Source organism: Rattus norvegicus, chromosome 8, assembly GCF_036323735.1.
Source record: "Rattus norvegicus strain BN/NHsdMcwi chromosome 8, GRCr8, whole genome shotgun sequence".
NCBI lineage: Eukaryota > Metazoa > Chordata > Mammalia > Rodentia > Muridae > Rattus > Rattus norvegicus.
This window is the reverse complement of record NC_086026.1, coordinates 76,169,298-76,240,382: the sequence shown is the minus strand read 5'-3', so window position 1 is coordinate 76,240,382 and position 71,085 is coordinate 76,169,298. Positions and strand designations below refer to the sequence as shown.

Sequence of the window (71,085 nt, the reverse complement as noted above, 5' to 3'; positions counted from 1 at the left end):
CTGAGGATTGGTTATATGCTGATTTCCTTGGAAGAAATTGGCAGTGCAATTTCTATGCATTCTAAAAGTTTATTCATTATATAATACTAATAGCAACATAGCCTCCTCAGTTTAAGCTGCTGTGTGTGCTGTCTGAAGCTGGCCTCGTCAAGGTAAAGCTCACCATTTTTTATCTCTGAGAAGCTGGGTAGGGAGATGAACCATATACCTCTGGAAGATCTTCTCTGGACTTTGTGAGAATGTAGCTCAACCACAAAGTAGTGTGACAATGACACTTCTCATTTCCTCCTGTGACACCAAACAGTGCCATTGCCCTAATGGTACGTGGTAAAATTGGCGATCGTCATTAAGCTGTCAGATTTCAAGCTGGCGTGTAACTTTTCATCTTCAGGGTTTGTCTGGGTTCTCCTTTCAGCGACACAAACAGCATTCTCTTTATAGGACTGTCAGAGGGCTTTGTTAGTCTTCCAGAGCAGTCCTCTGGCTTCCTCTGTAAGAGGAAATGCTACTGAATTGTGAGCCTACTGTGGAAACTGTTCCCAGTCCAAGTGTTCTAGGAACTTAGAGTGTGAAGTAGAAATTTACCTCTACATGGAAGTGATGCCTTGGTGAACCCAGCACACATATGCACTTCCGTAAGAACCAGGGGCAGCAGAGAGAGGGCTTGACAGTGACACTGAAGATGAGCGTGACAGCACCATGGTGACAAGAAGATGGATGTGTTTGAAATGAGGATGCAGCCAATGTTTTGAGCTGACTAGAATTTTTTTTTTTTTTCGGAGCTGGGGACCAAACCCAGGGCCTTGCGCTTCCTAGGCAAGCGCTCTACCGCTGAGCTAAATCCCCAACCCCCGAGCTGACTAGAATCTTAACCAGGAACTAAACCTTAATTATGAACTCCCACCATGCTTAAAATATGTGAGTGTCTCAGTGTAGAGTTGCAAGAGTAAGAAGCTTCTAGCAAGACTACAGACTTCCCGAGAAGCCACCGTGGTTACCTCCTTAAAGGCTACTTCAGCTCTAAGTCATGGCAGTGCCTTTGCTGGAGTTCGTAGATTTGTAGTTTTATATAAGAGTTTCCTTGGAGTAGAAAGACAAAGACATAGAAAGAAAAACAGCAAACTTCACTTTACAGAGCCAAAAACAAGTAGATGCCCACAGAGCTGGGATGTGTTTCTTCCTGAACATGGTATTTTCTCTTGTTAAACTAAGGAAGAAACACATATCATTGGTTATTACTGCTGTCTTATACACCTTGTATGTAGATATTTTGATAAAATGTTTGCTTGTCTGAGGTATGGAGAACCTGAGAATTTGACTGTTGTTAAACTTGAGCTCTAAGCAAATAATCTAAGCAAACCATGATATTACAAATGAGACAATTATAAAATCTCAATTAATAAAAGCTCAGATGAATGGCTGGGAAGATGGTTCACTGGTTTAGCACACATACTGTTCTTTCAGAGAACTCAAGTTCAGATCCCAGAACCTCCTTTGAGCAGCTCACCACCACTTCTAAGTACAGCTCCAGGAGCTCCAAGGCATCTGGCTCTCAACTGCAACTGTATTCACGTGCCTACACAGACCAGAGCATGCATACTCAACAACAATAGAACCATCACACATTGGAAGGGAATTTGCCTAGAGAAACTTAGTTGAGGAAATTATTGAGTAGTCCTTGGTTGCCTATAGTAGTTCTGATACTGTGAGTGTCGTTGTAGCTCAGGCAGAACTCTCTCAATAGCCTGCTTTGCACCTTACCTAGGAAGCCTGAGGGAGGAGGAGTCCTACACATACACACTGAAATGCTGCTCTTATTAATAATTGAAAAGGAGTAGCCTGGATGTTGTATGCTGTGCTTCGCACAGGTTTTCTGTGAAGAGAGAAAAGTGCACATAAAATTGACCTGGAATCTTGAACATTGTTTTAGCGCTTGTGTAACAGATATTCGTTGGCCATGTGAATATCAGGGACAGATTCAGTTGCGCTCTTATATAAGCCACGTTTATCTTTAGTTTGTTTGAACCAGTGCTCATTACTGGAGCTGCGTAAAGCCACCCGTCTGTTCTTTTGCTTGCCTAACTAGCAGTGTAGTAACAGTGACCTCTTCAGATGAAATGTGCTCAAAGGAGGTGAGGACAGTGTCTTCAGACTGCACAGAAGATGCCTTTTGTTCCCAGTAAATGTAAGTACTGTGAGAGAGGCTTTCTATACCTAGTTCTTGTTACATTAGCTTCAGCCCTGTATCAACACAGGTGTAAACAATAGATGTGAGCACTAAACCCTTGCTGGCGATTGTAGGCATGTGCCACCATGCCTAGCTAAAGGATATCATTACGATTACAATGTTTATTTTCTTAGTTTAACAGTAGGCTTTACTTTAGTCTTTTTTAATGTTTAGAGGAAATGAGCACGATCTCTGTGTATCATCTATAACGTTTTTATATGTTAAACCTTTATGACCTTCACTCTGTAGCAGCAGACCTTCCAGACCTGTGTTTTTTCCAATGGGCAGTAAAAACATTATTTAACATTTCATTCTTAATATCTCACTCATTTGGAGTAGACCATCCTTCAGTATCTGTTACTATAGTTACTGCCTTGCTTGAAACTTGGCTGTACATTCTGTTGTTTATTACTGATTAGTTATGAGACTTCCAAAGTGAAGTTCATTAGCTAATTTACAATCCATGAGGCATGTCTCATATCTCTGTATTCAGAATCAATTTGGCACAAAGATGTTCTTGAGGCTTCTTAAAGCCAAGTAAAGGGGAAAAAACCCTTAAGGATTTTGGAGTTTTACTTTGAAAACTCTCTAAAAAATTGTGAAAGAGTGAACTTACAAATCCTTACAGAGTAGTAGCTGAAGACAGAGGCAGGCAAAAACAGCATGATTTAGCTTCTACTTGGCAGCTTCAAATAGCTTAGTCTTGTCACTTTCCTCCCCTAGTGAGGAGATGAGGCAGCTAAGGGGTCATGTATGCCCTTTGCCCTCAGACAGGAGGGTCAGAAAACTGGGAGGACCTGTCATTGGAATCCATATGGTGAGAGTTGGCCCTTCTGAAGTGGGGCCGTTCCAGGTTTCTACTGATCATCTTCCTGGATGACCCAGCCTCTGGACCAATAGCTCTGAGCTACAGTACAGTATACTTTCAATACAGCTGAGGAGGTGCACACTCCTCATGTGTCAGCCCAGCGTCGGCTACCGCTTCACTGGCCCTTTCTCAATAAAGTCGTGAGTCTTGCTAGGTGTCACTTACTTGGGGTTTAGTTAGAATGGAGGTTTCCTGATGAACAGCCTCAGATGTGAGAATCTTCTACTAGAAAAATATAAATATTTTGTCTTCATCTTATCAAAAATTAGAATAGAAGAACTGTTCAGCTGACTTATTGATCTAGATTTGAGTAGAACACTTGTATTCCATTCAACACACATTTTAACATGTCCAATACTTTAAGGCTCAGTGACTTGTATATGATATTTGTTATTTAAGTATAAATCATGTAAAACTATACTTTAAAAAAGTATTTGTGTAAAATAAAAGGTGGAATGTCAGGTGCTTTCTTGGGGTTTGACTTTCACACACACTATTTAGACATGTTTAAAGGATGGAAGAAACAAGATATTATAGAGTCTTTTTGTCACTTTAGAACTTATAGTTAACCACATAGATTAAAACAGCTAAGTTTAGCCAGTCATGAAGTTCATACCTGTAATCCCAGGGCCTGTTAGGGTGAGTCACTTCAAACCAGCTTGAGCTACAGTGAGACCCTGCCTCAAAAGTCTGTAACTATTGTGTTAAGGAAATTATAGCATATGCTACTAATTATGAATAATATAGAAGACTTGAATACATATTATTTTAGATTTTAGGAGCATGACACTCACTGGGCAGTTTATATAGATACAAAATAACAGGTGCTGGCTAAGAACCATGGAGCAGGAACCCATGTGAGAGCTGGAAAGGGGAGCAGTTAGGAGGGAGGAAGGGAGGAAACCAGCGTGGGTGGTATGCTGGGAACAAGAGCAGAAGCTGTCAAATACTGCTGACTGATGAGTAAGAAGAGCAGGAGTGGATGGTATTATGTAGAGAGATGGAACTTGCTGGTGACCTTTATGGAAACAATTTCACCGTGGAGAAAAGGCTGATCACCTAAATGGAGCTGGTTCGAGAGAATGGGAGGACATGCCAGTCTCCTGGGTACAGTGCTGTAGAGGGGTGGGAGGAGAGCCTGAGGAGGATGGGGAGCCGCAGAGGCTGTAACTCTGTTGGAAATGTATTGTGATGGGAATAATTCAGTAGAAAGGGGAAAATGTTGACGTTGAAGAGAGAGGAAAACAGTTACCACATCAAAGTCCCTGGGAAGTGAGTAGAGAGGGATATATTTAGCATTAAAGGTTTATTAGATAAATACAGATGTTCAAAATCAAAAATTATGAAAAGCTAAAGGAAGAAGAAACAACATACCTAAGAACAAAAAAAGAAAATGGAACATTACTAGAGATCTAACATTAATAAAAAGAGAACACTGAGGTCAACTTAATGTCAATAAATTTAAAGTTTTAGTTGAGGGGCTGGAGACATGGCCCTTCAGTTAAGAACAGTGTACTGTTTTTCCAAAGAAACTACATTTTGTCCCCAACAATCATGCCTGGAAACTCAGATGGAACTCCAGCGTCAAAGGAATCCAGCACTTCCGCCTCCATGGGCATCTGTGCTCACACGTGCTACACACAGACATATATACATGTGTATAATTACAAATAATATTTTTAAATTTTAGATTAAATGAATGAGGTGTAAGAAACACTCACAAAGCTTATTCAAAAAACAGAAAATCCGGGTTGGGAGAGGTAGCTTATTAAGATAGCACCTGCTCTCCTAATTAGAACTTATAGTTAACCACAGGACACAGGTTCAGTTCCCAGCATTCACATATTGGTTCACAATTTTCTGTACTCCAATTCCAGGGGTTCTGACACCCTCTTCTTTCTTCTGAGGGTACTGAATGCATGTGGTACACATAAATGTATGCGAGCAAATACTCATACACAGTGAATAAAAATAAATATATATTTGACAAAAGGAAAGTATAAAAATCTGTGTCTCTCCAGACAGCTTTTTCTTGCCTTCTTTTCTATTTCCGTGTGTGTTTGGTAGGTACATGTGTTATGTGTGTGCACATGCTTGCATATTTTACGTGAGATCCATGCGTGTGAATGCTGAGGTTGGTGTCAGTAATCAGCCTTGGTTACTTTGTTCTCCCATCCTATTTATTAGACAGGGTCTCTAATCAAACACAATACTCGCTAATGTGGCTACTCTTTTTTAAAAAATTTATTTATTTATTTATCTATTTATTTTTACACTCTGGATTTTATCCCCCCCCGTCCACCCCACCCCTGAGAGTTCCTCATCCCGTACCTCCTCCCCACCTGCCCCTCTCCGAACCATGCCCCCATCTCCACGAGGATATCCCCACCCCACCAGACCTCTAAACTTTCTGTGGCCTCCAGTCTCTTGAAGATAGGAGGTGCATTTTCTCAGACTGAACCCAGACCCAGGAGTCCTCTGCTGTCTATGTGTTGGAGGCCTCATCTCAGCTGGTGTATGCTGCCTGGTTGGTGATCCAGTATCTAAGAGATCTCAGGCATCCAGGTTAATTGAGACTGCTAGTTCTCCTAGAGGGTTACCTTCCTTAGCTTCCTCCAGCTTTTCCCTAATTTAACCACAGGGGTCAGCAGCTTCTGTTCGTTGGTTGGGTGCACATATCTGCATCTGACTCTTAGTTGGGTCTTTTGGAAGGCAGTCATGGTAGATCTCTTTTCATGAATGCCCCATAACTTCAGTAATGGCGTAAGGTCTTGGGGTCTCCCCTTGAGCTGGATCCCACTTTGGGCCTGTCACTGGACCTTCTTTTCCTCAGGCTCTTCTCCATTTCCATCCCTTCATTTCTTTCAGACAGGAAGAATTGTGGGTCAGAGCTTTGACTGTGGGATAGCAACCCCATCCTTCACTTGATGCCCTGTCTTTCTGGAGAATACGGCTATTCTTGCTAAACAGCTTGCCCTGAGAGTCCCCTGTCTGTCTCCTGAGGTTGGAATTACAAGCAGGCCAACATGTCCACCTGGCATTTACATGGGTTCTGGGAATCTGAATGCCTGTCCCCACTCTTGTATACGTGCTTTAACCACTGCACAATCTTCCTAGTCCCCTTTCTTGCTTAATATTACTTTTCATTATCAGTCAAGAGCTAGAGGGGTTGGGGATTTAGCTCAGTGGTAGAGCGCTTGCCTGGCAAGCGGAAGGCCCTGGGTTCGGTCCCCAGCTCTGAAAAAAAGAAAAAAGAAAAAGAAAAAAAAAAGAGCTAGAGATCACCTGGTAAGTAGAACAACTATTCAGATGAGTTTCATGTTAAACTGTATTGGATTAGACTTTATTTAATGTTTGCTAATTATTTGTGCCAGAAATAGGGTTCCTTGGGTTTGTTGTCTGTTTGTGTCAGAAACTTGGGGTCCCTTTGGGTTACTCTTATTTTCCTGTCCTCTTGACTGTAGCCTCCATTTGTGCTTATTTTAGAGACTGTCGTACAGCTTATTCTGCTGCAACACACCAATACTGGAGTTCTGTTGTTGCAGAAATGGGGGTCATGTCTTATAAGAGTGGTTTTCAAGCATCCTAATGCTTTAACCCTTTAATACAGTTCCTTGTGTTGTGGTGGCCTCCAGTCATAAAATTATCTTCTTGCTACTTCATAACTGTAATTTTGCTACTGTTATGAATCATAATGTAAATACCTGATATGCAGGATATCTGATATGTGACCCCCACAAAGGATCAGAACCCATATGATAAAAACCACTGTCCTATAATCTTAAAATTATCAGCTTTTTAGTGAAATTCGTCCTAGGCTTTCTCTTATTTTTCTTCGTAATGGATAAGACAGAAGACTTAAAGGGGAGGGCAATTGGAGAAACCCTTTTATTCAGGTAACATGAGTCTCTGAGAAACATATTTTCCCGAAAGTCAGTAATGAGGGTAGAAGTATACACTTGCTCTACTCTTACATAGTATAGAACTTAAAGTTGTAGCTAGAGTAACAAAGCAAGAGAAGGAAAGGAAGAAATCCTGTACTTAAAAGCTCTTCAATCTGAAAACATTTTAAATAAAGTAGCAGAATAAAAAAAATCAACATACACAATCAGTACCTTTTCTACGTACCAATGGTGAACACACTTTGGAAGAAATTAGGAAAACAGTCCTATTGAGGATAGCCTAAAAAAAAATCCCTGAACCTAACCAATGGTGTGAAAGGCATCTATAATGAACACTTTAAAACCCTAGGAGGAAGTGGGGAGGAGGAGGAGGAGAGGAGAAGAGAAAATAAATAAATGAGCAAACCAATTAAGACAGTAGAAGGAAAGTTCCTCCATGTTCATGGATCAGAGAGTTAGCATCGTGAAGCCAGGTATGGTGGCACAGCGCTGTAATTCCAGCATTTTGGAGGCAGAGACAGAAAGGTCACTGCAAGTTTGAGGCTATCTTGGTCTATACAGCAAGTTCCAGGCAAGCCAAGGCTACAGAGTAAGATGCTTTCTTTTTAAAAATTAGTATATTACTGGAAATTATCTATAAATTCAGTGAAGTCCATTACAGTGTCACCAAATTAGAAAAATCATATGAAAGTGTTCTCCAAATTACCAAAGCAATCCTAGATAGAAAGATGGGGGTTTCACTGTGTCTGATTTCTCTTAATGTAATTTTTTTTTACTTATTCACTTTATGCACCACTCACTACTCTCTCCCACAATCCTTTCCCCCTCCCGCTCTCCTTCTCCTTTGAGTGGATGGAGTCCCCCTGAGTATCCCCTCCAACCCTGGCACTTTAAGTCTGTGAGACTAGGCTCTTCCTCTCCCATTGAGGCCAGACAAGGCAGCCCCGCTAATAGAACATATCTCACATACAGACAACAGCTTTTGGGATAAACCCCACTGCAGTTGTTCAGGACCCACATGAAAATCAAGCTGCACACCTGCTACACATAAGTGAGGAGGCCTAGGTCCAGCTTTTGTATGCTCTTTGGTTCAGACTCTGAAGACCCCAAGGGTCCAAGTTAGTTGACTCTGTTGCTCTTCCTGTACAGCTCCTATCCCCTTTGGGACCCAGAATACTTTCTATTCTTCCATAAGAGTCCCCAAGCACCATCCACTGTTTGGCTGTGGTGTCTGTTTCTGTCTGAGTCAGCTGCTAGGTGGAGCCTCTCAGAGGACAACTTCCTCCTGTCTACAAGCATGACAGAATATCATTAATAGTGTTAGGGATTGGTGCTTGCCCATGGGATGGGTCTCAAGTTGGGCCACTTATTGATTGGTCATTCCCTCAGTCTCTGCTCCCTCCCCCGTGACTGCATTACTTGTAGAAAGGATAAATTTTGGGTTGAAAGTTTGGTGGGCGGGTTGGTATCTCTATTGCTCCACTGGGGTTCCTGTTTGGACACAGGAGATGACCTCTTTAGGTTCCAGATCTCCAATGTGGTGAGTCACAGCTAAGGTTACCCCCATTGATTCTTGGGTTCCTCTCTTGTCCCAGGCCATGTCTCACCCTGGAGATGCCCCCCACCTCCTCACTCCATTCAGTTGCAGAGTTCCATTCACTTTCACACCATCTAGGCGTTTCTCCTGCCTTTCCCCACACCTAATCTTCCATTCCTCTCTCCATCTCCCCTCCTTTCCAGTTCCCTCCCTCCATCTGCCTCTTACTACTGTTTTATTCCCCCTTCTAAGTGAAATTCAAGCTTCCTTGCTTGGACCTTCCTTCTTGTTTGGCTTCTTTAGGTCTGTGGAGTATAACATGGTACCTCTTAATGGCTAATATCCACTTATAAGTGATACATATCATCAGTATCTTTTTGGGACTGGGTTATCTCACTCAGGATGATATTCTCAAGTTCCATCCATTTGCCTGCAAAATTCATGATGTCTTGGTTTTTAATAGCTAAATAGTATTCCATTGTGTAGATGAACCACGCTTTCTTTAGCCATTCTTCAGTTGAGGGGCATCTAGGTTGTTTGCAGTTTCTGGCTATTATGAATAAAGCTGCTATGAACATAGTTGAGCAGTTGTCCTTGAGGTATAATGGAGCATCTTTTGGGTATATGCCCAGGAGTGGTGTACCTGGGTCTTGAGGTAGGACTATTCCCAGTTTTCTGAGAAAACACCAAATTGATTTCCAAAGTGGTTATGCAAGTTTTCACTCCCACCAGCAATGGAGGAGTGTTCCCTTTGCTCCACACCCTTGCCAGCTTGTATTATTTTAGCCATTCTGCTGGGTGTGAGATGGGACCTCAGAATTGTTTTGATTTGCATTTCCCCATCACTAAGAACCTTGAACATTCCTTTACCATTCATCCATAGTAACAGGAACAGCGTGGCGCTGGCATCAGAACACTATGCCAGTAACATGCACACTGATAGATAAAGGAAAGAGTACCCAGAATAAACCCAGAGCTGAAGCCAGCTAATTTCTGACAAAGATGTTTTGAAAAGCAAACATTGGAGAAAAAGATCCTCTTCAAATAAAGCCGAGAAAACAAAATGTCCACATATAAAAGAATGAAATTAGGATATCTCACTCTGTATAAAAACCAGTTCCAAGTGAGTCAGAGACCTATTCTCCATTCTTGGATATTCTCAAGTACGTCCTTAGGGCTTCCTTTATCTAGTTGTGCCATGAATACCTCCCACATTTTTATTCTCTTTTAGCTCCCAGTAGGAAGCATCTGACTTCAAGATCTTTCTCAAGTGTCATTTCCTGTGTGAAGCCTTACCTGGCTTTATTAGACTTAGAAAGGTAAGTGGCTTTCTCCACCATGATCCCTTACATGTTTCATTCTTAAATTGGGAGATAATTTACATTCAATAAATGATTTGTAACATATTATATGTACATAATGGCCCCCATGTACTCTTATACTCCTCTCCTGCCAAGATATAGAACATATCATTTCCCTAATGGTTGTTCTTCCTCCTTTAAGTCACTCCACACAGACACTAGTGACTCTCATACACATCCTCAGAGATAAACTGTGCTCATTTGGGGCCATCAAGATGGCTCAGTGTCATGATGAAGGTGCTTGCCACACAAGCCTGGTGACTTGAATCCCATCCCTAGAACCCCTGTAAAAGTAGAAGTTGGACTTGTCCTCCAACTTCCACTGTGGCTTACCTGCCTCTTGCCCACATACGCTCAAATATATATACTTTTTTTTAATTTTCAAAAATGTCTTGTTCTTTTTTGAACTTTATCTAACTAGAATAACATGAACTATACTTCTGCCTCTGGATTCTTTTGCCCATCAATTTCCCAGGATTCATTTTTTTTAGTGAATATTGGTATTTGCAACTTTTTATTGCTGAATAGAATTTAGTTTTGTGTATATGCCATTATTGGGTTAGCCATCCTTCTGTTAATGGACAACATAGCATTATGTTCAGGTTACTACATGCTATAGTCAGTGGCTTTTGTCTTATGCTAGAATCCCCACTACTTATTCTACACTTAGCAGACAATTCATTAAAGTTTTGCTTTCAAATGAGATGGTATGTGAGGTAGTCAGTTGAAAACTGCTTTAACTGATACGAGGATACTATCTTCAATTCACCAGGAATTAAAAGGGAGTGGTAAGCTCCAGAACTGTATTTGTTAATGGCTCCATGGCCCTCTACAGAAAGTATTCAAATGGTTCTATGTTAGTCATGAGAAGAGACACTAAGACATGTGAGACCTGGTTTGATCAGATATGTTATATTACTTTATGTTATATTTTTCACTAGAAAAGTCTTTGTTAAAAAAAAGTCTTTGTTTCTCCAAGTTGGCTGTCATCACTGAGTTGCTGTAGAAGCCTGAGTATGTCCTTGAGACCAAGGATACTGTGTTTGTTGTGCACATTGTAGGCAATTAAATGAGTTAATATTTGAAAGGGGTGAACTCAAATGGAAATGATGAATTTCACCTACAGTATTGAGAGGTCATAGCTGGCCAAGTGGCTAGAGATCTCACTCCCCATAGAAGGAGTCTAAGGGAGTGATATAGCCCTAGCCAAACCTCTTCTACTTGGTGACCAAGAGGAAAGAAAATGGTTTGCCCATATGTGAGTCCCCTTCCCCTGATATTTATTGAATTATGTAAATGCTATAATAAAGCTTCTATTTAAAGTGTAAAATTTGTATATTCTTGACCTATATGGAGAAACCAAGATGATGAGCATGTTTACCAGCCACCTCCCATAAACTTGTATCCTTATATACATGTATATACGCACATACCACTCTGCCTCCCCAGGCAACCATTGACCTGTTTTCTGTCACAATGTTTTATTCTTTAGAATTCTCTCATATGAAATGATATCCATGTATTGACTGAGAAGCACACACACTCACACTGCATGTGTGTTTACTGTTTTACTCTAGACCTGCCTTAAGAAGAGAGACAGGCCAACAAACGCAGCCTTGGGAATTTAGTTTTACTTAAATTAGAGGTAAAGATAATATCCTGGGAGCTGAGCCAGCTCCTCTGCCCACTGTAGTTGGCAATGTTGGCTCAGGCTGTACCTGAGTAGAAGTCAAAGTTTAATGCCATCAAACAGATTGGAGGCAGGAGGTTGTTAACTTTCCAGAAATCATTTAGTGCCTTCAGTCTCTGGGATCATTGCACGATCAAGGAAAGGATGCTGAATTCTATTACAAAAAAGTGCTTCCAGACCATAACGATGAATCTGGGTAGAAGTATCTGCTGGTAAGCCTGAAGGCCTGAGTTGGACTCACAAGACCAACATGGTTGGAAGGAGAAAAATGACTCCTGCAAGTTGTCCTCTGATATCTGCATGTACTCTATACCAACTTCCTGAACACAGGTATGTATACACACATATACATGCAGATGACAGACAGACAGACAGACAGACAGAGGCAGAGCCAGAGATCCAGGGAGACAGAATCAGAGAGCCAGAGACAGACAGAAAGATTGAAAGAGACAAAGAGAGAGAGAAAGAGAAACAGACACAGAGAAAGTAAGGTGCTTTCATGAAGCCTGAGGAGGGCCCCCTGGTTCTGCTGATGAAGACTGTGGTCGTCTGTCCAGCCAGATACTTGTTTCTCACTTAGGAGATGGAAGCAGTGCTCCACAGTTCCCTGGGTGATTGCATCGTGGAGTGAAAGTACACAGAAACGGTCAAGGCTGTTTAAGGCACTACAAACTGCTAGTTGGCCTACAGTCATACTGACACAATACAGTCAAATGCACAACATACAGGCAAGTGGATGTCACCTGGTAGCAAACACTTTAAGGTGAATCATTCAGTGAGCCAGGAATTTGGTCCTTGTTTGTGCTGAGTCAATAAGTAATGAAGGAGCATAAATGGAACAGGAGGTTCTCCCCATGGCACCCAGCCTCATGTCTACCTGAAACCTTTGCAACAATCAAATCTGAGTCATAAAAGCCACTATGAGCCCCTGGCTGGGTGACCTTCAGAGTGAATGGCAGCTCAGTGTTGGCCATACCCAGATCTACCCTGCAGATGGTGATAAGGATTGTGCCTTCTCTTCTTGCAGATGCCTCAGAGGTCTCCATTCCTCCTGGGAGTGAACCTTGTGGGGTTTATGACTCCCTGAAAGAGCACCATTCTCTAACATAGGACAGATCCATTGTGAATAATGCAGTCAACAGAGTTCATGTGTGCATTACTCTGCTAGAACCTGCCTCGTCAGCTGGCTGGCACCTAGAAATACCTTAGGTGAGATGACCCAACGACTTTAAGGAAATGGGAAGAGGGAGGGAGGGAAGAAGAAAGAGAGGCTGTGTTTTACTGAGGATAATCAGGTACCACCTACAGTAGATGACAGGCAGAAGCACTGGGACACCCTAGGTCCAAGTCACTCAACACTTGGACCCTCCAGGCAGTGTCAGGGTCAGGAGGGCTATGAAGCTGCTGATGCTATAAGGAACAAATAGGAGGGGAGGAGGAACCAAGGCCAAGGTCTGCTGCTAATCCGCTCATCTTAGCCTGATTTCCTTCTTCCTCCTGTCTTCTTCCCTCTATGTTGTCCTCTAAAATCTGTCTCCATCTTCATCCTCCAACCCCAAGTTGGACCACTAGACCTAATAATGCCCCCTGTGCAATAAAATATGGTACACATATAAAATATACAACAAATTTTTAAATTATATGAGAGTATAATTGAAATATCTCATTACAAGTGGGGATCACACATTGAAATGACATTATCTTAGGTCCTTTGGAGTATATAAGATTATTAAAATGTCACTAATTTCTTTATCCCCTTTTTGTGTGTATACCAGAAAGTCTAAAGCAGTGGTTCTCAGCTTTCCTAATCTTAAGACCCTTTAATACAGTTTCATATGTTGTGGTGACCCCCACACACAAAATTATTTTGTTACTACTTCATGACTGTAATTTTGCTGTTATGAATTATAATGTAAATATCTGATAGTATAAATCCCAAATAGGGTCACGACCTATAGGTTGAAAACCAGTGGTCTAAAGAGTGCTGCGTGGCAGTTATGTTATCTCTTTAGATGGTATATCAGTATATTCATAGTCTTTCTTTTCCATCCACTGTTCAAATCCACTGTGTAGCCAAGGCTGGTCTTGAGCTCTTGCTCCTCCTTACCTCAGCCACCGAAGGGTTGGTAACACAAGTAACCTATGCCTTTTTCTTCAAGGCAGCTTGGGTAGTTTTAACTGTATTCAGACAAGGGTATGATCAAGACGAGAAGGCCTTGAAGGCATTCTACCACGGGCAGCTTCCACCTGAATGCTTCTCTGGCTTAACCCAGATGAGTCTTGATTCTACAGAATGTGGGTAAGGGCTGCAGAGAGAGGAGTTGCTGCCTGATTGAGGAAATGTCCTCCCACCGTCCTGCCTAGAGGAAGAGGAGCAAGTGCAAAGCATGAGCGTTTCAGGGAGCTCTGTGCCTTTCTCCCAACCTGTCTGCATCTCTGCAATGCAGAGCTATGCAACCGGGAAGGATGCCAAAGCAGAGACTAGAGAATGCCTGGGTTCTCAGTAAAGCAACTGTCAGTACTTCTAGTCTAAAGCTGGGGCAGCTGTCACCTCCCAGAGCATGTCACTCCTGGATAGTTCTCTAAATATCTCAAACATGATGGGACCTACCATAACCTGAATGGCACTGCCTCATCAGCAAAGTAGTATGTGAAATCTGAATTTAGAAAATAGGTTATTTGGGGGGAGGTGATAGCATGTTTTGCAAAGGATCCAAAATAAGGACATAGGCAGCCAAGAGAGGTTACTATCTACTATCTACTACTATCTACCTATTGCTTGTAGTATCGTCAGGGTAAGAAGAGACAGCCCTATCTCCTGTAGTCATAACCCTTTGGTTTGGGATACCTCCTCTCTTTCAAATCTAATATGGGTATGATACCAAAATCCATAAGAGGGTGTTAGATCGCCTGGAACTGGAGTCACAGGTGATTGTGAGCCACTGGACATGGCTGGTGGTAACCAAATCAGCTCTCTGCAAAAGCACCAAGTACTCTTGGCCTCCTGATACTTCTGTCTCAGACTCTCAATTACTAGGAAAGCAGGCATCCTGTGACTTGTTCTTCAAGCCCCAGCATATGCTGTTTCCCTCCGAAGTCCTCCTCTGTTTACTCTGGATTCCCCGGCCTCCCTAACAAGCAGCCACATGGCTCAGAGCTGCACACATCATACATCTTCATACTCCTTCATCCTAAGTGATTAAGCCCATCTATATTTTCATTTGCAGCCAGAGTCAATGAGCTGGATGCAAATGACAAGACCCTTTATTCTCGTCAGTTACTCATCACCAAGAATAATGCTTCATCCGCTGTTACCTCGGGAAAAAAATCAGTCAGATGTGAAAAATGTTTTTATTATAATCTCAAACTTTCAGTGTATATCTTCATTACAATCATTGGTACAATAAATATGGAAATGCTAAGCAGACAATTATCACAGTGGCCTATGGGCTGAGGGACAGGGACCCAGAGATACTGTTACCCCTGGTACTTCCTCAGGGCCAATCAGGAGGTCTTCAAAGAGTATAGAGAGGGAGAGGAATAGAAATATTAAGACTGTCAGTGCAGCAAATTTTAGAATGTCCATTAAAGCCATGGATATAGGATTTGCTATAATAGAAGACAGATACTAACAAAGAACAGAGAGACTCAAGTTTTCCTGTTAGAGGCAGAGGAAATATTACAGAAGCCAGTGCCTTCCTCAGGTCCCTGGTGTGTGCCCCCCGCCCACCCACGAATTGTGTAGGTCATCTCCACTTGCTATGTGCCCAGCCCTGTGCCAGCCCAGGCTCTCCCAGGCACCCACCTTGCACCTCACACAGCAGAGTTAAGGAGTGCAAGGCTGTGTATCATATACCACAGCACTGGTTTCCCTCAGTGGTGGCCAGGTGTCCCACAGAATGATTTTGAATCTGAAGAAAGCTGCATCTTCAGGAGTTAAAGGTTGACAGCGCTGATTCTTGGAGCACTCTTTCTGCCTCCCTGGCTTTGTTTCATCTCAGCCATGAGGATTGAGCGAGGACTGAATGCCTGGACCATGCTGAAGGGGAAAAGGGAAGGAGAAATGCCACTGTTTTTGCCTCCTAGCATCTCTCCTTTTCTGACCAATCCTCAGGCCAGCCATGATGACCTCGCTGTACTCTCACATAACTTGTCAGTGTATACACTTCTTTAAGACAGACTTGCTGCCCTGGACTGCTTTATGATAGCTTCTGGAGGACAATCCTGGACCAAGGTCAGGAAGCCACCTAAATTGGGTTGCTTCTTCTTGAGGCTTGCCCTCACTCTGATGACACCATCAGGCATGTTGGTCCCAAGGCTAGGGTGGCACCCAGACTCCAAGGAGTGCATGCACAGGTACTGCACACACAGCTGAGCCCCCATCTAATCACCTGTAACTTTGCCCAGTGAATTATGCTACAAAGACACAGGGCCGCCACTGTGAAACACTGTAATAGCAGAAGAGATTTTTATCAAGTCAGGAGGGAGGATAGAAGAAGAAAAAAATATATAAACCTGCTCTTCAAGAGGACATTCCATGCTGTCAAAACGAGACTAAATCAGAGAACTCCCTATGAACTGCAAGGAACTAGCAATCAGGGGCTGGTGGCTGAGACTTCTTTAGAGCCATGAACTGACTGCTCTCCACAGGGTTCTCACCTCGGTGGAAAGAACATGAAGAAGGGATTAAGCATTCCCAGAAACCATGGGACTGAGGGGAAGAACAGGGAGAATCTCAGAAACATTCTATTGGTTTCGGTACTTAAATACCAAGACCTGGTTTAGCTCTACACGGATAGCTTCCTGCTTTGATAATATGAAAATACATTTCACTAAACATTATTTAGACTTCCCCACAGCCAGAGGAGTAGACAGTCCTGACACCGAGTGGGTAGTAGGAAGATCAGACAAGGTAGAATGGACATTTGGGCAAAGGAGGCAAAACTGTCCAGTAGTCTTGATTCTGTCTGCTTCCCCTGAGTTCAAAACAGAGTAGATTATTCCAGGACAGAGGAAGTAATTCATTTCCAAATAACGGAGTGGAGTGTAAAGTGTAACTGTCCTCCTGAGGCCAAGTAGGTGATAGCATAGACTGTTTTCCCCTACACTGTATCTTGAGTCCAGTTCTGGCTCCAAAGGCAGACTCCTGGACAATGTATGCCTTCCCGTTCCCTCTGCTTCTCCTTTCTCTGTCTCCGTTTCATCCCCACTAAGGAATAAAACGTGAGCCTGCTTTGCTGTAAGGCATGGTCAATGTCTGTAACCCAAAAGATAGGACTGTAAAAATGTCCTGGTATATTATGGTTTTCATTTCTTTCTGATAATATGTACTTCCTGTCTCAGTTCTTCTCTGTAGGTGCGAGGTCAGGTTGGTGGGTCTGTCAGAGCAGAAGGAAATCCAAGGAAAACAACTGCTCCCTGAGGAAGGAAGCTGAGTTTCAAAAGTGTCACCTAAGCAAAGGGTGCATGTTGTAGTCTGGAAGGTTGGAGAATAACCTTCAGGACTCTGGAAATGTACCAGGAAGAACCAGGATGCTAGTGTTTTCCAAACCAGAATGGTCCACCAGCAAGTTAGGTTTTGTGACTCAGAATTCAGAATCTTTAGCCGTCTCACACAGCTGGAGAAGTCCACTCAAAACTCCTGCCCCCTAGTTCACTTCATCCCACTCACTGGTCATTCTGGGATGGATGTGACAGCAGAACAGGGGAGGCCCAGCTGGAAGCCTCACAAGAGTCTGGGGGAAGGGGATACAGGTGAGCTCAAGAGAACACCTTGAGGTATTTCAAGTGTCCAGAGAGCCAAAGTATGTAGTATCCAAAGCAAGGTCCTTCCTTGGATGTCTGAGACTGCCAGGGACCTCAGGCGTGGACCTCAGCCTCCTTCTTGATGGCTGGTTTATAAATGACTCCCTTGTTGTCACCTTTTTTGCTACAGGAACAATAAGAACACAAGTCTTGTTAGTCAAAAAAGAGAAAGCGAGCCAGAGAGCAGCCTGGCTCAGGTGTGGGATATAGGACTTTTACAAGTCAGATTCCTCTCTTGAGAAACTTTCCAGATCTTTGGTCTTGAGAGAGAATGGTATCACACTAAGCACTGACTAGAAGAGAACCTATTTGTTTTCTGTTCTCAAGGCATGGTCATACTAGACCTGCATTCTGAAGAAGGTCCTATTATTACCCCAACTCCACTTCAAAGTTCCAATGCCATAACTCCTAGAAACCTTCTTATTTTCCATAGCAGAAAAGACGAAATATGTCTTAGGAAAAACCAAGCACTGCAATAAAGCTATGGGCAAAAGGCATTTATAGCTAGTATGAGCAAGAGATCAGGGCTTTCTTCATTTTTCTTTACTGATTCATAGAAGAAAAACCAGATGTACAGATATTAGTGCTAAGACAAATACAAACTTATCTAAGGTCACACAGCTAATTAGTAATAGAGCCTAATTAGGAAGGGTCACCTCCACACCTGAGCACAGTAACCCTTAAATGACCAGCATTTCATGCAAAGAACTAGGGCACTGGTGTTTGGAGAGCAGCACTCCTAGGATAGTGTCAGGTTACACAACTTTTTGCAAAGTTGTCTTGCCAGGTAGATCAATCATCATGGGCACATAAGGCATACATTCAGAATAGGAAGTCTGAATCCAAACCAACTCACCTCTTCTTCCTTTTGAAGAGCCAAACAGACACTGCCAGAACAATGGAGATCCCAAGGACACCAGCCAGGGCCACTGAAAGGATGATACCTGGTGAAGAGGCAGGGAACACATGTCATTCTCCTCCCTTCGCCTCACCTCATCCATCATAGCACTCGGGTGGGAAGCTATGTCCTAACTACACAGTTGTCCTCAGAACATTATCTGCGCCCCCCTCTGTTCTCAGCGCCTAGCCTCTGTCCTGTGTGGCTTACAGGGCACTGGGCTGCTGCACTTAAAGTGCTGTATGCAAACTGCAGTGGTTTCTAGCAGGGCTTCTCAAACTTGCACAATGTAGACTTTCCAAAAGGCCAGCCCTCAGAGACGTGTCTTGATCTACTGGACCTGGAACCCAGGAATCTGTATTTTATTTTCAACAATCTCCAGCTGATGCTGATGCTTGTGGTCTGTGAACCACACTGTGAGAAACCCTGTGCTACAGAATAAGATCTATATTTGCTCACTGGATGTAAGTTCTCTTGGAATGACTATCAATGTTGCCCCCAATTTCCATTGCAGTCCTAAACAACTAGCCCCATAGTGAAGGTCATATGGGCAGCCACCTGACCTTAACACTGGGCTTAGGTATGTTTTAACACAATGCCCTCCAATGTTAACCTACAGACTATTTTAGGTGGGATTTTTTGCATATACATCACACTCTGATTCAGTCTTTCATTAGAGAAACATTTGATTGGCAGTTCATTTTTTTAATTTGAGAGCAGCTTGAGGGGCACCAGAAGCCCAAGCGACAGCAGAGAAGCAGAGAAGATGGACTGAAAGTTTCACAGGCCCAGATCATACTGAAAATCATGGGGTCACCCAGTTGTAGCATGCACACTCAGGAGGCCACCTACCCAAACTCAGTCCTGTGTCGGTAAGCAGTCCTACTTAAAAGGGGGAGAGAAGATTGGAAGTTAATCTAGAGCCAGACCATGATGGATCTGACTGGTGCGCAGTAGTCTACCTTTTACTTTTGGTTGGTATTCCAGAAGTTATTCATATTGGGGGATGGTTATTCTTGGCTTAGGTTGATGGGGTGGGGGAAGTTCCCACCTAGGGATCCATACTGTTTCCTCTCCATCCTCTGTTCCTTTACCACAGTCACTTTCTTTGCTAGGACAAGACTTCAATTTTTAATCATGGTGGTCAAAAAGTCAAGTTGAAGATGCATAAGAATCAACCTACCTTGGCTGGTTGTTGTCTACTTCTCTGGTACTTGTACCCCCAGTACAGAGCCTGCCGTGAGCCTTCTCTTACTGCCACCTACTCTCTTACCATGGTTTGGTTCTTTTCTTTTCATTTCTGCTTGGCCTTACTGGACAAACTCCTCTATCTACCAACCTATCTTCTCTGCTTCAAGAGACTGGAGTATTACAACTTCCCCCAAGAGATCACTATTAGGGATAAGTAGGGTGAATTTAGAGTTCTGAGCAGGACCCAGCCATTGAAGGTAAAATCTCATAGCCTACTAGGGCTCAGAAGACATAGTCCCCTGTAACTGCATCTTCCTGAGTAAATGGGAACCTAGTCACAGCTTCCCCGAGCCTACCCACAATAGGGTCTCACTACTCTTCCCTCTTTCAGCCAGGGCCTTCATCCAGAGAAGTCTCTGTTTACACACATCTTCTTTTCTAGTGGTTTTCTGAAACTTAACAGAGTGAGTGTGTATTCACCCCCTGCCAGTCTCCCTGCCTCCCCCTGCCTCCCTGTCTCCCTGTTTTCCTGTTTATTTGTTCTACCACTGAAGTCCTGAGTGTGACAGGCAGTGGTAACCCAATCTGACACACAGAGATAGCTTACACCAGTAAAGCCCACCATAAGCCAGCCAAGACTCTAGGTGAGCCCTAGTGTGAGGTGGCAACAGAGGTAAGAATTCACCCTTGAGGCTTTCAACACACTAAGGCTTTCACAAGACCAGAGGCTGCAAGGTGAAGTTTCACTCACTTGCCTTCTCCTATCCTGTGGCCAAGTCCTGGCTGACTCAACAGGAACCAGGATACCTGTTCCTCTTCTGTACCACTCTACACCAAGTCTGCCAACCCCCTGAGATGAGCCAGACCCTGAGTGTCCTTGGCTACCTTGAGAGTAAACTGAGTAGTCAGGAGGGTGTCCTCACGGACAGGTGACTGCTCCTCTTCTGGCTACCACTATAGCTCTTAAGTAGTTCCTCTGCTCAGATAGCCTGCCAGGGGCTCCCTGGTAAACTGACCATGGGTAGCAATATATGGTTTGAGATAAACAGAGGGCAGGTTCCCACTAGGGGAGAATTTCATGCTTCTATAGCACTTACTGTGTGCTCCCACTGGCCTGAGGTTCAAGCACAGTACAATTTAGAATTTGAGTTTGCTGCTATTTTGTTTTTTTTTTTCATGGCTTCTGGAGACCTTGTTTGTTTCTATCTTAAGCTCTGGTGTTTCTTCTCTAGCCCTGTGATGAAACACTTTTGTTCCTCAAACTCCAGAAACTCTTAGTGCCGAGCCAGCCATGTAAGACTGTCGCCAGCAAGCCACCTAGCTAGGTTGTCCAAGGTGGTCCATCTATTTCACAGTCACCAGAAATATGTGAAAGCCATACAGACCCAAAGAGCCAAATTCTCCTACCACATGGCTGAAGGAGGTGCCTGTGTGTTATGGTCTTGGGTTGCTGAGCAAAGCCCATGGAGAGCTAGGCTGTAGAGTGGAGCTTTTCTCCAGAGTGGCCAAGCTCGGTGGACTCTCTGTAGAAACAGTCCACCTTTCTTCGCTTGCTCTGTAGCACTTTGACAATGGCATTACTGAACCCAGTATTCCAACCCAAGTTCTCACTCCTGGGTATCCTCTTGTCAGGGATTAAATTGCCTCTCATTGGAAACAATGATGTGAGCTTAGACAGCAATGAAGACAAAGAAAGTTCCAGAGACTGTTATAGGTGAATTTTCAAATAAGACTTTTATGTTGCAAAAGCCAAAGCAGCTTGGCCATGCAGGCAAAGAACCTAAGGAACCTACGTGCCAAGGAAGAAAAACTCAGATAGCAGTGTCACCCCAACAATTCTACTTCCCATGATGCTCAAGACAGGAAGATGTGGTTAGAAATCCATCCTACCAATTTAGACAGCACCGACCAAGGTCTGCAGAGAAAAGTCATCTTGCTTAGTGAGCTTGAGGTCCACTGAAGCTAGAGCCAAAGTGCCTGCTAATTAAAGAGCCAGGGGGCTAGCCATTTCAGGGAGAAAAGTTGAGGCGATTTGAGAACTAGAGCCAGAGAGAGAAGACAGTGTTTCTCAGCAGTCTCAGCTTGGTGAGACCAACCTGTGGGTAACTAGAGTGCACGTAGCAAAGATGGTGTGGGGCAGACAGAGGTAGAGAAGGTTATGTTCAACTTAAACAAAGAAATGGGTTGTTTCCAAACAGGGATGATGACGGGTAGTTCCTAAAGAAGAACACTGAGACAGATGGGGGAAGTTGAGAGAGGCTTGCTCTCAGAGGTGACAGCCAGCTGAGGCAAACCTGGCAGAAAGGACTCCTGAGATAGTTTCTACAAGGATTCATGCTGAGAAAATAGGGGAGTGCTGCCTGTTCAGGGCCTCCATAGAGCACTGGGGAACCAGTCAGAGTGAGCAGAGATAGGGCAATATGACACGCAAAAGGAAATTGCGCACAGATACAGACAGCTGCATCGTCCAGGAAGGCAGGACACCTGGAGAAGGTCGGGTATTGCTTGACCCAAAGGCCTTGCTACCTGGACTGGCTGGCTCAGGAGCTGCATCTTCTGCCGGCATCTGGCTGCACTGAGGATGCTGGTTAACTGCTTTTGAGGTGTTCTGAAGCCTCAAGCACAAACACAGACAAGTCCACCCGAAGAGCAAGTGCTCACTTACACATCCTGGCACACCTGGAGGAACAGTCTGGTATTCTCTAGCTTTTTAAAGGATGCAATTTCTTCCTATTTCAAAGTCCAGTGAAAGCATGGACTGTTTTCATAGACGGCATGTTATGTAGGGATGATCTATACATAGACCAGTCTTCAGTGGCCTTCAATCTTACGGAATAAGCCAGGAGAGTTTAGGTTTACCAGGGGGGGTGAATAGTTAAGAACATGACATTGACTTGGAATGGTAACACGTGACTTATTGAGTGATGTTATAAGCCACAGTGCTAGTGTTCCCTTCAAATTGTACTTTGCTAAGGAAAATGTCCTCAGTGACCAAGCACACATTACTGTCTTTGGAGGGCATTTCTAACTCAGCACTGTTTTTAATCAACCATACGCAATCCAGTCAGAGAATGATTTCTGCAAAGAAATCTGCTCAGAATGCATCATTAGACAGATCATGGAGTAGCTGGATTATAAAACTGAGCTAGGAACGGAGGACTTTGTCTCCCAGATTGCAAGCATGGAGGCTACACTGCTCTGAGCCAGGTGTCATGCCAGCTCTTGTACTACGAGTGGCATTCAGTGGTCCAGGCTGTCTGGGCTTAAGTGGTGATGGGTAATAGGATGGGGAACTTATATCCCTGTCATTACAGAGCAACAAAAAGTATTGACATCGGTTGACAACTTCCTCCAGGCCTTTAAAAGTTGGTTGCAAGTTCTAGTCTTGAATTTCCCTTTCATGTGGTTTTATTTTAATATCGTTGGCAAGTTGAGAATAGAGCAAAGTTAAGACTTGAAATTCCACAACTGGCCAGGTTTATGGGTAAACCATTCTAGAGAGAAGATACTGGAGAGGAAAGGGAAAAGTAAATGGTCAATTATATTCTCTCAGCGAGCTTATAGCATACTGGGCGCAGTGCCAGGAATAAAGACTGAATGAGCCATGAGCCATCAGGCATCCTTTCCCTAAGGAGCCCATTGGGTGTGTATAATATTCTCTCTCTCTCTAGTTTTACTGTATTGTAATAAATACCTATTCAGTTATATGCCTCATACTTCAATCGAGGCAAATTAATGAGATGAAAGAGGTGGGTAAACCTCCTCCAGGGTGGTGCTCAGCGCTTCTGAGAAGGTGTGATTAAAATTGGATCTTAAAGAACTTTGAGAATGGGAGGGCCAGTGCAGACAAGAGAAATATTGTATGTGCCTGTCCTGCTTTAGGAGGCCCTGCAGTTTGGGGGGACTGAGGCTGAGAGGACAGGGATGGGGGCCCCAGAGAGCCAAGTGGGAAGATCAGCCAGGGTCCTTTTCCAGCTATTGTTCCTGCACGAAGCCTGCTCTGTGTCAGGGGCAGGAAGGACTGCACAGTGGGTTTGTTTAGTTCTGTTCTGTTCCGTTTCTGACTCCACAGTATATAACTCAGGCTGCACTAAGGAAACTCTTGGTGTGCCGGAAGGACCAGGGCTTCACTTCTTATCACTCCTGATGATTGCTGCTGACAGTTCAGACCCCTGATCCAGGTCTAGGAATCAGAAGGTAGGAATGTCTCTGATTTTTCATTGGTTACCTTGGAAGAATCGGTGCTACTTTTCCATCGAATACCTTTTATTTATAAATAGAAACTTGAAGAAACAGAAGGTCAACAACCATAGCACACAAGTTCTAGTCTCCAGAAAATTAATTAGCCATCTTAGCTGGGTGAGGTTTCTCTCTTTTGAAAGTTTTTATAAAACTATGCAGGTCTCTCTCTAAGTCAAGCAGGCTCTAATTATGTTACTCTGCAAATGGCCACTGGTTAGAGCCCCCCCCCACTACATGTCCAGCAAGCTCGATAGTCCAGCACACGCACTCATCTGAACGCCCCTCAGCTGGCTCTAGAGTGGCATGCAGTTCCTCAGAGCAGGCCTACTAAAGACATGATTACAGAAACTTTTTGGCCTCCTTGTGCCTCTCCAGTTTCCTTTCCCCTAACAAGCTTAAAACAAGCTAGACAATATCAGTATTTGGGTCTCATTGGTCCTTAGCTTATTACCTGTCACCACTTGGATTCAGAGTTGGTGTCACTGACCAGGAAGAAATAAATCCACTTCTGGGCCCTGACCTGTGCTCTTGCCAGCATCCTCACTTAGGTTACCTGCTCTCAGGAAACCAGAAGTGGCTTTAGGTGAGTGTTCTCTCTAGTACCCCACCTTGAGGGCAAGCACAAGTTTTCCTTGGAAGAGGTGATTTTTCCAGGGCCTGCAGTTTCCCATCTAGAGTAGGGACTTTAGGGAGTCAAAAGAACCACCAGGCAAGAAAGACTCATACAAATAGGAAAGAGACAAAGGGTGACAGGGTCCTGCAGAAAGGTGCTTAGATGAAGGACTCTGTGGACTTCCCAAAGGAAGACCAGTTCTTCTTGCCACTTCTCCTAACCTTACCTAATTATATAAGAAGGGTATTCACCTTTGGGAACAAGGCTTCTCTTGGGTTGGTTTTTCAGGATCATAATGCACTAAAGACTACAGATGGCTCCGTGGTTGATTTTCCAGAGAAGTTGCGTTCAATTCCCAACACCCACATGGTGGCTCACAACCATCTGTAATTAGAGTTCCATTGACTCCAACACCCTACTCTGATCTCCTGGAGCACAAGGCATGTACATAGTACACAAACACACATGCCAGGAAAAATACCCATATACATATAAAATAAAAATCTAATTAAAATACATATCAGAGCATGTGATATTCAACTTTAGAATTCTATACTAATAGTGAGAAAACCAGTCCTAAACCTACAAAGTCATTGACCAATCCCTAGGGGATAGTGGTTCTCAATGGGGCCATTTTGATCCATCTCCCCTAGAGAACTGGCCAATGTCTAGAGACTTTTTTTTATCTCACAAATGAGAATATGCCCCTGGCATCTAGTAGGTGAGGATGGACACCTGTTAATGCCACAGGGCACAGGGAGGCACCCACTCCAAGAATTGCCCTGTCCTGTATGTCAATAGTGCCAGGGCTCAGAAACCCCACCCTAGAGCTATAGTTTAGCTAAAGTACAGGCCCCTTGCAGGCAGATTCCAAGCTTCCTTTATAAGCATATTCTAGGAAAATATATTCTAGGAAAATAGCAGAGGTGAGTTAAATGGGTCAGTCCTATTTGTTTCAATTAATTTGATTAAATCTCAGAACACACACACACACACACACACACACACACACACACACACTTTCTCCCCTAGAGATTTTCTTTAGATTACTTTCTGTTCCTGGAAAATACTTAGACTCCTTAGCTCTCATTAACTTCCAAAGGAAATTCTGAATATAATAGACACGAGTTGTAAACAGCCTACATGGAAAAATCTGCAAAGAATTGAAACCAAATCACTGTCGTGTGCTTAAGCAGGCTCACACTATAAACCAGACCTGCCCTAGGCTGGTTGTGAGAGGCGTTGTGAATCCAGAGGCGTTGTGAATCTGTGGGCAGAGAGGTGGGAACCGAGCCTCCTAGGGGCCTCTTCTTCACCTTGCCTCAGGGAAGTAGCCTTGGCTGCCTATGTTTTGGAGGATGAGGAAGGGAAGTACTTTGGCCAAGTTTCTATAACCAGTGTCTAAGTGACCAAGTTTGCCTTGAACTATCACAGATTCTCCAAGGAGAAAGCTGAGTCTAGCTTCACAAAGCAGCAGCTCTGACCAAGCCGTGCAGGAGGGTCTGTGGCAAAGCTGCATTTGGGCTTTGATCTTAATGGCTAAAGCCAGGAATTACTTTTCAAGCTTCTGTCTAGAGCCTTCTCAATCTACTCCAGCCAGACCTTGCAGGATCTACCAAAGCACCCAGCTACAAACCTGCCTGTATGGTCCAGTCTACAAGCAGCTACTTAGACCTGAGCCCATCTAGGAAGATGGCTAATTAGCACCAGTGCCACAGTCCGTTGGTTCAAGGAGGATTACTTTTAGTTGTCATAATCAAATTCCTGCACAGTTTCTTCTGATCCTTTGTAACTGCCCCCATACTCTGACCCTGCAATGTAAAGTTAGGATTGGCAGTTATTAGTTTCCATATTTAATATGCTGGCACTGAAAGGATGTCAGAGCAAGACTCTAGCCCAGCGTCCTGTAATCAAGGAAACCCAGGTCAAAGAAGGGTATGTTTTATTCACATCATACAGTCGGGAGAAAACAGAGCAACACCTTAAATGGAGGTCTCCTGACTTCAGGGATAGTAATATATTACCCCTTTTCCAAGAATATATACAGACTACTTCAGAAAACAGCTCATACATAAGCAAAATCTTGTCTGGTCTCTGTGGACAATGGTCTTCATTTCCAGGTTTTTAAGTTAAGAACTAAAGTAGTTCCATACCAAGTATGGTGCCTCATGTCTACAACTCCAACCTCTTGAGAGATTGAGGCAAGAGAACCACAAGGTCAAGGCCAGCCTGGACTTTCACAGTCAGTTGGGAGGCAGCCTGAAATACATGAGACCTTGTCTCAAGAACACAGAGAACCGAAGTAGTTTTGCTCAACCCTAAGTACTACACAGTTCACTTAGAAGAATGGGAAAGGAGAACACTGTGCCCAGAACAGAACAAATGAGAGCATCGCAGGCATTCAAGTCATTCTCTAGAAAACCCGTGGATTGTCACTGCCTTGCACATTCCCAGGTTACAGGAAGGGCCACTCTGTTTCTGGGCTGTTTCAGATTCAGAAACTGGAAAGAAGGGGAGTGACCTGAAGCAAGCATTATCTGAGAGGAGAACACGAGACACACATCTTCAGGCATGAGGGTAACCCACAGAGATAGCCTAGAGACACAATGCTGGCCGTGTCGATGGGTCAGTTCAGAAGGGCAGATTTCTTTTTTTTTTTTTTTTTTTGGTTCTTTTTTTCGGAGCTGGGGACCGAACCCAGGGCCTTGCGCTTCCTAGGTAAGCGCTCTACCACTGAGCTAAATCCCCAGCCCCAAAAGGGCAGATTTCTAATACCTTCTGGCAGCAGTCTTCATTGGCTCATGTCTAAGCTGAGCATGTGACAGTTATAATCTCACATAGTAAAGCAACAACAACAACAACAACAACAACAACGTCAGGTGAGAGGAGGGCATGGCCCCTCTAACAGATGAGCCTATGAATTGCTTTAAAATACCAACATCTGGCCTATTGCTCCATGAGGAGATGACGATGGTACTTCTGCAGCCCTGCACTGCTTCTGACCATCCAAGATCCCCAAACCTGGCACAGCTCAGGAAGGTGTGGTGAGAAAGTGACCTCAGAGGTTTGAAGATGGATGTGGATGGCAACAGTTCTCCTTATCCCCTCACCCCACCCTTTCAGTGTTTGACAGAGGCACTGAGCAAGTGAAATGTTAATTCTCCCTTAATAGTTACAGTTACAGACTTAGGAGGAATAATGAGCCCCTAGCAGTTGCAATAAATGAAACTATTAAGCTTTATTCAACTTGGAACTCGTTTGTTAGTGCAAGCTCAAGATAGAAAAAAAATATGGCCGTGAACCAGAGAGCTTCCTTGCATAATGGGTCCTGCTACGACATTCGATTTTGAGCTGCTGTGGCTGTGAACATGGGTTATATCCTTGACCTTATAAAGGAGCATACATGAATGTGTGTCGTGTAGCATGTAATCACCTTGCTAGACTGAGGGCAGGGTGTATGTAGCCCTTGATGCAAGAGAATCTAGGGTGAGAAGTTGAAGTCTCTCCTGGTAACAAAGGATTCCACATGTCTTAGAATAAGGGATTATTCTTAGAGCAAAGAAGTCCCTCAAAACATCTCATCTCCACCTGTGGGTGACTCCCAGACTTAATAAGGGCTCTGGTCCATGTACCTCAAGGTCATGGTCTGAACTTCTCTCCAAAGTCTTGAGGACATGGAGAACACTGAGGGGAGACTACAGTATTCCATACACCAAAGATCTTGGATGTGTTCTGGTTCCTTGGCAGCCAGGGGCTCAGCCAGTCTCCAAAGGACACTGCTTCCTTGGTAGGAAACAGACATCTGGTGCACATTGCCTCTCCCTTTCCCCAACACCTTCCTCACCTTGTCGGAAGGAGATATACACCAGCCTCTCATCAAACTTCTGGACTTGCCGGAAGTTGTTGACCATTTCTCTGGGGGAAGGATCATCCATGTGTGTGAAATACAGAGCTGTCTCCAAAGCTAGCAGCTGAGGAGAAAAATGGAAACAGGTCTCATGAGCAGATGATGCTCGCTGGACTGGCCTACTGGAGAGAGGACTTGGGGGAACCCTCTAGAATCTCCCCATGAGGTGCTTGGCAGAAAGTATTTGAAAACAATGGGAAAGCCAAAGAAGAACTTCATTCTGAGGGTCTCACTAGGTACTGCTGGGTTGGGCTGGGTGCTTCCCTGCTGTCAAGGTTACTGATGACTCCAGAGAGCCCCCCAGTGAAAGCGGAAGAGAAGGGGCTCTCCTTAGCTTCCCACCAAGACCACATTCCTTTCATGACCCTAAATTGGAACCCAACTCTTAAAGCAGTTGGGGTGTGGGTGGGCTTGTTTTTATGGTCAAATCAGAATAAAAAGACAGAGGGAAGAGGCCCTCTGGTGATCAGGCTGCTGGCTCCCTGGCGTTTTCACACCCCCGTGAATATGATACAGTCTGTTTCTATGGCAGCTCCTGGGTTGGCTACTGCTGCTTCCCCACACATTTCACCTCTGATTCAGCTCATCCCCTCTCCTGTCCACCCACCAGCTGCCATTTATCAAGGCTTCTGAGCTCAGAAGCTCATAGTACAGAGCAGATGTTTGACAGTGAGGGCTGGCTAGGATGATGGGTGGATGATTACTGTGCAGCACCGTCCACCTCCCTACACTCTTCTTCATGACTTCAAGTTGTGGGGTAGCAGGATGAGCAGTGACTCAGCTCAGAAGTCAGGTGAGAACTTCTAAGCCTGCCTTCCAACATGAGCAGCTTAGAGATGGTACCTGGCTCCCCCGCTTGCATGGCTAGATTGAGCTAAAAGGCAGGGAGCCTCTTACCTCTGCAGTACCACGGCCCATGGGTTAGCCTGGTATAATCTTCATTCTGCTCCACCAAAGGAGCCAGATTCTCTCTCCTACAAGGACAGCAAATGCCACCCAGCCGCTGAGGGGTATATTAGCAAACACAGCCTTGCAGCTCTCTTTAAAGAGCTGTGGGAAGTGCGCTCATTTTCCTAGCTTGATGTTTAGCTCCTCTTAGAGCTTAGTCTGTAATTTCTATAGCATTTCAGTAGCAGGTCCAATCTGGAGAAGTTCTGAAGAGATGCTAATGGAACTCTGAGGAAATCAAGTCTTTGATTAGAACAGCTGATGGCAGGGAACAAGATGTCATACAGATTCTAGCTTGTTACCTGCTCCTGGGAAATCTGCACAGGGTTTCGGAAAACTGTCCAGAGCACAGTAGGGTAGCAAGGAGGTGTAGTCAGGGACCCTTCATAGCGGTAATACTCGCCAGGGCTCTCAGGCAGAAGTTCTTCAATGTTGAAGCCTGGGATGAGCACTTGTTGGCCTGGGGAGACATGCTGGGTGTGAGGGCATCAGCCTAACTCCTGAGAGAAAAGGCACAGCTAGGCACGGCAGCAGAGCGTAAACCTTCAGAGTCACATCCCATGAATGTGCTCTTTTCTGGGCCACCTGACCAGTGTCCCAACATGGCCTGGCAACTTGCTGCTCTTAATGCCGTGAACACCGGTAGCACCTACCCCTTATGCTGTTATTCTCAAGATGACACAGGGATAATCACATTCTGTGTAACGGTGAACGAATAAGTAGCCAACGCTGCTTACCTTTATACTTGACGTGTTGAAGATGACTAAAGATCTTGTCATAGGACGGATTGACAGAGCCTATCTGCAACAGACATCAGACAGGTTGAGCCGGGACAGAGTAAGATAGGCTCAGTCCACATTGACAGTTGCCATCAGAGTGGATGCCTTCCCTGAGGATCTGCCTCACAAAGAAAAGTTAGGATAGTGTTCTTGACCCTTGGCATCAAATGACAGCTAGTTTTAGCTTAAGACGCCAGGTTTGATTGTCCCGGTATATAAGGTATGTTCCTGGTTATCTGATATGAGCCTGGTAGACTACAACCAGTGCATTTAACCTGAAACTTAGAAGAACTTTGAGTTCACAAAAGCCAAACCAAATAAGTTAGCACACTGGGAAATGGGAACATGTTGCCTCATTGGAGGAAAACAAAGCAAGCTGATTAGAAGTCATTCCTTTCTTAGCCCCCCACCCACACCAAGTTTTTAAGATAAAAATTTTATATATAGCCCATGCTGACCCCAAATTCTCGGCAGTCCTCCTGCCTTGACCTCTAACCTGCTAGGATGACAGGCATGTCACCACACCAGGCTCAATCCTCACTTTCCAAGATTAAATAATTCATTCCAGAATGGCGTTTGGATGCTAGGTGTTGTATGTGTGGTAGACACATGTGATGTGATGGCTCAGCATGGATCCCTATACCCCACAGGCCCTCCCCAGTGCCATACCATGCAGCAGGGCTAGAGATGGGGGCTCATATTTCTAATGTCACAAAAGGCATGTCTTGTTCAGCTGCCTTGATATAGAAAAAGCTTCCTTTGAGAAAAGAGAAGAAGCTTTATGGGGAACATACCCTGCTCTAGAGGCCAGGCAGGGCCACCCAGGAACGCTCACTACAGGCTGCTGTGCACAGAACACATGCCTGGTCCTGACACCTTCTCTGCTCAGACTTTATGTCAGAAGCCCTCTAAACACACCATACCTCAATAAGAACAGCAAGGACAGCGAGCCCTTCTGACTTGTCACTGGCACTGCCGAAGTCGGAGTACAGGTCTGAGTTATAATGGACGATGTGCAGCTGCAATAGGAGAGAAGGTACCTATGAGGGAACAAGTGACTCACGGGAACCTTCTGTTTCTGTAGAAGACTTGAACTAACCAGAAAGATGGACATCTGTCTCTCGCCTCTCCCAAAGAACTCATCCCCTACCCTTACCATCCCTCCCTAGCTTTCTCTTTTCCTCCAGTCCTTTATAATCTCAAGCCAGGGCACAACCGATCTTATTCACTGGACCTCTCATGTCTGCTAAGGCACCTGGAAAGTAGCAGAGATACAGTAGGCACGAATGGGTGGGTGGGTCTTTATGTTAACTGTTAAAAAGCTGGGCACTTTGGAGCTCTTCTCCCTTCAGTTTTTTTTTTCCTGGAGCCTGGGGTCAAGTGGTCTCCTATAACTTGGTATCTCTGTAGTTGATCTGGAAGCAGTAGGGGTGGGGAAGGAAACCAGTTGCCGGCTACAACTTAATCATAATTGATAATGCACAAAACACTGGCGTTTATCCCTCAGGCAGATGAAATCATAGCATGGCTTTTACCAACTTAGATTTGTTTGTTTGTTTGTTTGAGACAAGGTTTCTCTATATAGCGTTGACTATCTTGGAACTCACTTTGTAGACCAGGCTAGCCTCCATCTTGAAGAGATCTGCCTGTCTCTACCTCCAGAGTGCTGAGATTAAAAGGGTTCGCCACGATTGCCTGACCTTATCAGCCAGATTTTAAGTCTATAAAACAAGACTTTTAAAAGATAAATCTTCTCAAAATAAAATCCTAAACACTGACATTTTTAATCAGATCAGAAACTAATTATTAAGGCAAAGAGAAGTTTTCGAGATGTCCTAGATTTAGAAAACCTAGGCACATATTATGGTCATTGTTATTATATATTCTGTAATGTTTAAACCTGACTTTTAATCCTAAAGACCGTGTCACCTAGCCTTTGGAAGACTTTGTAGTGGGTAACTCTTCATGCAAACACGTGCACTTTTACCCCATGCCCCAGAACTATTGCATATCGAGATTTTATCTGGATATCTTTTTTTCCTAGTCACTCATCATCTCTCTCTTTAAAGGAAATTCAGCATAAGGTCTATTTTTAATGTCATTATGTGGCCTCTACTGTTTTCCATTTCATTCTTTTTCTGTGTTTGGCTGTTTTGCCCACATGCCCCCTCTTTCTGTGTACCATGTGCATGCCTAGTTCCAGTGTAAGTCGGAAGAGGCTCCTGGTTGGAGTTACAGAAGGTTATGAACTGACAGGTGAGGGCTGGGAATTGAACCAGCGTCATTTTGGGGGTGGCGGGCAGAATCTTACTGTATACCTTAAGTTGGCCTTGAGTTTGAAGTCCTCCTGCCTCAGCCTTTTGAGTGCTAGGAATTAAGGAATACAGTACCACACCTGACTTTCATGGTATTTCTTCTAAGTGATCATCTGTTAAGGCTTCTTTGGGGCTCTTAACTCACTGTCTTTCCATATAAAAGATGGCCTATCACATGGCCCACACCAGTTTGGAATGGTTTGGAGAAACAGAGAGATGTCTATTTCTCTAAATTACCCAAGATCCTTATTGCTTGACTTTGACCCTGTGATCTGCTTCTGCTTTTAATGTATTCAAACTAATTAAAAAAGAGGTAAAAATTAATCCAGGGCAGTGGGAGTTCCCTGGTGAGGGGCTTCTGAAAGACTCTTCTGTAGCCCCCAGCCCTTAGAACCACTACTTCAAAAAGATTCCATACACAGACCTGGCCAGTTAGGGGCACCTGATGCTTTTTCTTGAGTATTAGCACTCAGGACCATCAGCCTTGTCTAATGATTAGCTTAAGAGTAGAGAATGTAACAATTGGTAATATTTTAAAAGATTTTCTTATTTTTTTTCGTGTCAAACCAGGAGAGGAAGAGAGGAAGAGAGAGAGGGAGGGAGAGAGAGAGAGAGAGAGAGAGAGACAGAGACAGAGACAGAGACAGAGACAGAGACAGAGACAGAGACAGAGAGACAGAGGAAGAGTGGAAGAGTGGAAGAGTGGAAGAGCGGAAGGAAGAGTGAGAGTGAGGAAGAAGAGTGAGAGAAAAAGATTTTATTTTTATTTTAGTTAGGCATAGTGGTGCATACCTTCAGTTCCCGCATTCAAGAGGCAGAAGCAGGAGGATCTCTGTGAGTTCAAGGCCAGCCTGGCCCACATAGTAAGATCCGGGTCAGTGAGGGCTACATAGTAAGATTCTGTCTCAAATGTTATAAAGATTGTGTGTGCATGTGTGTGTGTGCGTGTGTGTGTGCATGTGACTGCGGTGTCTGAGGAGGCCAGAAGAAGGCATTAGATCCCCTGGAGTTAGACTTACAGGCTGTTGTGAGCTCCCAACATGGATTCTGGAAATCAAACTCATGTTGTCTGTAAGAGCAGTATGCTGTCTTAATTGCTGAGCCATCTCCCCAGCACCCTGGAAATATTTTTAAATGCACAAACTCTCCAAGCCTACATCCTAGCTGCCACTTTGTTCTCCCAGGGGGAAGCAGAAGCCTCAACACTGCAATTAACTTGCAAGAAATTGCAGTTCTTGAGCTCCAAGGAAGGAAGGGTCTACTCCGAAATACGTGCATCTCCAATCATACCGTTCTGCTGGGCCCGAATCACATCCCCTCCACACTCGTACCAGACCTATAATTAGCTTGAGACGTTAAGCAGTTCAGCAGTTGTGAACGGAGGAGAGAATGGTTGTGTCATTACTTACCCTGGGACCTGCTGGCCGATCAGCAGCGTTCACCTCTTCCTACTTATTTCCCTGTTTACACTCAGAGCCACATCCCCAGCTCAGACCTCTCGCCATCCCACCCCGTCATGTGCCCGTGGTACAGCAGGAACATTCTCCCTGACTTCTCACTCTCTTTCTGGGATTTTAGGTTAGAACCTCAAGGTGGCATGACACAGTGCTGTGCCCAAACCATTTTCAGAGAATCTCTAATCATCATGGTGCCCTCCACATCTTAATGCCAGTCACCCCCTAACCTATGGCAAACTGCAAGAGTAGCCCAGGTCAGAGTCCTCATATTCCCAAGTCCAATGATGAGGGAAAGGCGTTTGTAAGCACGCACGATGTGTGGAAACTGAGAAGCACGGAGGAGCAGATATGAGTAAGCAATGAGCTGTGGCAGCCAGGCACGCTGTGAGGTCTTCATCCGCACAAAGCGGGGGTTGTCTAGATGCATCCCACCAGGAATCTGCAAGGCCAGCCTTCTCAACAGCATCATACAGTGAAAGGAACAGGCAAACTCAGCGTGGCCCAACAAAGGAAGGGACAAAGACCCGGATAAGTGCAGGGGAGGGAGACCTTCCCGTGCTGTAGACAGAATAGTGGAGACAAAGGCTGTGAAGACTGCTCCATCCCAGTGGCTGTGGAAGGGGGACCCAGTGCTAGGTTCTCTCTGCCATACTGCCATTCACTCACCTCAGCAGCAAAGTGCTTCCCACTCACAGTGTGTTCAGAGCCATGGGGGTCATTGCGGTTCCCCCAGTGCAAGTGCAGCTGCTCCGCTCTGTACTGGTGAGGCTGGAGTCCCTGGATGTACATGTCTGAGTTCAGATTCAGTCTCACTGTGAGGAATAGAGAAGCAGCCTTCAGAGCCCTGGCCAGATCGCCCTGTTAGAAAGCAGGCCCACAGGCAGCCACTGCACAGGCACGGGTGGCTGCAGGAGCTAGGAGCAGACCAGAGCCATGGCACTTGGCCTCTTTCCCTAGTGCAACTCTAGTGACACCAACACCTTCACAGATCTCCCTGCAGAGCACCAACTCTAAGCCGATGGTGGGTGTTTTTACTTTTCCATGGATCAGGCTCCTGTCGGATACTGGAGCCTTCAGTGAAGAACTCTTCAGATTGGAGAATTACAGTGACAAGTGCTATTTAAGAAGCACTTACTGTACAACAGATTCTGATATACCAAGTCTGCAGATCTCTTCCAAATGACAACTCAAGGAAGTTAAAATTCTTACCCAGTCTGATGACTCACTAGTACCTGTGACGCCTAATCTTGATTGTCAGCTTAACTACATCTGGAATCAACTAAAACTTAAGCAGTTGAGCACTCCGGTGAGCATACTCTTGGTTGGATTATTAGATTGGAAAAACTTCCTTTGAACCTGGGCCGTGTGTGTGCGTGCGTGCGTGCGTGTGTGTGTGTGTGTGTGTGTGTGTGTGTGTGTGTCCAAGTCATGATTCAAATCCAGTATGTCTGACTCTTAGTTTGTGATAACCCAGAATTCACCCTGGAAGTTTAGCCAATGAGCCATTAGGATCAGACCAATCTGTTCCCTCTCCCTCCCACAAGAGACATGGTTTTGAGATGTGCTGTCCACAAAGAATCACTGGAGCCAGGGCTTCCAACAAACTCCTACCCCCCCCCCCCCCCGCCACACACACACACACACGCACACACACACAGTAGGTCAGGGATGTCTCACAGTCTCTTCCCAACCCCTTCTCCTGGGTGCTTCAGAGGATCCCCTCCTGGTCAGATGTCCAAGGAGACTCAGACCTGTCTCTTGAGGTCTCTCCCTTACCTGAATGGCCATCATTGGTTAGGTTCAATAGCTTTTCAACAGACACATTGTAACCTTGGAACTGGAGTGGTGCAAGGCTGGCATCATATTGAAGGATGTCACTGTGTAGGTCTATCGGGGACTGCAGGAGACCCCCACATGACGGGTACTTCTTGGACCAGTTCTTTTCCCCAGCAGGACCTAGGAGAGACTCAAGCTCAGTTTTCCACCAAGAATTTTTTTTTTATCTTCTATCATCTTCTAATCTGTCTACACAACAGTTCCTTATTACTTCTTTCCTTTTTCTTTGCATAGACAGCTGCACTATTCTGTAAGAGGCGAGTGTATGTGCTGGCCCCCTGACCTCCTTGTGGACCTCATCTAAGAGTGGTGAGGGTCTGAAGAAATACTCAACACCTTTGTTCATTGTAACCGCCATGAGGAAGAAGGGTCAGTCCTAGTCTTAAAGGTAAACTATTCAAGACCTAGAGATAGCAGCTTACAGACTTAGGCCTAGCAAACACATCAAAACCATCTGCCATTAAAGTGCTGTGGAGGATAAAAGACTAGAGTAACCCAGGACAGAAACTAGAGCCCCCCACCCAACCTCCACTTTATTCTCATTTTGACACAATACATATTCCCGCAACATGAAAACTGGTGTCATCCAACAGTACACCTCCTGACTGTTTAACATCTACTGTGATCCAGGAATTACCTAGGTCTTGAGGCCTCCATGTTGAACACTAAGGAGACATTATCCTAGTGGGGAAAATTTGATGAATCTAACTGTACGTCTTTGAGGCTGATCGATTCACAGTGTGAGGTTCCTGATAGGAAACCCTGGGGATACAGATTCCTGATATCTACATCTATGGTGCAATCTCAAAGGGATAATTGAAAACATTGCGTAATTATAGGCCTCAGACCACAAAGCCAAGCACGGCAGGGTTTTAACCAGAGGGAGCCTGGTAATACTGCAATTGAATTATTGTAATAAAACTGACAAGTCCTCAGTGAGGAGAAACAGGCTTAAAACTAAAAAGCATCAAGGCCCATGCTCTTGCTAAATATGGGGTAGCAGTTGCTCCTCTGTGAATGGAAATAAACATTCCATGATCAGATAAACCAGTGGTTCTCAACCTGTGGAACAAGGCACCTTCAGGGTCACCTAAGACCATCAGAAAACACAGATGTTTACATTACCATTCATAATAGTATCAAAATTACAGTTATGAAATAGCAATGGAAATAATTATATGGCTGGGGGACACCACAACATGAGGATCACCACTAAAGGCTCTCGGCATTAAGAAAGTTGAGAACCACTGAAAACTATGCTACTCCCTCAGGGGAAAAATCTTGAAAGAATGTAAATCTGTGTTTAAAAGATTATCTCCCATGGAAATTAAATGGGTTTTGAGGCTACTAGCAGACATTCCCCTAAAAGAACTGAGATCCTGGGAGACTATAAGGAGGAAATTGTCTAAACTGTGTCCTATGTAGACTCTATAAGAAGTTAAAGCCACATTAGGTATTTGGGGGCAAGAAAAATAAGTATAGTAAAGACAGCAGAGTCAGTGTGGGCAAAGCCTTCAGGAGAAACCGAAGTGAGAACACTGGACCAGGAATGCCCAGAGAACAAGACTGCAGTACCAACTGTCTCTCTGCCTTGGTGAGTGGCCATGGCCAGGTCATGTTCGCTCATGGAGCTACTGCCAACCTAGGTAGAAATGGCAGCGTCGGACACTGTGTTCTGGAGCGTCCCTTCTGGTGCCTGAGATCCGCGATTTAAGCACCTTCCCCTCTGCACCAGGCAAGTTGGAACGACTTACTGAGGCTCGTTCAAGTCCATGCAGCTCCAATGCATCTGCTAAGACGCCCAGTGGGAACCAGCTTTGGAAGTGAAGGCACAGGATGCCAGTGTCCCTGGGCTGCCTGGGGTGTAGACACCACCTGGCCCGGTCCTGACCTCTGTTGTTGGCACCAGTCGCAGGCCTGTATGGCAACAGGGTCTAGAAGGACCCTTTCCATCCCTCCCCCTTCTTTCACCATCAGCAGCACGGTTTGCTCCTTTTAAAATCTATAACGTTGACACAGCCAAGGGGAGACGATGAAAGTATCTTGTAGATGAAACACTGAGATGAATGAAGTGCCCTCAGGTAGACTAAGGCTTACTATCAGTTACCTGGCATGGATCACAGAGCTCTGCTGCCTTCTCTCTCTGGGTATTTCTCTGGGAGATTCTGTGCATCTGTTTCCTCCTCTCCCCCACATTCTCCTTGGAGGCAAGGAGTGTCTCGCTCATCCCCACATTTCCTACAGTGCCTGGCACACAGCAGGTCCTCACATGTTCACTAATTCTCCCACCTGTTTCCGGCTCATTTTTCTCTAAGGGTACCTGATTACCTGTTTGAAGTCCCCACATGCTGTTTTTCTCTTCAAAGAAGAATTAGAGCTAGTTATGGTGGTACGTATCCAGAACTTAGTGCCACTTCAGTTTTTCTCCCCCACTATGTGTGTGTGTGTGTGTGTGTGTGTGTGTGTGTGTGTGTGTGTGTGTGTGTGTGCATGTGCAGGTGCATACATACTGTAGGCTGGCTGGCCTGTGAGCTTCTGGGGAGACCTCTTTTCTCTGCCTTCCATCACAGGATAGATTTGTTGGGATTACAGGTGTGTGCCACGTATCATGGGTCCCGGGATATGAACTTGGCTCCTCAGGCTTTCACAGTTAGCACATTTACCCACTGGACCATCTTGCCGGTCCCCTGCAATCCTAGTACTTATGAGATGGATGCAAGAGGACCAAGAACTCAAAGCCAGCCCTGGCTACATAGTGAGTCTAAGAGTAGTTTGGCTAAATGAGATCCTGTGTTTAAAAAAAAGAATATTTGAAAATGAGATCACTTGTTCAGGTTCAGAATCTCCCTTTCAGCTTTCAAGTTCATCTGTGTGAGGATTGGTTCTGGAAGGCTGGGACTCCCTGCTGAAGAGGAGACCTGCTTTCCGTCCTATGCTGTGGGATGTGGCCTGGTTACTATGACTTCACAGAGTTCATAGACACCGCCGCCACCACCACCACCACCACCACTTATGGCCCTTGCACAGCTGGGGACGCTACCATTCAGCCTCATGACTTTCTGGCTTGAGAGAGAGATACATGGCTAGGTATCTATCTACCCAACCAATATCAAATACGACAGTAGAGACTCTGCCATTGCCCTCCAGTTTCTGTCCAGACCACGTGACTTGCAACCACACTAATCCTGGGAGGGTCACTGAAAGCTATAAGTTCTCAATGGAGTCTCAGCTTTCACAGTCTTTTTTTTTTTTTTAAACCTGAGACAATGTCTCATGTGTCTCAGGCTGACCTTGTGCCTCTGCCCCCATCACTCCAGTGCTGGGATTACAGGCGTGCATCATCATGCCTGGTTTATGTGGTGCTATGGATCAATCGTTCTCCCAACCAAGCTACACACTCAGCACCAGCTTTCAGACTCCTGACAAGTGCTCTTTGCCAGAGAGCAGCTCCTCTAAACACTGGCCATTGCTTTAGGTTTCCACAGTACCTCTTCCATTGGTGGGACTCCCATCCCCATCCCCCACCCCATGATCATGAAGGAGAGAACGTGTATGTCCCAAAGCTTGTTTTCCCAAGTAAAAGCAAGGCATTGTTTCTTTATAGTTCACGAATTTCCCTCCTGGTAGCAAAAAATGGGCAGATCTTTGTTTTGAACTATAACATGGCACAGCTCAAAATGTCTCTTATGACTTCTGACTGGGAATTGTGAGGCCCAGGATACAGGACCTACATTATCTGAGGACAAGATTACTTGTGTAGGGAAAATTTCAAATATATACAACAGGAGAGAGCAATAAGCAAAGTGAACTCCGTGTCACCTAGCTGTGGTGTGACAATTTATGAGTTCAGCCAGTCCTGTTTCATCTTCTCTGTCTTGTCTGCTTGGACAACTCTGAAACAATCCAGGTTGATCTCCTCTGCCTGTGTCTCCGTAAGCTTCCCTAGCCATGAGAGCTCAAAACAAAAGCTCAATACTACTGTGGCCCCTGCAGAGTTAAGTTAGAGTTTAATATTACCAAATCCAATCAGCATTCAGTTTTTTTTTTTTTTTTGGTTCTTTTTTTCGGAGCTGGGGACCGAACCCCGGGCCTTGTGCTTCCTACAGTTTTAGAACCAGATCATTTCTTTTTTTGTCAAGGAAGCAAAGTAGGAGTTTATGAAGAAATGGTGCTAACAGATTTATGTGTGGGTGTTAGGGGACAGAGAAAGGCACTCGGGAAAAGGGTGGCACAGATACAGGTACACACTTCCAGAGCAACTGGTATTTAAGTGTCTTAATATCAGCCCCAGATACATTGGTGGCTTCTGAAATCACATTATTCGAAGGGTTTCTAAGAGATTTTCTTTCTTCTTTTAGTAAATGTGATCATTGGGTGGGTTCTAAAAGTACTGGGCATTATAAGCTGGTAGGATTAAACACAGAGTTCATAAGGGACTATGGAATCTTTCCTAGGTCTAAGTAACAAAGAAGTCCAGACATGCTTTCACTATAAGCAGGGTTCATACTCATGCTTGTAAGATTCTTGTAAGAAAGCTTATAAGAAAGTTACGACTGGGAGAGGGTGAGGTTAAAGCCAAAGGTCACGAGCCAGTGAGCAGCTCTGTGGGGAAAGAGCTTGATGACAAGCCTGATGACCTGAGTTTGATTCCTGGAACCCCCATAAAGCTGGAAGCAGAGAACTGACTCTACACATGTGCACATCATGCACCACGTGATAGTTTTTCAAATCCAAAGGTCATATATTATTAGGCTTTAAGGGTAGTTTATTGCTTTTAAAGTTTTATATATTGTGTATGTATACACACCTGCTGTTCATGCCTGTGTGTGTGAACATGTGTCACGGAATGCATGGGTAGTCAGTTCTCTCCTTCCACCATGTGGGTCCCAGGGACTGCACTCAGGTCAGCAGGCTTGTTAGCAAGTACCTTTACCTCACAAGCTCTTCATTCTTCTTAGCGTTCTCTTAAACTATTATTATTATTATTATTAGCAGTCTGGTGATTAAACCTATGGCCACATGCATGCAAGTCAAGTTCACTTATGACAGATCTGCAGTCCTTGCCTCTGCTATTTTAACACTCTTATTTGCAGTGTCCCTATAGAGAAGAGAATATGTCTCTACATTTACAGTGAATTCTAGTAATGCTAAAATTCTTGGCTCTCAGCTGAAAAAAGGTTTCAACCAGTCTACAGAGAGGGTTTTTTTCTCATCCTTTTGATCTCCCAACTTCCCCATTTCCCCATCTTTCTATCCAGTCTCTTGAGATTTTGGCCCCTTATTTTTAGGGTTTGATGATAAGATTTTTGAAACTCCTTCACTATTGAACAGGAATACATCCTGCTAGATCCTGCTTATCCAGAACCTAAAGTCTAGACCTGCCTTCCCTGAGGGGGAGGACATGAGACAGTCTTGGCCTGGAGGATCCTCATCCTATGGAACTCAGTAATGCTTCAGGGTCATCTCAGGTAGGCCCCTAACAGCAGTGGCAGTGGGAGACATAGCCTTCTTCTGCATCCTGTAGGAGCATGAGTTCTTTAAAGATATCTACTCAGGTGAAACTACGGGGTTTTGACTGAACAAAGTTATTTCACTGTGAATCAGGAAGCGAAGTTGGAGTTGACAATGAAACAGTTTTAAAAGATAATCCAAGTATGGATGTCAGGAGGAGGGAGAAGGACACTTAGGGAGAGGATGCATATATTCAAGACCTTGGTGCAGACTTCATGGGAGAGTTACAAGTTTTTTTTTCTTCTTTTTTCTTTTTTTCAGAGCTGGGGACCGAACCCAGGGCCTTGCCTAGCAAGCGCTCTACCACTGAGCTAAATCCCCAACCCCGAGTTATAAGTTTTTAAGTTTTTGTTTTTTTGTAAATTTTAGAATTCAATAAGGTCCACACATCACAGGAATCATGTTCAGCCCAGATCACAGTTTGATTGTATAGGGGGTCCTGTCAGAAAACATCTCCAACAGTCAAAATCTCAGTCAAGTGAGCCCTGCATCCTCTCCCTCACCCAGGTGAGCCCTGCATCCTCTGCTCTCAGTTACTTGAGTCACAGGTTCCCATGGCCACCTCCTCCATTGTAGGCTAGACCCTTGCCATATCATCTTGCAAAGGCCCTCCCTCCACAGGCTGCCCAGGCTCCCCCTTCCTTGTCACGCACGGTGCCAGCTTCCCTCTCCTGCCTTAATCAGATTAATGACATTCTCCTGCTGTAACCAGTCTGATCTAGTGGTGGTGGCCTTGCTCCTGTGGCTGGTCCTTCCAAATACTTCTCCCTTATCCCCAGTGTTCCTCCCCATTCCCCACCAAGACAAAGCAGAAACTAGCTGTTTTTCACATTTTTAAAGTGTCCCAGCCTGTCAAAGTTTTCAAAAGCCCTTGCTTTTTCCAAGAACACATTTCTTTCTCCTGTGCAACCTTCCTTCCCTGATCTCTGTTGCCATGGAAGTATATCTGAGTCTCCCCATTAAAGAACAGAACATCTTTCTTGTAATCACCCTTCTTTTTTCATTCCTTTTTGGGCTGAATTTTTAAAACGAGCTTAAGAGACAGTTTACTGTATCTATGATTTGTAACTACCATTACATGCTCCTAGGGAATGGCCTTCAAAGGTCTGAGACTGTGGGAGAACTCCAGTCTGGAGGTAGCCTCAGGCTACTCAGGTGCAGAAAGGATTGAGTCATTGCCCTTGTGGGAACCTCTAAGCTGGCTGAGAAGTTCCGCCAAGGTAAAGCAGACACTGGCCTTGGCAAAATTTGAACTGGACTTTGAAACACAGATAAGCTCTGAAAAGATGCAGATTTTCAGCACAGGGTGTTTGTGACATTTGTGGGCACAGCATTTTCAGAAGTTGGAAAAGTAGACCTGACCGGGAGTCAGAAAGTGGGAGGGGACAAGTTCCAGCCTGTAAGATCAGAATCCATCCTGGGCTGAAGAAGGCACCCAGTGAGGGATTGCTGCATGCTGCAGACCAGAACACAGCAGCCTGCCTGAAAAAGGCACCTAGGTAATGGAAACCCCAACCAGATAGTCTGAGATTCTGTAGGCCGCCAAGGTGATGGGAGAGGAGGATCCGTTATGGAGAAACAGCAGTCTGGTGTCTGTCGCTCTGAGATGGACCCAGCCAGACCAAGCCTAAAACGAAGATGTGACTTCTAACCCTGCACTCACCTTAGCTGCTTTCTAAAAATAGACATTGTGTCTTTGCTTTCTTGTCCTCAGCTTAGTTTTGTGTGTTTTATTTGAGACAGGGTCTCACTAACCTTGGCTAGCCTGGAACTCAAAATTTACACCAGACTGGTCTCAAACTTGAGGCAGGCAGTGTCTGACTCCAGGGCTGGGGTTTCAGGTCATGCACAATCACATTCAACTCACATGTCTTGTTTTGAATTTTAATTACAGAAAAATTTAAGCATTAACAAAAGTAAAGACACGTTGTATGGGCTGGAGGTGAAGCAATATGGGAGATGGTTTGCCTCAGTCCTCAGCACTACATAAATCCAGGCATCAGTACATGCCTGTAATATCAGGACTCAGGAGATAAAACAAGAGTTCAAGGCCAGCCTAGGTTACATGAGGCTATATGAGACGGGGTGGGGTGTTATATAGTGTATAAAGACCATGAACCATCTTTTCATGACTTCAATAGTTTGAACTGTACCCCAACTTCCTCTATTCCCTCCCCTAACTATAGAAGAAAATCTATAAATCCTGGCTACCTTTGTGCCACCTTAACAGAAGCTACAGTCATTTGGGAAGAGGGAACGTCAAGAGAGAAAATGTTCCCACCATATTGGCCCTTGGGGCATTTTCTTGATTATTGACCGATATGGGAGTGCCTGCCTCACTGTGAGTGGTGTCACCCATGTTCAGTCGTGGTCCTAATTTGTATAAGAAAGCAGGCTGAACAAGCCATGGGGAGTAAGCCAATAAGTGGCATTCCATGACTACTTCTTCAGTTTCTGCCAATGGTTCCTGTCTTGAGTTCTGGCCCAGATTCCCTTCAGTGACAGAGTGTAACCTGGGAGTTCTAAGCTGAAGCAAACCCTTTCCTCCCCAAGCTTTTGGTTATAGTATTTTATCAGAGCAATAGAAAATTTAACTGAAACTGAAACCGATATCTATGTATCATTAAAGATAGGATTCTTTAAACCATAAGCTCATTTCCCATGTAAAACCCGTTTATAATTCATTAGTATAATTAAATACCCAGTGAGTTTTCGGCTTTCCCTGTTCATCTCATAGAGTGATTTAAGAGCTTGTTTGTATCCTCAGTGCTCACAGGGCATCTATGCATCCAGTGTGCAGACGCACCATTGCTCTAGGCGAATAATTCATGCAAGGGATTGAAGGATAATTTTATAACCTGCTTGCAGACATGATGTCTGGGTAAAAAAAATGTCTGAGTTAAGTAATTTCTTATGTTTATATACCTTATACAACCACATTATAGAATATATCATGATAATAAAAGCATGAACCATGTAATTACCCATAAGACTTGTTTATAGTTTCTCACTGACTGTCCTATGTGCTCAAGCTTAATAACAATTTTTATGATATTTAATTATGTGTATATGTGGGGGTGGGTGGGTATGTACATGTGAGTGCAGTGTCCACAGAGGCCAGAAGAAGAAGCTGGATCCCTTGAAACTGGAGTTAAAGGCTGTTGTGAGCATGTGTCATGGTTGCTGGGAATCAAACTCGAGTCCCCTGTAAGGACCTTTAAAAACTGATCCAATTCCCCAACCCCACAGTTTTAAAGAAAATATATTTTGTTTGTGACTTTACAGGACATTATAGAGTTTGGAGTGACAACAATAATAAAAAATAATGTGGTTTTGAGGTTGGTCTTTGGGGTCTCTTTTTTTTTAATTGATTTTTTTTTCAGTTTTGCCTTCTGTCCGCAACTTTTGGTCACACTCTCTGAAGTCAATGCCCTATGTGTTTGTGTGAATGCTTAAGGCAGGCAGCTGCCTGGCAATTGGCTCCAGGCCATGTCTCTTCAGACTGGCTACAAAAACAGATCAGAACTTGCCTGTGTGGCAAAGTTGATACTCTAGATGTTGGTGACCTTTTGCCAACCAACAGTCATATTTTCCACTCAGTGAAAATGTGTAGGTTTTGGTTAGTCCTTCAAGGATGTGGCTAGTTTGTTGTATTTGGAGATCTAGGGAGAATAAAACCGTGCCTAGTCCTAGTACGTAAGTGTGCACGCAAATGATCAGTGGTTGTGGACAAACCACAAATTCATACTTAACAAGATAGATTGTAGTTACAATAAAAACAGAGGGTTCAGAGGCTGGGGTGGAAGCTCATTTGGTAAAGTATTTGTCCTGCAAACATGACCTGAGTTTGATCCTCAGAACCCACACAACAGCTAGATATGCATGCACTTGCAATCACAGTGCTGGAGAGGCTGAGACAGGAGGATCCCTGGGGCACATTAGCCAACCAGCCAAGTCTAAAACTGGCAAGCCCTGGTCCTAGTAAGAGACCATCTATCAAAAATAAGATGACAGCTCTGGAGGAACAGCACTCAAGGTCAACCTCTGGCTTACACAGATAGACACACACACACACACACACACACAGACATACACACACACACACACACACACACATGCATACACACACATACACATGCACATCTGAGTAACCATACTCAATGAAGGAGAAAATTCACATACTGAATGAAGGAGAAAAATCTCTAATTAATATCCTTTTGAACTGCTACTTAATTTTGAAGTTCATATCTTCATTTCTTCACAAAGGGGCCATCTGTATGCCAGATGCTATAGCCAGGGTTGATATGACAAAGCAGGTCTACTTCTTGTCCTTGTAGGGTTACATTCCAGGGATCGAGACCAAGAATGAGTTGCACGTAAGGAACTTCTGCAATTGCTGTTGTGAAGGAACTGAACAAGGCTGTGATGGAGGAAACGGAGAGACCTCACACTGTACCTGGCACAGGCATACTTCCTTAAGGAGATGCCTTCAAAGTTGAGACTTAAAAGATGAGATGAGGGGCTGGAGAGATGGCTCAGTGGTTAAAAGCACTGATTGCTCTTCCAGAGGTCCTGAGTTCAATTCCCAGCAACCACATGGTGGCTCACAACCATCTGTAATGAGGTCTAATGCCCTCTTCTGGTGTGTCCGAAGAGAGTGACAGTGTACTCACATACATAAAATAAACAAATAAATCTTTTTTTTTTAAAAAGATGAGATGAAATGACCCACAACAAAGATGGAGGAACAGCCGTCCAGATAGGGATCCTGGGGAGCCTACAGGCCTGCTAAGCTAATAGCTGTGGTGTGTCAGTTGTACAGGAGACCTGCACTCAGAGAGAACCTGGGCCCACTAGGCTCCTTGCCACAGAATAAGCTGCTCTGTGGGGAGGCTGAGCAGGGTTATTGGATGCCGACTGGCATGTGCTCTTTCACAGGCTGAGGAAGTCTTCCCCTCAGGAGTCCGGTACCCACCCATGTAGGGAGAGACTATCTATTACTCCTGATTCTGTGGCTGGAACTACAGAAAATGCAGCTAAGCCCCCAGAATCCCATTCAGAAGGAAGGGTCCTTCTGTTCCCTCTAAAACCAACTCAAAACCACCTATCTCTAGGATGTCATTCAGATATAGAGGCACATTTTAAAAATATAGTTAAAGTACATTTAAGTTCCTGGCTTCTCACAACAAATCTAGGCACACCTTGGCTGGACTTGGCCTGCTTTCCTGTCGATCAAGTGGTCAGACGCAAGCATAAAGGCAAGATTCAGCCAGAGGGAAGGAAGCTGCCTGGACCACAGGTTAATAATTGATGGCTGAGGCCTTCTGATTGTGTTATTTACTAACAGAGGTCAAGGAATCACACTGGCCTGGAAACTGGAAACTTTCACTTTGTTAATGTTATAGATGAATCAGGCCTTGGCTGGAACAGAGAGCAAAGGCTAATGGGCCAGGGTGACTCCTTACTTATAAGCATTGAAGGACGCTGCCCCAGCAGGCCACTCTTTCTCTTGGATTTTACATTATAGATCAATCAAAATAGACAGAATGTTCTAAAGATGCCTAAGTTGTCCTTTGTATCCGGAGTTTATCTTTATCGTGTCCATTAATTTATGTAGATTTAAGAGGCAGAATCAGCTTGGGCCTTGTAAAGTCCACCCTAAGCCTGTCTGCCGTCATTTCTGTTCCAGCCATGGTGGGAGGGGCTGATGGTGCAGGTTGGGAGGGTGAGCCCGGGGTTGTCAATCAGTTCTGCCAGCCACTGCAAGCCTCATCCTCCTGCTCTTCCACCCACCATCCCACCTGCCTATAACCCTCTCCAATGTTCCTTTCCAATATGGCAGGGGTAAGGGGCAAAGGGCTCCATAGTATTCACACTCTGACCTTAAGGCTTTTTGTCAGGTTCTTTCTGGAGGGAAGCTCTCTATAGTGAGGAGGGTGGGGTTTCCAAGATGCCAAAGGTAAATATCTATTTGCTTTTGCTTCTCCATCTTGGCGACCGACCGTCTTGGCAGGCCCTCAGGCCCTCTTGTCTTAGAGTCTTTTGATCACAGAGAAGCCACACCACCTCCATACTCTCACCTTTCCTTTAAATTCCAGTGCGCTAAACTTCTTGCAGCTCCCCAGAATATCTACCTGCTCACACTCTAAGGCAGATCTAAATACTTGCGCTCCTCTGTGCTATTCAGGGCCTTCTCTGTACTCTTCATTCCTTCAGCAACTACACTTAGCCAAAGAAATGCTGGTCTTTCTATCCCAATAGTCAAGTGGTACTTAGACTACTCCTCAAAGAAACATCATCTTCTTCATGGTCTTCCTCATTATCGCCATCATCATCTCCCTAGAGTCCCTTCAAAATGTATATTCTAACTGGGGCTGTAGCTCAGTTGGGAGAGCAGTTGCCTAGCATGCAAGATGCCCCAGATTCCAATCTCAGCACCAGATAAAGTACAATGGAGCATATTAGTAATTCCAGCTCTCAGGAGGTAGAGTCAAGAGGATCTGAAGTTCAAGGTCACCTTGAGCTAAACGGCAAGGATACAAGGAAAGCAAGAAAACAATGCAGGCTCTCAGGCCCCCTGCTAGACCTACTGAACCAGACTTTGGAGGTGGGCATAGGGCCTGTTCCTGAATATCACCTTCCCAAGGGATCCTGGTGCTTGCCAACGTCTAAGACAAGCTTAGCTAGTTGTGTGTGGGGGGGGGGGAGGGAGAGGGAGAGGGAGAGGGAGAGGGAGAGGGAGAGGGAGAGGGAGAGGGAGAGGGAGAGGGAGAGGGAGAGAGAGGAGAGAGAGAGAGAGAGAGAGAGAGAGAGAGAGAGAGAGAGAGAGAGAGAGAGATTCCTGCAAAAAGAGCCTGGACATTCTGAAATGTTCAAATAGTTCTTGAGTACAGAAACTGCAGTAACTACGAGCTAGTGCCAATTGCTAGCCTACCCTGATGATGAAAACAAGCAGCGGCCTGTGCAAGCCCAGTGCACGATGTTCTTGCTGGTTCTCTTTGACTCACTGACATGGGAACTGGACTACGTGCGAAACTGCTGAATCCACAGCAGCCTGTGGCCACTAGCCTGGCTAGACAACAGTATTATTCATAAAACCAAATGGTGGAAATAACCCATATCTATCAACAGGGAAATGAATAAGCAAGACGGTGGCATAGACATACAATGGAATATTACCCAGCCATAAAGGATGCATCTTATTCCAAGAACCCAACCCACAGGGTGCCCGAGGGCTTGGGTATGCCTCTGTGTCTTCACAATAGCCACCCCAGAGCCAAACACACAACAGATGCTTCTAGACTCTTACTCCAGGATTGGTTCCCATGGTCTAGACTCAGAAGAGCGGTCACCACGCTTAAGTGGGAGCTTTTTTTTTTTTTTTTTTTTTTTTTTTTTCTGGAGCTGGGGACCGAACCCAGGGCCTTGCTCTACCACTAAGCTAAATCCCCAACCCCAAGTGGGAGCTTCTTACAACACAGACCACTGAGTCTTTCTGAAACTCAGTGTTTTTGGTTCTTTTTTTTTTCGGTGCTGGGGACCGAACCCAGGGCCTTGCGCTTCCTAGGCAAGCGCTCTACCACTGAGCTAAATCCCCAACCCCGAAACTCAGTGTTTTTGATACTGTAGTTTGGAGACAGAACCTTGAACTCTCCATGTCCAACACATCCCCCTGTAGTGCTGATGTTGCTGGGCTAGGTGCCACATTTTCAAACCACTGGCCTAAAGCAGTATTTCTCAACCTTTGCCACACACAGGGATCTCCGTGAGCTTCCAATCTTGCCTGTGAGATTTTGCTTTACTGGTCTCGAGCTGCCCCAGTGATCCTAATATTTAGCTAAAGTTAGAAGAGCTGGTGGAGGCCCTTGTCTGATCAAAGGCCTTATGATTGGAGCCAAGGCTGTGTTTTTCTCTTGGGTCAAGGCGAGGTTTCTATTGTGTTTTATAGCACTAACCAAAAACAAAATTTTTGAGACAAGGTCTCATATAGCCCAGGCTAGCCTCAAACTCTCTTGTAGTTTAAGAATGACCTTGAGGGCTAGAGAGATGACTCAGCCAATGAGAACACTGGCTGCTCTTCCAGAGGACTCAGGTTCAATTTCCAGCACCCACATGGTGGCTCACCGCTGTCTGTAATTCCAATTTTAGAGATTCCAATACCTCCATACAGGCAAAACACTAATGCACTATAAATAAATAAAGTTTTAAAAAGTGACCTTGCACTTCTGGATTCAGAGTCCATGGTGCTCATAGTCACATAGAATCCATTGACTTTGAATTTCTGATGATCCTGCCTTTGCCTCTGGAGTGCTGGACTACAGACATGTAAAACTATATTAGGTTTGATGTGGTGCTAGGGACTGAACCCAGGACTTCATGCATGCTAGGCAAGCACTCTACCACATGAGCTACAGCCCCAGTCCCCCTTCTAAAACATTTTAAACATTACATTTACTAATTTATTTGTGTGTTGGAGGAGTCAGTATAACTCGCAAGAATCAGTTCTCTCCTACCAGCACGTGGGTCTCAGGAATTGAGCTTGGGTGTCCAGGTTTGGTGGCAATTACCTTTAACTGCTGGCCCATCTCACCAGCCCCCTCAGCCCCATTTTGTAACTATTCTTTTTGTGTGTCGTAATAGACAAAGAATAAAATATTCATAGAAGTGTGAAACCATCAACTCTGTTTCGTTCTAGAACATTTTCCTCAGCCCCCCAAAGGTTTCCCCAAACATAATCAATAGTTTCTATCCATTCTCCCTCCTTCCAGTCCCGGGGTAACCACTAATCCACTTATTCTGTATTTAATGTAAATGCAGTCCCATGGTATATGATCCCGGAGTGGCTTCTTTAATTTAGCATCATGTTTTCAAGACTTGACCCTAAAGCATGTGTTCACACTTCGCTCCTCTTTACAGCTGAGTACTATGTCTCTCTGGGTATATGCTACAGTTTACTTAGCCATTCATAAGGCCAATCTTATTGTAATTTAAGTATTCAACTCTATTATGTTGCCTTTGTCCTTTCGTGTAAAGTAGCTGTTGGCTAAAGTAAAACCTCGGTGGTGTCCTCCCTCTTGCATTTCAGAAAGCAAGCCATGAATGGACTTAGAAAGCAGTTAGCAGGAGAAGGCTGGGGGTCAAGAAGGCTATTATTCACAACAAGCTCCTGGGTAAGAAGAGAAACCTTGAAGTATTAGGAGCTACAGGGCTATAACAATGTTCCTGGCACAGAAAGGAGACTGTGGGAGAGTAAACACTGCGGGTGTAGGCAGCTCCCTGGCGGGCTGCTTCCCTGGCAGACACTTGTAAATGTCACAGGTGCTTCTCTTCAGGGGTGCAGCTGCCTGCCTGCTGACAGAAGCACTCGCTCTCCCTCCCTCTCTTCATCCCCCTTCTCAGGGGCTCATCTGTTATATACCAGAGGCTGGGGATGGGGCCACAGCTTGACTGGCATTTGCACAGGAGTTCAAGGAAACTTGGACTATCTAAATTGAATGTCACTTTGGACTGATGACCAGTTGTGGATTTTCCATGTCTGTCCACTAGGTGAGAACCTCACCTTTGTTCTGGTCTGGCTTCTCTCTGCTCTGAATGTTACAAGAACTGTCCGCCTACTGCCTTCTGCATCCTCCCCTGCTATTCAGGGGGAATAGTGACCATGGCTGCTCACTGTGCTCAATCCCATGTCCACAGACCACTGAGTCCAAATGCTCTTTCTTCTGCCTTCGTTTTCTTCTGCAGACTTCACCCTTTCCATGCTCCATCTTGCAGCCCCTGCTACTTTTCTTTCTCTTCCTGTTTTATGCCACTGTGTGGCCCAACCTGGCTCCTAACTCTTTGCCCTCCTGCCTCTGCCTCCCAAGTGCTGAGATCACAGGTATGTGTCATTCTCAGCAGCCCTGCAGCTCCAGCTGTTTCTAAAACTGTTTTCTAAAGCTGTTTTCAGGACATGGCTTTGTCTGGTCTGTGTTGTCACCTCACATCTCTTGTTCTTCTGAATCTCTGTGAGGTGGCCTGTCTCTTGTCCTTTGGTTGTGAGCCTAGCCTTTAATGACTGAGCCATCTCTTCAGCCCAGGCTGCCTGTCTCTTAATATGAGCCCTGTGGTGGCTTCTTCTTTGGCTTTTCTTCTAATGCTCTCCTCTGAGATGATCTATACCCTTCTTATACCATGTCATTCCCAGGGGTCAAATTCAGGCTGAGCTATTTTGCTGCAATATCTGTCTACTTCTCCTTAACTACCAATCCTCTTTGGGCAAGGCTCTGCCTCTGATCCCCCCTATATACCACCGAATGATCAGCACCCCCAGAGAAAATTGGTAAGAAGCAGGGGAGTGATACGTGAGTCAGTGAACACGCAGTATCCAAATACCCCCTCTGAAGTGGAGTCGGGTACAGAGATGAAGGCGCTAACAGGCTGGCACAGGGTGTCGGATTCGTAAGCATGTTCATATCCTAGGGCAGCCTTCCCGGTACTATGGGAGAGGAATTTTGAAACCCCTCTGGGCTAGGGAGTCGGCTCAGTCAGTAAAGTGCTTGCTGTTTGAGCACGAGGACCTGAGTTCAGATCCCTAAGGCCAACATAAATGACGGGCTTATGATGCCCTAGTCCTGAGTTGGGGCAGACAGGCCGCTCCCTGGAACTCCTTGTGCAGCCAGGCTAGCTGAATCTGTGAGTTCTGAGTTTAGTAAGAGATTCTGCCTCAGACAGACAGACAGACGGACCAGTTACATAGATACATAGATGGACAGATGCAATAATTAATACATACATACACACATACATACATACGTATGTACATAGAAAGTGATGGAGAAAAACACCCAGTGCTAACCTCTGACTTCTACACACACATACATGTAGGTCAAAACACAGACAGACAGACAGACAGACAGACAGACAGACAGACCAGTTACATAGATACATAGATGGACAGATGCAATAATTAATACATACATACACACATACATACACACATACATACACACATACATACATACGTATGTACATAGAAAGTGATGGAGAAAAACACCCAGTGCTAACCTCTGACTTCTACACACACATACATGTAGGTCAAAACACACACACACACACACACACACACACACACACACACACGCAAAACTCTTCTCTTAGCTAAGCTGTAGTTCATGACTGAGTGCTTGTATAGGGTATACAAGGCTTTGAGGTCAATCCCCTGCCTAAGAGGAGAAGGAAGGAAAGAGGAAGTGGAGGGGAGTGGGAAGAAGCATCTTAGTAACACAGGGGCAGAAGCTATCCAGGTTCTCAGGCTATGTGGAGCATCAGCTGTAGAGTCGAGCCGAGCCCCAGTACTCTATGGAATGAAGCAACAGGACCAATCAGACACACGCACAGTGTCTACGTGCCCTTGCACAGAACCCTGCTTTTCTAAACGTGAACTTAATCTGCTCTGGACCCAATTAACCAAATAACTGTGGAGTTATTTTAGACTAAGCCAAGTGATTTTCAGTTGGAGCAATTTGCCCCTCAGGGAACATTTGGCAATGTGTAGAGATATTACACATCTCTATCTGTTAGTTGTCTATCACAAGTAGAGGCATGCTGTCAGCATCTGCTGGACAGGAGCCAGGCATGCTGGGAAACATCCTGCAAGGCACAGGACCACTCTATGACAGAAAGATCCCACCACAAAGCTCAGTCATGCAGAATCTCAGAAGCCCTGAACTAGAGGATTGTTCCTGCCCCATCAGGGAACACGGAAGAAGGGACCAAATAACACCCACAGAGAACATTTTCTTGATGGGAATGGCAGCTGTCACTGTCAGTCATCATGGGCAGAAACATGGAGTAGGGGCTTCAAGGATGAGAGGACATAGGCACAGAGACTGCAGCCCACGAAGGCAAGACTGTCTGTAAGAGGATGACACTGTCCCTGCCATCTGAAAAGACAGGACACAATGGTCATCCTCAGGGAACGCAGACAACCTGTGTCTATTCTGGATTCCCCTCCACACCTTTTCTTTTCTTTTGAGAGAGGGGCGGGGGAGATCATATGTATTCACACTATGGTTTGAGTGGAGATATCAGAAGACAGTGTGCAGGAGTTAGTTTTCTATTTAAGTTTTCTTAAACTCCAAGACCTACTAGATTTAGAGTTCTTTCAACAAAGCCATGATTCACTAAGCACTGACTATGCCCCAGGCAACTCTTTGATAAGGCATTGACTAAGTTTTCCCACAAGAAAGCTAGACCAGAAGGATTTCCAGCTTTACAGGTTACACAGTCTCTGTTGAGATTCAGTTCTGCTGTTGTGGCACAAAAGCAGCCACGGGGAATATGCAGGTAAAAGACCAAGGCATGCCCTTATGCAACTTAATTCACAAGAACCGTGGAGGGCTGGACCACAGCTCTGAGTTATTTCTATCTGCATAGCTACCCTGTGACATAGGCACCTGCTGTCTTGGGAGACAAGGTAAATGAACTCAGAAAAATGGAATAAGATGGTTTGCTGGATAGTTTTATGTCAAGGTGACATAAGCTGAAGTCATTTGAGAGCAGAGAACCTCAATCAAGAAAATGCCTCCATAAGATCCAGCTATATGGCATTTTCTTAATTACTGATTAGTGGTGGGGGGGCATCCCTGGACTGCTGTTCTTCTGGATTCTATTTAAGAAAAAATGGCTGAGCAAGCCATGAGGAGCAAGATAGCACAGAAAGAAATCCTCATGACTTTCTTCAATGATAAGCAGTAATATGAATGCGTACGCCAGAGAAACCCTTTCCTCTCCAACCTGCTTTTTGGCGATCACAGCAATAAAGACCTTAACTGAGACATATGGCTACTCACATGGCCTGTTACTAATGAGGCTGAGCTGGGACCTGTGGGAGCCCTTGTTCTCCATCATAGCAACCTCTCAACACACTGGACAGTGGTCAGTGGAAGTTAGAAGATAAAGCCTACGGGATAGGCAAGAACTGGAGGGGGAAACCAGAAATGGAGGGGGTTGTGACAGCATAAAACATCCCCGTAAGCAGTCCCTGGGGAACCCAGAACTGAGAACAGGTGGGGACTGGCTGGGATGCAGCTAGGCTAGTAGAACACTCACAGGGAGCCCTGCGTTCAGTCCTCAGCGCCACAGAAAACCAGATGGGACTGCACACCCCTGTGATCTCAAGACATAGGAATCAAGACAGGATCGGGAGTTCAAGGTCATCCTTGACTACCTAGCATGTTAAAGGACCTGGACTTGAGACCCTGTCTCAAACAAACAAATAAACAAACACAAAGACATGAACTTTCTGCCTTTCCCCAGAGTGAATTTGGAGCTAAAGTAAACTTGGATTGGACTCTGAATGCTGATCCAGAACTTAGTAGCTTTCACAATGGGGAAGTCCTTTCTGATAGATAACCTATAGCTCGTGTGCGTGTGTGTGTCTGTGTGTGTGTAACTACCTCAATTATCCCTTTATGGAAAAAACGGTGTTTTGCCAGTTCTCCTCCTTAATAATGTTCCTTTATAGACTAGTTCTAGCAGTCTTTTCCACAGCTGTGAAGTGCAGTGGAGAAACCAAAGGCATCTCCTAGAGCAGTCACTCACAGCTGCAGTAGCTGTGAGACCTGGGGTACCTTGCTTTGATTCACAGAGCCTCACTTGCAGAATTTAGGGAGCAGCAGCCATCACATAGGGCAGCTGTGGGGTATTGGTGTCATTTCTGGACGGTCTAAACAAGGTGAGCTATTTTACTGGAGCGCAGCTCATTCAGAGCTGAAGCATCTTGGTCCCTCCCAGATTTAGGGCCTGCTTTCCAACCTTTCACAGTAGCGTCTCCCTTTTACTTCACCTAAAACACATCCAGGGCTCCTGGCCTAGTGTACAGTGGCTTTGTATTTCATTCAGACTGGTGTCTCCTTTGAAACCCTACCACCCTCGATCAAATGTCATGGTCTCCTCAGTGCCTTTTCTGAATCCCAGAGCTGTGTCCATAGGTAGATGTTTCCTGAATCACCACCACCCACCTCTGGAGCCAATCACAAGATCCGGGACTCTGGGCAGCCCCCATGGGGAGGGAGGATAACTGCCTCAGCACATGGTCACATCCCCTCTGAGTAACTCACCTCCTGGGCATGCGTGGTCCCTCACTGGCACATCACCACTCACAGGCCCCAGAACACTACTCTGGACACAGCAAGATCCAGATCACCAGCTGCCACTGAGGGAAAAGTCTTCATCAATGGTCACCAAGGTCATGTTTAGACTGTGCAGAATGACGGTTAGAAGGCTGCTACTCCCTGCATTCTGCAGGCGGAGCTCTGAGAATCAAAGCAAGGTACCCCAGGTCTCACAGCTAGTGCAGTTGTGCGTGGCTGCCCCGGGAGATGGTTTCATGAAGCAGAAACCTGTCCTTCCTGTGGCAGTTAGGTGCCAGGACCACTCTCAACCCCTGTGGTCTTCTACCAGATATCCATTTAGAGATGAGACCCTTCCTGCCTCCTCCTTGCTAATGGACCCATTACACCAACAAGTCTATCAAAAGTGGGGACTCTCAGGGAACTTGCCAGCGAAGGAGTGGCTTTAAGATGGAGCCAAACAATATGTGGAGGCCAAAATATGAGCTCAGTAACAAACTGGGAGACCAGCCCCCCTAAGTAGATGAAGGTGTCAGGAGAGATGAAGGTGTCAGGAGAGATGAAGGTGTCAGGAGAGCAGAGGTCATGTGTGAACAAGGGTGGATGTGCTGCACCTCTCTTCCTGCCATTTCTGCATGTAGCTCTTCTCACGTCCTGCAGGGCCTGCTCTCCATCCCTTTTGAGGCCTGCAAGCCAGAGCCACCCCTGGTTGGCTCCTTCACTCAGGCACATCCTCCACTGTGCTCTCAAGCCAGCCACAGTACCTTTACCACCATCTGTGGCAGTCCTAAGGCCTCAGAAAAGGGCACTGGCTCGGGACGGCTCCCAGGGAAAGCTGTATCTCTTCCCCAGGTGCTGAGAGTGGCAGCGGTGACCTAGAGGCCGCTAATTTCTCCTCCAAGCAATCACACCGGTCTGACCCACGTTTCCCACGAGCACGCGGCGATGAGCTCTGCCAAATGCTTGTTTATATCAACAGGCCTATTGTGTTTCCCTTAACCACCAAGCCTTTTATCCCGTGGAGGGGAAGAAAAGCGAGTTAATTTGACGTGATTCGTCTCTGACACGTCCACATTGTCTACTTTTTTTCTTTCAATCCCTGCGTTTCCTCTGTGGCATGATGTGCCATGCAGGAGCACAATCTCTGGCGTAAAGCCGAGCGCCTGGGGAAGTGATTCAGGTGAGAGTCAGGAGGCCTAGGTCTGGGTGTGCGAGGCCCCTTTGCTCTGCTTAGCCACCTGCCAACCGTTTCTTGGCCTTGTTTGTAAAGGGGATGAGGTTTGAATAGCTCCATCTGCACCCCCTCTTCCCCGTGCTACCTTAGGACCCTTCCAAGCAAGAGTGACAGTCAGCCTGCGTGAGTACTCAGTGACGCTGAGCGGAGCAGGCCGGCTCCACTGGGAGCTGTCCGTATGGCTCTAAACCGTTCCAGCAGGTCCATGTCCACGTTGCCGGTCCTGTGATCTGGAACCCACTCCACTTTTCCTCACATTCCTCCAGTCTCCCTTCCCAGCCTTTCCCTCCCAATCCATTCTTCATCTCACTGCCAAGATAATCCTTCTCAAAGCTTCCCCCTCACATGAGTATTCTACTTAGAACATCTGGTAGCAGCTTCCTGCTGCCTCCCTAGCAGGCTGAAGGCTCCTCTCTCTCCCCAAGTATCTTCTTTCTTCACTGAGGTTCTGGGTCACTTTCATAACATGCCAGCCTCCTCGCTGAGCCATTGTGCTCTGTCCCCAGTGCTCTTCCCTGACTCTTAAATGACCTTCAGATCTCAGCTCATGCTGCCTCAAGGAACTGCTCCAATCCAGTGGTTCTCGACTTGTGGGTCGTGACCTCTTTGGGAGTCAAATGACCCTTTCACAGGGGTCACATATCAGATATCCTGCATATCAGATATCTACTTCACGATTCGTAACAGTGGAAAATTACAGTTATGAAGTAGCAAATCATTTTATGGTTGGGGCTCACCCTAACAGGAGGAACTGTATGAAAGGGCTGCAGTGTTAGGAAGGTTGAGAACGACTCCCCATATCCTTTCCTTAAGACTCTACGAGAGAGTTCTGCTCAGTGCTTTAAGAACCAGTTACCTCCTGAGTCTCCAGACTGTCAGTCCCATAACAGAGTTCAGTCTTGATGCCTGTCTGTGTCCTCAACCCGATGTTTGCCACTTACTATTCACTCAGTAAATATTTGCAGCGTGATGTAAACTAATCCTCTCGGGTGTATTAAAACCTGATTATTACATGGTAGCCAGCTCATTGCTGTAGTAATTTCTTAAAATCAAACAAAAATCAGCTGGGGGCATAGCTCAGGTGCTCAGGTGCTTAACCAGCATGAACAAAGTCCTAGGTTCAATCCCCAGCACCACATAAAACTAGGTGTGGTGGCACACCCCTGTGATCCCTGCTCTTGGAAGATGGAAACAGGATCAAAAATTCAAGGTCACTCTCAGGTATAAATCGAGTTTGAGGCCAGCCTGGGACATGTTAGTCCCTATCTCAAATAAATAAATAAAAATAGGCATTTGTTCAAGCTGGAGCTACAGTTTGTCTCTGGTCTTCCTGGTAACCAAAGCCAAGAAGGGAAACAGTGACTTGCATAACTGCTTCAGATCTGCTACAAAACATCTCTGTCACACAAGGGAAAGTATCACCTCTTTTTCTTTCTCCATTCCACTTGCAGTTTCAAGGGAGGGGCTACTCCAAAAGAGCCCTGGGACTCATTGGCTAATGTCACCCTTGGGTACAGTAAGCAAAGCCCACTCTCATCGTGACTGAGGCGCCTCTGCAGGAATCTGCACGTGTCCCTATGAGAACTGCACGGGTCTTCCCCATTCTACCCAGAGGTCCTGCAGCAGACTGAATCACCAATTAAGGATTGCAAAAGCATTGTAAAAGGTAAGGCGAGCTAAACAGAACCATCTGACTTAAGAGTTATCTTAGAGTTCTGCCAATCCTGAGTCAACCTTTATAGACACAAGGAGGGGAGGTGGCAGCCAAGATTTGTTCCTTCCTGGTTGGCATAAGCTTGCCCTGTAAAGGGATACTTCTGTAAACTAAAAGGACACATCAATTACATTGCTAAAACTTTTCCTTGCTTACCCAGCACTGCCTGAGCGTGTGAGCTATGGAGTGATGGAAGGCTGGGCAGAGCTATAGTCAAGACTGAGTGAGTCCCTGTCTGTCCTAGATGCTGGAGCAGAGCGTGTGCAGCCATCACCTCTCCCATCCTTTGACTCCCCCCACCCCCCGCTTGTTTTCACTACTTATTGAAACCACTCATTTCAGTTCCTCTCTCCATATTCCTGGCATCTGGATCATGGTTTCTCGGTAAAACTTTGTGAAACAGCCACCATACTTTCATGGTTCTCGATGTCACTGGTGAATGGATCTCTCACCAAAGACTCAATGGGTTGTGCAAGCCTCTCAGCCCAGCACTCAGTAAGCTGAGGCAGAAGACCCACATGCTTCCAGATATCCTGGGACACATAGTGAGACTCTTGTCCCAAAGAGATCTATCTTGGTTTCAGGAGTGCTAAAATGTGGGGAAGGGAGATAATCAGGAACCAATAGAATCCGGTCTCTGACTATGGCAGGTGCACCTACTCTATCTACGTCCCACAGTGCTGCCCTGGAAAAATCTAGTTGTGTGGCTCCTTCACTGCAGGGCGGCCTGGCAGAGGAAAGTAAGTGACTAGGAAAGAGGGCCTGTCTCCTTTAGCCTGTGGGCGTTTCCCTAAAGCGTTGTGCGAACCATTTTCTTCACTGCTCTTATGCTCTGGATTTGACATGTCTTCCAAAGACTCATGTGTTGAAGGTCTGGTCCCAGTTGCTATGTATGGTTATGGAGAGGTGATTGACTCACCTGGACAATAATTTCATAAATCTGGGAATCCCTGAGGGTATTGATAGCTTAATGAGCCATCAGAGGTGGGAATGACTGGTGGAAGAAGGCTACTGAGGAGGGGTCTGTGAAGGAGCTACATGGATGTTCCTGCCTCTCTGCTCCCTGGCTGTAATGAGATGAGTAGCCCTGCCCCAGTCCACCGTCTCCACCATGTTACCACAATGTCCTGCCTCACTCAGGGCCAGGGTAATGACGACAGCTGGTGAAAGCTGTGTAACCATGAGGGAAATAAAAAACTTTTCTCTTTGCCAGGTACAGTATTTTGTGCCCTTAATCTTAATGCTTAAGAAGCAGAGGCAACGGGACCCCTGTGACCCAAGGCCAGCCTCATCTAAACGGCAAGCCCAATGCCAACCAGTGCTACACGGTGAGACCCTTTCTTTAAAAAAACTTTCTCCCCTTAGGCATTTTGTCACAGTGACACATTCATTCAAAAATGTGTGCTTTCTGGCTTTCTGGAGTGTGCGCACACACACACACACACACACACACACACACACACACACACACACACACACACCACCTTTGAATTCAGCTCTTTTACCAATTTAGAGGTCTCTTTGAGTCAAGTGCATAGGGAGCCATACGTGCTCTCTAGCCATGAAGGTCTTGTGTGGATGTAGACAGATGCAGCTCAGAATCCCAACAGCCTTATGCCAAGTTAATTTTCCTTTTTAGGCTCAGGCACCCAGGATAGGCCTGCTTCCTGGGAAATTGGTGTTTGGATGAAGTGACCTTGGCTGGACAGACAGATACATGGTGTCTAAGTACCAAGAAAGCACAGGAAATTAGACCCAGCTTCACACTGATCTGAAGGACAAAGCCAGAAAAAGCACCACTTGGCTGGGGGTGGGTTTGGGGGCTCTTGTGTGTTTTGTCTAATTCTTCCCTTCTCAAAAAGAGATATCCTTTGTTTAGTCAGAATATAAGAGGATATCTACAGTTGAGAGAGAGAGAGAGAGAGAGAGAGAGAGAGAGAGACCACATGGGTACGTTGGGTACTCCAGTGTCATCAGATACTGACATAGACAGATGAGTGGCTTTTAGTTTTGAGCCAGCCTCTTTCCATGAAATGTCTTCTTTGGTCCTCACCACAGCCCTATGAAAGCCCAGGGTAGTTCTCAAACTTGAGTAGACACTAGACTCATATAAAGGGCTTGTAAAATGATGGCTGGCCTACCGAGACTTCCTGTTTGGTGGGTGGGCCTGGGGCGGGGCCTAGAATCTTCATATCTAACCGTCTCACTGATGCTGATGGTGTTGGCCCAAGGACTGTGCTTTGAGACATGCCGAGGTAAACGTTGTCTCTCCCTGTTTTATAGCTACAGACTGAGGAACAGAGCAGCCAAGTTACTTCTAACACCAGCCATCCAGAAAGTAACCTAGTGGATATGCCCAACGTCTGTCAGCTTTTGGAGTCTCCCCACGTCTACATCCCAGTTTACAGCCAACTGTAGGAATGACTACTGCCACCTCTGTCTTCTCACTAGGCTGGTAAGGCCATCTGCAGTCACAAAGACGCAGGGCACAGTTAAACCCCAATTCTGCAACCCAGGAACGATGAGGACCATTGCAAGCGGGCAGACCACACCGCATCCCAACAGACCCTGCATGTCATACCTTTAATTAGCAGTCACTGGGACTGCAGCCCAGATGTAATAAATGAGAGTGGGTCAGATGGCTGGCCTCAGGAAAGGTCCCCGGACACAGGACAAGGTTCAGTTCTCTAATAGGAAAAACACGCCTGGCCTTTCCCAGCTCTCTGAAGAGTACTTTGGGCCTCTTATTCATGCTCAGGATGGTAGCTGTGGGACACTGGAGAAAGACATGCACCCCCTTAATTAAATCTGCCTTGTAATTGCGTGTGCCCAGCTGCCATTTTCTGCCCTTCCTTGGGTTTCAACAGACCTGCTCTTATTACTGCAGTTTGGGGGAGGGACACAGGGGTCTCCATCTCTGCTTTAGGGTACAAAGTAACATTTGCTTCCCAGCTCCTTTCCTGGGCTCGGTTTCTGGGTTTTAACATCTAAGAAGGGCTTAAAGAGTGTGCAGGGCCCCAGGGCACGTGTGTTGGCAGCAACTTTGTATTCCAGCAGAGGCAGGCAGAGGGCAGGTGGAGGCAGGGCCGGAGAGACATGAGGGGTGTGAGTGTGGTGTCTGCCGCTATGGAGGATCCCATGTGATTTCCTCACGCTCATGTGTGTCCACATGGATGTAGAAGCCAGAGTTAGTCTCCGTGGTCCTTCTTTAGACTCTGTCAAGATTGGTTTTTGAGACAACTGGCTAACCCTGGAAGCTGGGGTTAGCCAGTTAGGCTAGGCTAGCTGGCCAGGAAGCCTCATGGATGGGCCTGTCTCTGTCTCCTCAGCACTTGGGTTACAAATGTGTCACTATTCCCAGCTCTTCTGTGGTTGCTGAACATGGAACTCAGGCCTTCCTGTTTGTATGGGAAGTACTTTACTGAGTGAGCTACCTCCCCAGCCCCGGAAGGTAGGTCTTTAGGAAGGAGAATCCATTGCGTGGGAGGAGCGGGATAGGCATAGAGAATAGCAGTACTGAGAATGCACCGCAGTGCCTGGGGCACACCAAATCTTCCCCAAGCCAAAGCTGCCCCAGCTATCACTGAGCTGGGCAGGAAGAGCTGTGTTCTACTGCAGCCAAACATCACTGGCTAACACAGCCAGGACCCCATTGATCCCAAATGACATGTCCAATGGAGAGGCTAACCTCACAGATGCTCGGGGGGCGATGACTTGGAAAGGGGTGGGACGCTCCAGGGGAAGCTTTGGTACCTACATTTCCCAACGTTATGATGAAGGCCCATTTAGTTGCCTGAGTCTCTTTCTAAGCTAAAATCTGCAGACAACCACCTGGTACCACTGGAGATCATGACTCTTCTCTGCTCTTGCCTCATTACTCCCAATACTGGCATTCCTGTTTGGTTACTCCATTGTTTCAAACACACCGGAGGGTGTGTGTGTGTGTGTGTGTGTGTGTGTGTATGTATATGTGTGTGTATATGTGTGTGTATGTGTGTGTATGTGTGTATGTGTGTATGTGTGTGCATGTGTGTGTATGTATGTGTGTGTATGTGTGTATGCATAAGTATGTGTGTGTATGTGTGTGTGAATGTATGTCTAAGTGTGTCCATGCATATGCTCATACACATACCATACCCCATGTGTAGAGGTCTGAAGACACCTTGCAGGAGTGGGTTCTCTCATTCCACTGTGTGGGTCACACCTGAGCAAAGTTAGGCTGTCAGACTTGGCCACAGGCACCTTTGCCCACGGAGCCATCTCTCCAGTCCACAGTGGGATTTTTGCTGTTGTTTTTTAACATAAGGCTAGCAAAACCTGCCTACCAGAGAAAAATGACTCTACCAGCTATCTGTACATTTTCACCTTTTGCACTGAATCTAATGTATTTACAAGCAAGTGCATGTTTCATAAGCCAACAGCTTGGTGGATTCTCATAAACTGTTCACAGTACACATGCCAAGGAACTGTGTATACTCAGCTACCTCTGATGCCACTTTCCAGTCACCTCCTCCTCACTGCCCACAGGACATCCACTCCTTGACTTGCAGCCCCAGGTTTGCCTTAGCAGGCTGGAGTTTGTCCTCTGCTCACATGACAGCCTGACTTGCAGGTCAGTCACTCGGCAGTTGAGCAGGTAAAGTACCCAGCTCTACGGGGAGGGCTGGGCACTGGCTTAAAGTGGAGGTGGGCAGGAGACCGGCTCCATCCCCTTGCCTCTCTCATGACCAAGTCTCAAAAGTTCTAAAGCCAGCGCAGGAACAGAGAAGGGGCAGGACCTGGGCCATCTTGGCTGGAAGATGATCCTGTTTCTGGAGATCCACGCTGAGGTCAACATGGCAGCTCAGTGCCAGGGACAGCAGAAAAAGAAATTCCCATATACTTCTAGAAGTCCAGCGGGAAGCCTGGAGCAAGGTGATTTAGTGTAGCTGTGTGCTGGGTTCTGGACCCTGGAGAAACCAGCACATGGCACTGGTTGGGCTTGTGGTGTTCTGTTCAGCCCTTCCTGCTGGGAAACCACTTCTTTCCAACCCCAGTGCTGAGCCTGCTGTCTACCTGTGTGACTCTGGGTACAGGTGCCAACTGCCAGCTGCCGGCCTGGACCTGTTGCCTCCTGAGCTGCCCTCATTCTGTCCCCCAGTACACATCTGCACTGAGGGATGACTGTGCACCCCTAATTGAAGCCAGCTTTGGGCTGGGTTTGTAGCCCAGGGGTAGAGTACAAGCACAAAGCCCCAGGTTTAATCCCAGTGACACATAAATTGGACATGGTAACACACGCCTGTAATCCCACCTCTCAGGGGGTAGAGGCAGGAGAGTCAGAATTCAGTCATCTTCTACTACATTGTGAGCTTTGGGGGCCAGCCTGGGCTAAGAAGAGACCCTGTCTCAAAACACCAAAAGCAAAAACAGAGTCTAGATTTTCCAATGTTCTCATCACTTATTATCAGAGTTTGTCCTTCATCACGGAGCTGTTCTAACTGCACAGTGCAGATGGCAGGGCTCTGCCCAGGGCAAGTAGTCAGGAAGAAGAGTCCTAGGCCGGGCCTCATGGCTACTCAAAGAAGCCCTTCCTGTAACAATGCTCACAACAGCTACAGTTGATATGACTGTTCCCTGTTCCCTCCTCATTTTGCCTGAAGGCTGGGGGCGGGGGGCTATGACAGAGACCCAGAGAACCCTGTAGAGACATGACTTGTGTGTGAGATGCCAGCAGAAGCAGTGGGGGCAAGCTAGCGCTAACTCTCTGGCTAGAAGGACCTTGGGTCCTTTCATATGGCTCAGTGGGCAGTGCTCATCTCGATTCTAGACAGGCGACTCTCAACCTTCTTGATGCCGTGACCCGTTAATGCTGTTCCTCATGTTGTGGGGACCCCCCAACCATAAAACTATTTTCACTGCTACTTCATAACTTAATTTTGCCACTGTTACGAATCTAATGTAAATATCTGATATCCACGATATCTGATATGCAACCCCTGTGAAAGAGTTGTTTGAACCCCCAAGGGGTCATAACCCACAGGTTGAGAGCCTCTGTTCTAGAGGCCTTGTGTTAGGTCCTCAGCACAGCAAATGTACATAAATAAATAAATCTACATCTTGGGGAATGTCTTTAAAAATACAGGTTTCTCCTTGCATTCAGGCTGAACCCAGAAACTGCATTTTCAGAGAGCATTCCAGAAGATTCTAGTGTAGCTGATCCCATGACATAGTCTGAGGAACACTGATCTATACAACCCCATCCTTAGGTTGCAGATGGGAAAAATGAAACCTAGAGGAACTCCAATGGCTTACTGAGAGTCACAGAATCCATTTACACATCCTCCATTGTGGTATACACAAATGCACACGCGGGCACACGTGCAGGGAACACACAGAACCTGACTGAGGGACTCTTCCATAGGCAGACTCTCGCCCTGACCTGTTTTTGTAAGGTGAGTGTGAAGACAGGGGACAGAACAGAGTTTTCTCAAGAGTCCAGCACTTATCTTCTTTCTATCGGCCCAAGTGTCTTCTTCCTAAAACCCAGATGTGCTCCCTCCCCTGCCCACTACATGCAAAACAAGACAGAACTTCCTGGCCTCCTCTGCCTGACCCATTCTTTCTGACCTCCAAACCCATGACTCTTCTACAAAGCCTTCTCCACGTGCTTCCTTCCGATTTCAGGTGCTTGGCCTCCCGTCTCTGCCCGCGTGATGCCCTTGGCACCTGGGCCAACAGCACTTCTCTCACCTTGCCCAGTCCTCCTGTTCTTTTAAGGCTGATGTAGGAATGTGGTTCCTTCAGGAAGTCTCTTTACCTTCCAGCCCTGGGTCTCTCCTCTGACAATCAGAGCACTGGACCATTCATTTGCAATCTGCGCTTACTACCTATTATGTTCTGCTTTGAACTATGAACTTTAGTAATTTCCAGCTACACAGCTCAGCATACCCTTCTAATTACCCACCCACCTAGTAACGTGCCTTGCACGTAATAAGTACATAAAGGATGTTAGTAATAGTGGAGCTATGCAGTGCTGGGGGGCGGGGTGCCGAATGCCTGGGGGCTTGGCCTGGGAGAAGGTAGTTTTTGGTTCAGTGACTTTCCTATGTTTCCTGGCTACCCAAGCATTCCAGAGGTAATCTTTGCACACCAAGGTCAGACTCCCCTTCAGTATGCTTCTACTCTCATAATCAACTTTCCTGACTGTCACCACCCATAGACATTGAGTCTCCTGGCTTCAACATTGGCAGAACACCTCTGCTTTCTTCATCTGACAGGGTCAGGGAGGTCATTTCTATGCTGCATCTTGTGCAGTGGACTCTGTCCATATCAAAATATCACTAACTTTCCTACACTGGTCAGAAGGCCAGGTGCCTGTCTTTCTGTTCCCACTCCAGCCAGTGGTGAGATTGCCAGTTCACTGCCATGATGTAGCCCTGCCAACTTTCTTACAGGCTGGCCAAACCGGCTAACATGTTCTTAACCGAGCCCCCAGAAGCCCTGGGCCATATTTCACACAGGACGAGCCTCACTGAAGACTGACCATTATCTCTGCATCCACGACCTGCTTACAACATGGCCACAAGATGTTAATTTCAGAATCACTGACAGCTTAAGTTATAGGTCCTGAGCCAAACTTTCAGAAGGGAGCCCTTTCTTCTTTGTTTGTTGAAGTACACATGACCTGTGAGAAGGAAGGGCTCCCTCCTGCCAGGGCCCCTGCAGCTGGAGGTCTGGGAGAAATCTTTACTGGAATTTGGAAGTCTTAATCCTGAGTCTCACAGTTCAAGTGCCTAGAGCAGGTTTTCTACTTGGGGAAAACTTCAGAATATAGCTCTCCTCCCAACAACCCCAGCCCGGCCATTTCCAATCACCCACATACCCCAAATAACCTCCATCAAGCCTCTGTCTTTCTTATTAAGATATTCACCTCCATAGATGATAGATAGATAGATAGATAGATAGATAGATAGATAGATAGATAGATAGATAGATAGATAGATACATAGATAGATAGATACATAGATACATAGATACAGAGATACAGAGATACAGAGATACAGAGATACAGAGATACATAGACAGACAGACAGACAGACAGACAGAGGCCTTGTGTTAGGTCCTCGGCACAGCAAAAGTACATAAATAAATAAATAAATCTATACCTTTGGGAATGTCTTTAAAAATACAGGTTTCTCAGGTTTCTCCTTGCATTCAGGCTGAACCCAGAAGCCTGCATTTTCAGAAAGCATTCAAGAAGATTCTAGTGTAGCCCATGCTACATTAGACATAGTCTGAGGAACACTGATCTATAGAACCCCATCCTCAAGTTGCAGATAGGGAAAATAAAACCTAGAGGGGCCCAAAGGGCTTACTGGGAGTCACAGAATCCATGCACACATCCTCCATTGTGGTATATACAAGCACACATATGCACACATATGCACACACGCACACCACACACGCACACACACACTCACACACATTTAGAATCTCTACTTACCAATGTAGGTCCACTTGGATCCTGTAAAGAACAGAGGGAAACAGATAAGTACAATACAACAGAGCTGAAGCAGGTGAAGAAGAAACTCCACATCTAGTTTTGAAATGGGCGAGGCTGAAGAGGAAGTCAGTGCCCCAAATAAGAACTTCTGACTTAGAGCCAGAACCATGTCTCCTCGGAGCTGTGCTCCACACAGAGCTCAGGATGGGGAGTTTATGGGGGTGGTTGTAGACCCAGTAAGGGGCTTCTGGAATAGATGCTATCCCTAGACATATTAGAAAACCAAACATAGGGGCTGGGGATTTAGCTCAGTGGTAGAGCGCTTACCTAGGAAGCGCAAGGCCCTGGGATCGGTCCCCAGCTCCGGAAAAAAAAAAAAAAAAAGGAAAAAGAAAACCAAACATTATTAACTGGACAGGGAATTCCAAGTGACTTGAAACTCCAAAGGTAATCAATGTGTTGGTTTAGTGGAATCTCTCTCATTCTCTCTCTCTCTCTCTCTCTCTCTCTCTCTCTCTCTCTCTCTCTCTCTCTCTTGCTCTCGCTCTCGCCCTCTCACCCTCTCTTCCCTCTTCTGGTAGATATCTTGGGTATGAGTGATAGGGCTCCTCACAATGGACCAAACACTCTTGCGTTCTATCTTCTCCCATGCTGGAAACACTATTTAGCATCTTGCTTTTTTTCCATTCAACACCATATCCTGGAGAACTTTTTACATCAGTACCCAGGGAGCAGAAATGGAAGGTGTTTTCCTCCAAGAGAGCTGCCATCCTCATCTGAGTCTCAATGCCAGCCCTAGCAGGAATATGGAGGAGAAATCCTGCCAGGAATATAACCCGAGCCACCCACCACCTCCCACTCTCCACCTTTCACAGTGCACAGGTCCCACATCAAGTGATATTTTTAAGCAGTTGTTGCAGGACTCTGCTCTTGTCGCCCGGCCTGCCCACCTTCACCCTCCCTCTGGAAGAACACTGAACCCCCAAGCTGAGATGTGTCTCCCTGTACACTGGGGGACTCCTGAGCAACTTTTGCTGTCGTCTCTGAGTGTCTCTGGTTGGGAGGAATAGCTGGAAGAGTAAAGACCTGGCTCCCCTTTGTTTCTCGATAAAATGTGGTGTCAAAGATCTGACCACCCTCTGTGAGCAGGACTGTCCTACTCAAGCCAATGGTGGCTTCTACATTGTGGTTTTTTTTTTTAATTTTTAATTTTTTTCCCCAGAGCTGAGGACTAAATGCAGGGCCTTGTACTTGCTAGGCAAGCGCTCTACCACTTAGCTAAATCCCCATCCCCCTCAATGGTGGCTTCTAAAAGCTGAAAGAGAACCTTGCTTTTTCATTTCTGTCTTTCCAATGCTGGTATCACCTCTTTTTTCCCCCTCCATTGCTGCTATTACTGCCTTGTTTCATTTCTTTGCCTCTGTGTTAATTTCATTTTTTAATTTTCAGACTTAATTGATAATTTTGATCAAATGACATCTGGACACAGTTTAGAGTCAGACAGTTCTGCGAAGCTTCTTAACAAATATCACTGCCCCTCCCCCAGTCACTTGCCATTTAATTACTTCCCAGGGTGGTTTTAGACTCTTTTAAATGATTCTTTGAGTATTTTCTCCATACCTTTTGAAAATATATTCATATTGTCCCCATTTGGGTTTTGTACACTCAAGCGCCATTTACTGACTTCCTACCATAGAAGAGGAGAATGTAGTTTTCAGGTGATGTCAGGTGACCTGTCATAGATAGACCATATGCCTGCTACAAGTCTCGGCATGTTTATCACTCATGTACCATGTTCCCATGAATTTCAGGAGCTTTCTAAGGGGGGGGGTGTGTGTGTCAAGCTCTTCCTAGAATAGAACCATTACCTTTCAAAAAAGAAAGTTGAATTTGGGCAGCTCAGCAGTGCCTGTTGGAACTTGCAAACTCGGTTGGCACCGGGCAAGGAGATGCCCTGAGGAGAGGGCATTTAGCAAAGTCAGGCCAGAGGTCCAGGGTCCTGCCCTGCCTCCTTCCTGTCATGGGTGCTAGCAGCTCCAGGAGCTGATGACACTGCATTCAGGCAGCATGACCTTGCCTAGCTCTCCACCTTCAGTTCAGGCAGAGCAGGCTCAATGGAGTTCACTGAATCAGCCCTCAGCCATTGCAACAAAGAACACCATGCGGTCTCCAAAAACCTTTCAGCTTCACCTTGTGCTTCTCCTACTCCTGGACTGGGGGCTCTTGTGGGGGGGGCAACTTGGGCAAATTTCAACCCCCAAGTGCCAGGCAGAGCACACTTTGACCCCTTACTCAGCTAACCCTCCAGCCCCAATCTTGTATTAACTGTCTTCTGTCCTCCTCAGTGAGTTTTGTTTGGCTTCATCCCCTGAGGCAGTCAAGAAAGCTGCCCAATAAATATCAGTATAAAAGCTTAGAACCTAGAAGTGGCTAAAACTGCTCAGCGTGAGTGAGAGTAGACTGCAAGCTCCCTCTTACCCAGTTTGGAGAATGAGTTGGACATGATGGGGTGGGGTTGGGGGAGAATGGTTAGCCCCAAACTTGTAAAAAAAAAAAAAAGAGCAATAGAGAGTCCTTCTCTCCTCTGTGTGAGGTGCTTGGTGCTAACACAACTTCTGGTGAACTTCAGTCTCCATAGATTTCTTGAGAGTTAACAGTTAGCCAAAGTTAGCAGTTTTCAAAATCGATCCCCACTTTTTTGGGACTTCTCCCACATTCTGCTTCTTCCTGACTGCATGGGGAAGGTGACAGTAGGCAGACCCTGCCAGCCAGTGGACGAAGATTCAGTAAAGGGATCATTGCATGTTACCCACAGAGTCCAGGGAAAGGAGTGCAGAGCTCTGATCCTGCTGGGCAGGAGCAATGCTCTCCCTGCTGCCTCACCAGAGGCAATCATTTACAGCCATTACGGTCACTCTTGTTCCCTTTTATGGCAACCCAAGAGCTGTACACCCACAAGTATCGCCACAGTGTGGGGTCCACTGGCACAAGCAGGACCCAGTCCCCACCTTCTCCTAAGGAAAGTGGCTGGGGGAGAGGCAGGCTAAAGCTTGCTTTCCTTTTCTTAGTCCAAAGGAGTTAATTATCCAGGCTTTGGACACGAGCCCACAATTCAGGCTCCTCTTCCCACCTCAACCTGACACCGTACTCAGCACCCTTACCCTTTGGGTTTCAGCCCCTTGCTACAATTAGAAATAAGGCACGTGCACTCACATGTAGGTTCCGTGTAGTAGAGTTCTCCAGAGGAAAGACAATGATTAACGGTGGACTACATTATCCCCCTGACAGGGAGGTGAAGCCTACTGGTTAACTGCCTCAGAGTTCTGAAGATCAGCCAGACCCCCCTTCTTGCGGACCACAGCACACAGGAAGACAGATAGTCCTTTCTCAGCCCTCTGCACGTGGTTCCGGGATCCTGGCTAACAAGTTTCCAAGCCCATCTCCAGAGGTAGTAGTGCTCAGAAAAGAGGCAAATGAGTAACTACAACTGTGCTCCAAGCATCTTTAAAAAGGCAACGTGCCTCCAACTAACCTCAGCGAACAGTGCGTCTCAAAGGATCCCAAAGCTAGCATCCTTTCTTGAAAATGTGCTAGGCACACAGCAACTTCCCCGCTCGCTCAGTAGTGATTTTACCTTGCTAGAGCCTGGCAGAAATCCTTCTGCCCGGGTAAGGCTGAGTGCACAGAACTCATTTTTTTTTTAAGCAAGCAGAAACTTTACCGTTGAGTGGGGCTGAGCTGGAAGGTTGCTCCTTAAGGATCACCAATAGGAGGACGACAGTAGCGTGCAGGCTGCAGTGAGGCATCTTTGTCCCGGCGACTCAAAGCTGCCGCTGGCTCTAAGCTGTGGGGCGCTCTGTTCCGCTCCGAGCTGGCAGCGGCACACCAGCACAGCGTGCACGTAGCCTGGGACCAAAGCGTGCACGTCGGTTGTGTCGACTCGTGGCCGCCTCTAGGCTGCTTTTTATGTGGCGACTCAACCCTAAACATGATGTCATCATGCAGGAGGGCGGGGCAGAACGCCCAGCCTACCCGAGGGCAGGAGCCCCAGGTCCAAGGTGAGTTACAGTCCTGACTTAAGTGGTCCTCAATGGCCCACAGCTTTCTTCTGGGCCACGGGTTACCTGGGGGAGCCAGTTCTCCCAGGGAGGTATGGAAGTCAGGGACCCATACACCACCACTCACTTCCCTAGATGTGACTGTGGTCTGTCACCGCCCTTACTTGAAAGCCCCAGCATAGGATGCTGTTTGGGTCAAAGCCTCATTCAGAGCCAGAATGCTTCTGCCTGCTCTGGACCGGATAGGCAAGTAGCTGCGAATTGCACAGTGCATCCAGATTAAGCTCTTCTCAATGAAACCACAAAGAGACTGCGAATAAGAAACCGAGATAAAGACATTCACAAGAATGAATAGCATTTCCCCTATGAGGAGACAGGAAGACAGGCACACTCCTT

General features: G+C 45.8%; 2 protein-coding genes and 1 long non-coding RNA gene across 9 annotated transcripts in view; 2 read left to right on the top strand and 1 right to left on the bottom strand.

Annotated features, from left to right (window-relative positions):
* Positions 1-3,556, top strand: part of Aph1bl2 (aph-1 homolog B, gamma secretase subunit like 2) — a 22,186-nt gene extending 18,630 nt beyond the window's left edge. The window contains exon 6 of the mRNA NM_001409174.1: positions 1-3,556. This exon is cut by the window's left edge and continues 777 nt beyond it. The gene's annotated coding sequence lies outside the window, so the exon portion shown is untranslated.
* Positions 3,557-14,917: 11,361 nt separating this feature from the next.
* Positions 14,918-70,660, bottom strand: Car12 (carbonic anhydrase 12). Of its 6 annotated transcripts, none has more exons than XM_063265772.1 (12): positions 70,353-70,439; positions 66,959-66,992; positions 66,632-66,652; positions 35,517-35,696; positions 34,407-34,552; positions 30,892-30,987; positions 29,927-29,990; positions 29,492-29,649; positions 28,179-28,305; positions 19,141-19,173; positions 18,247-18,334; positions 14,923-17,514 (listed from the first exon to the last, which is right to left on the bottom strand). In XM_063265772.1, the coding sequence occupies exons 5-12, from the start codon at positions 34,527-34,529 to the stop codon at positions 17,445-17,447; spliced, it is 759 nt and encodes a 252-aa protein (XP_063121842.1). In that variant the 5' UTR covers positions 34,530-34,552; positions 35,517-35,696; positions 66,632-66,652; positions 66,959-66,992; positions 70,353-70,439; the 3' UTR covers positions 14,923-17,444. The 6 variants fall into 6 exon arrangements, with proteins under 6 accessions (NP_001074225.1, XP_063121842.1, XP_063121844.1 ...); XM_063265774.1 differs by having other exon boundaries at positions 19,141-19,170; positions 70,353-70,435; NM_001080756.2 differs by lacking the exon at positions 66,959-66,992 and having other exon boundaries at positions 14,918-17,514; positions 19,141-19,170; positions 70,353-70,568.
* On the top strand, positions 55,320-60,965 carry LOC120094191 (uncharacterized). 2 transcript variants are annotated; one of them, XR_005488268.2, is made up of 4 exons: positions 55,320-55,398; positions 57,884-58,098; positions 59,360-59,474; positions 60,430-60,965. It is a non-coding gene; the product is annotated as an uncharacterized LOC120094191 (long non-coding RNA). The 2 variants fall into 2 exon arrangements; XR_005488267.2 differs by having other exon boundaries at positions 55,340-58,098.
* Positions 70,661-71,085: the final 425 nt, after the last annotated feature.

What these genes read in the sequence shown, in the direction of transcription:
- Car12 (XM_063265771.1), bottom strand. Translation starts at nt 70,437, where the DNA reads ATGCCTCACTGCAGCCTGCACGCTACTGTCGTCCTCCTATTGGTGATC. An exon ending in ATCCAAGTGGACCTACATTG is followed by an intron (nt 35,697 to 66,631) that starts GTAAGTAGAGAT and finishes AGTCTCTCCTAG; the next exon opens with GTCCTGCTGGGGAAAAGAAC. An exon ending in GTATATCTCCTTCCGACAAG is followed by an intron (nt 19,174 to 28,178) that starts GTGAGGAAGGTG and finishes CCCCCTTTTAAG; the next exon opens with TAGGACTGCTTACCGACACA.